Raw genomic sequence first — 72,089 nt, forward strand, 5'->3', positions numbered from 1 at the left:
TTATTAAAAATTCTCCCTAAAGTAGATAAAAAATGAGAATGCAATGATTGATCATATTCATAAAGATGAGAAATGGTTTCATTTTAACCAGAAAATCTGACACAACATTATTTCACAGTAATGTGGCCCAATTACTTTCCTTAGTTGGGGAACTATACAGGCTGGAAGAGTGATAAATGAATGCATTTTTAATGCAAGTTATTCAGAAACTTTAACTTGTACTGCAAAATAATAGCTGAGTAGGATTCAGAGTAATGACTCAGAAGAACATAAAGATAATTTTTATATTTTGTACCAAGTGAAAATATGCTGTTCTTTGCAAGGATCTTTATTGATGTATTATACCTACAATTTGAACACATAATCAAATAAACTACCCCTTACTTATTAAATACAGTATCTTTATTGAATATTTTAATATAAAACTTTCTCACCTGTACATAGAGACCTGTTCAGGACTGGGGAAAAGCTATGTAATGAACTCAATGGTGAGGGATCCCTGTGAATCATTATCTCCTGCAGCTCTTGATGTTTTGGCAATTGAGTAGGGGAAGGCTCCTGGTACTTTTAAGCACCTCTTCTCTACTAATGAAAGAGAATAGAGGTTAGAATATTCTGAGGGAGGGGTGGAGTACTGGCTAGGACTTGAGGTGTAAGAAAGTTCTCTGTCTCCGGAGCATTTCCCTTTAGATATTGACTATTACCCTGGGTAACTGTAGCTCTGCCTGCCTCTCTCTGGGGAAGCAAATCAGTTTTCTTTTGCCTTGAATTCTCTGCAGATTAGGTCCAAAAGGAAAAGAAGGAACATGAGTCATTTCAAGCCTGGCATCAAAGATACTACTTTCCAACACTGAGATATTTCTTCTTATAATAATTTCCATTAAATTCCCCCTCAGAAACACTGGTTTGGAACAAGGTCACTTAATCATTAATGCTCAATGTTGTAGAATAGCTAAAGGTTAAGATGCAATTTTTAAAAAATTATCTTTGATGGATTCAATTGATTAAATTTCCATGAAAGAAACTTGAAAATTGTGATAGCTAGCTTTATACCTTACAGAGGGAAAATCTGCTAAATTTCAATCTAAAATATTATGTACATTACTTGAGGCTTTTGATATCCAGACAAATGATAATGACACTTATGGCAGAGACAACTTTTACAATTATATTCTATTCAAGTCACACTATTATGAAACCAGATCAAAGAGAATTTAATTTCTAACATTCAGTCTATTCTAGTACTATTTTCTTTTAGTCAGTAGACAGCATGTCAAACTAGGAAGCAGTAAAACAATAACCAACAATAATAGGCAACAATAAATAAGACATCTGATATTTTCTGGACTGAGACAGATTATTTCCTAGTATTATAAACATATTGCTGATTCATTGTTGATCTTGGAAGAAAGAAGGCAAACATAAACCAGAGGTCAATTGGAGGGTTAGGAGAGAGACTCACTCAAAGACTCTAAATAGGGAAAATAAATTAAATTTCTGGAATGAAAGGCATGAAAGCCCTAAAAAAATCATTAAAAATATAGAATTTATTCTCAAGTCAAAACCATATTATAAAAAATAATTAATTTTAGGATTTCATAATTTTGCCTCTTCTATTCAATAAAGATTGTAGCTGTATTTCTGCTTTTTGATATTTTAACTATTCAAGAAATTACAGAAAATTATCTTGTAACACTAGAATATGATTCCAAGTAAGCTTAAGAAAGGACAACTGCAAGGAAAAGAAACACAAAATCTAGAAGGTATTTTTTCTCAGGTCATATCTTAATTAAAGTCTGTAAAAGTGAGATAAAAAGCACTAGACACATGTGAATACAACCCAAATGAAGTGACATTAAAGAAGGTGGGAACAAATTTTCTGATTATCTATAGCTCTGTAGCCATCTGAAAAGAAAAATGCAAATCTGACACGGTTTATTCCAGAATCCAAAGACAAGAAAACAATTGTCTATATAAGTTGAGACTTAAACATTAGCAAGTGGTTCCCTGTCAGAAAATGTCTCTGATTACCATCTGCTATGGTGAAATGAGCTTCCTGTCATAGAGTCAGTACTTGGGATTAAAACACTACTTATAAAAGCTTAACTTAAAAACACAAACTTAAAACTTAAAAACACAAAGAAGTATTTAATTGGAGCATGATAGCTCTGACTTGGCATCTCCCAATCTCTGTGTTGCAAGGCATTTATTTGTCATGATCAATTTTTAGTCACAACAGAAGTCTTAAAATTTAAGTGATTTCCAGTTTTTTTAAGGAAGAAATTTCTGCTTTCTACCATGATGGGATGATAGGGACTGGTTATTATTATTAACTTTGCTCTTGTTTCCTTTTATAAAAAATAAGAAAACTGGACAAAATATATGAAACGGTAATTGTAGATATTGGAAAATAGGGATTGCAGGACTGTGATCCCTGAGAGAGAGGGAAAAAAACTAGCTGAACTTTATTACATCCCCTGACTTTATTTCTGGAAGCACACTCTGGAGACTGAGGCAAGGAAAGGGGTCTCAAGCAGAGTAGAATAATCTCACTGAGTCCAGAAGACAGAAATTGGAGTTAGTGACACTGAGATGATTGGAAAGAGGAGGCAGAGTTCCAGATGTGAGGGAGCCCTGCAGCACAAAAGAGTTCCAAAGATCTGCAAGAGTTTCTTTGGAGAGATTTGAGTCTTTGCTAAATACAAAAGTGGGCATATATAGGTTCACACTCAGTGAAGTTGGGTAAAGAGTAAGTCTTGAGTTTTTGCTAAATTCAAAGATGTGCACGCATGGGTTGAAATTCAACAAAATCTGACAAAAGAGCCCCTAGGGAGCTGTGAGTTGAGTGGATTTCAGGGTTGACTTGACTTTGAGTTCTAGCCAGCCAATATGGAGTGTCTCACTGGTCATTCAGTAAATTCAGTGGAGATACCAGAATGACAAGCTGTAATAGTGGAGCTAAATCATCCTTAGAGTATAGTTACCATACACCTACTTCAACAAAGATTATCACAGTCCCTGAAAGAATCAAACTGAACCACAAGCAACTTAACTGACTAACAAAATAAAGTCTACTATTCATTAAAAAAGGAAGCAAGCATCCTTTAAAATTTACTAGACATAAAATGGCAAAGGACAATAGCCCATAATCATGAGAAAAGTCAGCCAAGGCAAAGGGATTACTTTACATAGAAATCAAACTAACAAATCTCAAGAAGGAAAAAACCAGAACCCGTCTTAGATTAACAAATGTTTAGGTCCTGTTTCCCCTTGGAGACACCTGTGTCTCTCTAGATTTGGGACTGGTTGTTCACCCTGCAACTGCAGACTTCTGAAGGGTTCAAGAAAATTTGTTAATTGGCCTTTTATCCAGACGTTTTTGTAAGTGTGAGAGAAATATTCTTTCTATTGCTCCATATCTTTGAGCTACACTGGAAATCCCCTTGTTCTTTTAATCATTAAATTTTATAATATACTTACATATTTTACAATTTTATTCCTTTTATTTAATAAAATTATCTAAGCTTTTCTTGATTTACTGAATAATTTAGGATGAAATGATATCGTTAAAATATCCAGCACATCCATCAATGAGCATGATAACTTTTTAGTTATTCAGGCTTTTATTTTTGCTCTTCAGTAAGGTTTTTTTAGTTCCTCTTTTATGTGACATATATTTCTTGCACATATGCACTTGATACCAAAAAAACATTTTTTGCCATTTCAAATATGAAATTTAATATAATTGCCTTTCCTAATTGGTCATTACTCTGTATAAAAATGTGTTTTATTCTTTTATTCTTCATCTGTAGTTCTGTATCTCTCTATTTTAATAAATCTATTAGTTTGGCAATTGATTCTCTTGAATATTTTATGTAGAAAATCATATCATCCACAAATAGGAATATTGCACCATTTTATTTCCAGTATTAAAATGTACTCTATTTTTCTTGTGTTTTTGCATTGATTTGCATTTCTAATACAATGATGAATGCTTGTATTGGTTTAAGAATAATTGCATTATTTCTACTTTAATGGGAATGTTTCTATTACTTTAACACCAAGTATATTATTTGACATAGGTTACTGATAGCTAACCTTTATTATTTTAAGCAAATTTCCTTGTTTCTAGTTTTAAAAATCATGAATGAATATTAAATTTTACTAATGCTTCCCACCTTTCACTGAGAAAACATAACAATATTCCTCCTTTAGATTAACTTAATAATTTACGTTGAAAAATATTCTAGTGTTGAACAAGTCTTGGAATCTTAGGATAATCTTGGTCATAAGCTTTTAGTTCATTGTGATCTGTGCTATTTCCTGGTCTCTTTGGTACATGAGTAAACAAGTCATATAATTAAGTTGTGTTCTGTACTCCAGAATAGTTTCCTAAGACAGGAGTTTCCTGTACTCTACTCTTTGTAAGAATGCCCCCCCCCACCGCCATCACAGCTAATCAGCTAGAGTAAAGATGGAGATTCTGCAGATTCCTGGCAAGACTCTCCAACCGTCATACTTCCATCACCTCCCACGCCCAACTTAAACAACCTCACTACCACAACCTGCCCCCATGATCATTAGGATTGACACCCACCCATTCTTTTTATTACTGTTTTTGTTGGTAATCAAGAAGTCTTCCAACAAGAATAAGACCTCCAAGCCGTCACCCATACTTCATTCCCAAGTAAGTGTGTACACCCATCACGTGACTCCTCTCATCACCTCTCACCAAACCATGCACTTATCTTCTGAATTTCATAATCAATCAATAACAGAATTCCCTGTGCCCTCACCTTCTTCCCTGGACTTTTTTACACTTCTCACCCTAGATAAAACCTAACCTATTCCCTCTAATAACACAGATTCCCCATAGCTCTCTCAAATAGTGACTGATTTATTTCTTATAAATCAGCCCTGGGCTTAAGTAGAGAATTGTCTCAGCTCTTCATTGTCATTACAAGATCATTCTCTCTAAAAACCCGCTGCTTTGAAGTCCTTTCCCATCATATATACATCAGTGTATACAGACTGGTTTTCATTTGTATTTTAGTCTGTCTACAGAGCTCATCATTAGTCCCCCTCATTTTGTGAAGATTTTAACTTCTCTATCTAACTCTGTCCAGTATTACCTCATCATTCTTGGTGATTTCAATATCCATTTAGATAATACATTCAGTGCCAGAATACCTCTCCATGTCTTGACAATTTCTTCTATAAAAATCTTGTCTTTCATCTCATGTAAACTTTCCACTTTCAACTTCATATTGAAGGCTGTGTTATAACCAAGAATTGTGCTCAATCCATATTCAAAATATTAAGGAGCCTAACTTTTTCTGTTTCAAGTTTGCTTCTTCTAGGATTCTGACACTAAACATTCTTTCATTTGGTTGAGACCTATACGTGATTGATTTTGCCATTTTCTTACTGACCCTCACCCCCTTTAAGTCTTCACTTTCCATCCTCCCCCTGTTTAGAGTCCATAGTCTATAACTGTAATCATTCCTTTGCATATGTTTTTAAATCCTTTGGCCCTGCCTCTCTTAGTTGAACACACATAGCATATTACTATCCGTGGCTGAACGACACCTTGCTCTCTATTGTAGGGAGGAACACAGTTGAAAAATAAAAAGTATGATGATTAGTTACACTTTAAATTTATGATTCTTAACTTCGAGTTCATAAGGCTTTTCAGACACAAATCCCATATTCTCCTCTCCATTCACTCTCCCACTCATCTAGATGACTAATTCACATGCATGTTGAAAAACAACTTCACTGACCTCACCCATTTCACCTCCTTTTTATACTTTTTATGCCCCTTACCCTGCTTTATTTTTTCCCCATAACATTTATCTCCATCTGATGTTCTAGTATTTACATGTTTTTCTTCTTTCTCAATCTGCAAACTAGAAGTTCTTTAGCAGGCAATTTGTCTATTTTATTCACTATTGAATCCTTACTGCTTAAGATAATGCTTGGCATAAAGTATTGGCACTCAACTAGATTTGTTGGATGAATTTAGAGAGTGAATTCTTCCTTCGATGGCTTAAGAAAACATGCCTGTTCATTTATTTAGGACTGATGTCTTTGGGAGGAATGTATCTTTTTATTCCAATGGGTAGGATTTAATAAGATCATGTGTACATGGAAAAAATTTGTTTGACATACCATTCTATATATGTGTAAATTACCATTAATGTTTCTTAATTTTAAACACGTCATCAATGGGCTAATATTGTGTACTCTTTTAGACACTGAAGTATTAATTCCTAGGTTCTGCTTGTCCTTTTAAGGATGCAAAAAACCTAAGTATGTCAAAGATAATAATATGTGTTCACATCTAATCTGTTGTCTCTAAAACTTTTTGAGAAAATAGTTCCCCACCTCCATCACATCATCTTCCCTCATTTCTCTCCAGCATGAACAATACAGGATGCCTACACATTTAATTATGGCCCTAGAGAATGAAAGAATCTTACAGGTAAGTCATATTCTAGAACTTTTGTGCTTTGGAGATTACTGACTCTTTGGTCTTGCCCATGCCTGATAAATTAGATTTATCCAAAACAGTTTAGCCAATGAATGCCTCCTCCAAACCATCTGTGAGATTTAATCATATAATCACTTGGCTCAATTCTGAGTAAATTACCTTATCATCATAATTACTGTGGTTGGATTAACAACCACTTTCTGGGCTGGAGGAAATTCAAGGATAAACGAGGCTGGGATTAATTTCTTTTATGAGCACCCCCCCCCAAAATAGGTCGAGTTTTATTGTACTAGGCATGTCAAGGGGCAAATACAAAACAAACATAATGTTAAGAATTATAGAAACAGTTCTTTTTGGCTAATGATGTTGAGTTTCCTGTTTACAAAACATTTTTTTTTTCTCTGAAGAGTCACCCTCAGTATAGCAATCTTCTGACCTAATTATTTACCAGAGTCTGAGATTTTGATAGGCTTTTAGAACAATTTCTCTCCTTGAAAGCCATTCACTTTCTACTAGAGTTAATGTCTAGCACAATGGATCAAAACATTGTCCAAAATCCAGGAGAAATTAATTTTGTTAAAATTAATTTCAAATAAATATATTAATGAGGGTTGTGATTTTAATTGCTCTGAAAATAGCTGATGTTAATATTGGTCCCACTACTCATGAACTAAGATCTTGGGTAAGCATGTTAATCTCTCCTGCTTCTGTTTCTCTCACATATAAAATGGGCTAATAGAAAGGGTGTTTTCAAGATTAATGTGTTTGCTGTCTTCTCTTTATTAGCTTTTATTTTGTTCTCAACAACATCACCTTATATTTTCTCATCCCCACTCAACCAAAGTGAATCCTAAGAGAATTAATGGGATCTCCTAATTACCAAATCCAAAGATTTTCTCTGTCTTCACTCTCTTGAGATGTCCTTACCACTTGGCATGTTGATTTTCTTTTAATCAAAAAATTATTTTTTCTGGATGCCTTGATAATACCATTTTCTTTTTTTCTGACTCCATGAGGACTCTTTCCCCTCTTGAATTATTCTCGAATTTCTTTGTTTGTCATTTGAAAAATCTCATTTATAGCACACTTGCCTTGAGTGATAACTCCAGATATTATTTATTCAGTGGTGACCTTAAATTTTTACCTCCAGCCTTAATCTTCCCTCTGATTAGTCCAGTTGTCCTACAGATGTTAAGTAATCATATCTCTAAAATTCAAGACTATTTTTGTTTCCTTCCACATCACAAGGTATCCTAAGCTGAAAGCTTTCTAGTTATTTTCTAATCACCATCACCATCATCATATCATCATCATCATCACTGTTGCAAATGTAATATATACCTTTTATTGAGCATTCACTATGATCTAGGAATCATTAGATGCTTTGGAAACATTATCTCATTTAATAATCACAAACAGTCCATTTCTCAAAATTGGTAAAAGATCTCATAGTTGTTAAGTGACAAAGCTGAAATTATAGCCTAGCTTTATGTGACACCTAAGCCTATGATTTTAACTGCCACACTCTACTGTTTCTCTCACTGGACTTCATCATTTCCAAATCCTTCCTGAGGACACCTATTTTATGTCTTAAATGTACCTGAAACAGGTCTCATCCTGTTGTTATTGTTCTACTTCAGAATTTTTATTATTTATTACCACTTCTACACAAGTCAACTTGAAACTCATTTTACTTCAAATCAAATGTAAGTTAAAAATTAAAATTATTTTTATCTTCCTTGCTTTTCAGGAAGGTAATACAGATACATTTTAAATTTCAGTTTTATTTTATGTATGAGATGCCTGTGGCCCATTATGTTAGGAGACATGAGGAGTGATAATACGATTGTCAAAATGGAAAATAGACTTAGTAAGTATTTGCTATTACTATACCATTGTTAAAAATACATCATACACATTTTTTTTAATTTTTATTTATTTATTTATGGCTGTGTTGGGTCTTCGTTTCTGTGCGAGGGCTTTCTCTAGTTGCGGCAAGTGGGGTCCACTCCTCATCGTGGTGCGCGGGCCTCTCACCATTGCGGCCTCTCTTATTGCGGAGCACAGGCTCCAGACGCGCAGGCTCAGTAATCGTGGCTCACGGGGCCAGTTGCTCCGCGGCATGTGGGATCCTCCCAGACCAGGGCTCGAACCCGTGTCCCCTGCATTGGCAAGCAGACTCTCAACCACTGCACCACCAGGGAAGCCCCATCATACACATTTAAAAAAAATAATTTGATCCTGTTAGATTAGTAAATCAGGTAAAAATATTTAAATACAATTGTAAGTCAAACATTTGCATGTAAAGGAAAATTAAAGAGTATAATACAGAATAAATGCTTAACTTTTGTGATATTACAGTTATATTAAAAATGTAAGATGAAAGAATGGTTTATTTTATGATTTATCCTCCAAAAAAATACCATTTTAATGTTTCCTGATTCATGCACTTAGAACATCTTTGTTTTTCAAATATTCTGGGCCTGAAATATATTTTTTTCTATAATTGTTTTTCAATAATAGTTGCTGCCTAAGATGTAAGGTTGAGTGGAAAGATGGATAAACACACTTTTTAGTATATAGCTAACATTTTTATGTTTGGTATACTTTTATTTTTATCTTGAGTGAGTTTTGTTTGCTTTCTTTAAATTGCTTCATATTCCTATTTTTAAATTCAGATTTCCACTTCTGGCCATGATGGAGCTACAGTCACTGAACTTAACCTGCCAGCATAAACAGACAGCTGGAAAACATATATAAAGTAACTGTCAGACAAAGGAAGTACATGACAGCAGTCCTTGAGAGAAGTGAAACAAATGAGGTCTGTCAAATGATTGTCCTAGTTTTGTGCCTGGAAGCATTTTCTGGACAGTGGATACAGAGACATGCAAGCCAGCCAGAACCCAAGACTTCTCGGAGTAGCATGATAATAAGAATATTTTGATTAAGGATGAGAATTTTTTCTCAAAGAGACCACATTCCTTATTCAAAATTTAGAAATACTGTACATATTTCACCAGGCTTGATGATATACAAAACTGTTGGGCTTTTCAATGTCCACATTTTTTACCATAATATTTTTCTTTTTCATTGTAAAGATCCAATGTAAATATTTACATGTTATTAATACATAGCATAGTTTTCCCAAAGTAATGCTTTTTAAAATTATCTTGTAAATAAATAACTAGTATTTGCTGAGGGCTGAATTAGTGTCAAACATTGTTCTAAACGCTTTATATGAATCAAACAATTTAATCCTCACAGAAACCTCAGTTTGTTGATAAGGAAACGAGGCATAGAGAGATTACATGATTTGCTCAGAAAACCAACGTTTAACACTTGAGAATATACTTCCAAAGTCCATATCTTATAATCTAGTCTGTAAACACATTTAAAAATGTATATATATATTTATATATTTTTTGATATATATATATATAAAGAATCAAGGAACATAGAATGTATCCTTAATGTTCCAACATTATTAGTAATGCACTTTTTTAATGCTTATTATTAAAGGAATGAGTGGGTGGTATGCAGTTTGACCAGGACTACAATCATATCATATAATAAACTATCCATGTTAATGACAGAGAACTCTGACCTTAACTTTAATCTGATTGATTCCATAGCAAATGGAGACAGTGTCCAGGGTACAACTGCAGAGCTCTGACCATGGGACACTGGCAGAGAGCCAGTGAACCAAGACAGTGATTAGGCAAAATTGTGCTCAGTGGACAGTTATGAACTTTAAATTAAGTATTTTAATTTTTAAGCAAGATAAGATAGAGATAAATGAATGAAGAAGCCAAAATTAAGTTAGAAAAATTTCAAAAAATTAAATTTATATGAATCAAAGAAAATCAATGGCAACATTTTGGAACATTTATTTCCAGTCTTTAGTCTTCTTCTGCTTATTTAAAAAAATCTTAATCTCAGTAAAATCTACATAGATTATTTATTATGATGATGATAATGATATACTTTGACTTGAGTTGATCTGTAACACTTCTTTCCTGAAATAATGAAATAACAGTGCCATTTTAAGATAAATTCCATCTTTAGTGAGTGACGGGTGAATTGAATTATCTTGCAGTTAGCTTTCTGTTTTCTATATAGTGGAAATGCACATCCATCTCATTCAAAGGCAATATCCTCATTTTCCTCCACAAGTCAATTTTATATAATCTCCCTGGAGATGTTTTTTGCCTACACTGAGCCTTAGTGTCATTGTGATTTTGTGTGTGGTTCAAAATATGTGGAAAGAAACCAATTAGTAGAACTGAATGTAAGGTGAAATCATGTATTCAGGAGCAAGGCAGAAAGTTCAAGAGAGAAATACTGGTAACAAAAGTGCTTTATTGCTAAGCCCAGATCTCTTATATCACCAGAGCTTAAATAAAATTTGAAAAGACCAGAATTGCTCTTCTGTTGTAGAATGAGTCATACAAGGAAGCAAAATGAGAAAATGAGACAAAAGACAACTATTTTCATTAGCTTTCAAAACTTATGATTCTGAAGTCCATATAGAAAGGTATTACAGTCAGTTTTGCCTTAATTCTTGTTTTTAAAACACAAATTTGTTCAAATATGACTGATATATTAGGGAACACTTTACATAAAATGTGAGTTTTATGCTTGCTTATTCATGATTTCATCTTTGAGCAACACTAGGTAAACTAGAAAACTCCCTGGCTGAACCCAACAGCATCAAAACACATAAAAAGCATATGTTCACACCCCTGTAACATCTACTAGCTTCCTTAGTTCATTGTGTGTAGTATGAGACACACCCATCTACATCCAGTGTTAGAAATTTCCATCTTATTTCAGATAACACTCCTACATCACATCACAAAAAATATCACAAGCTGTGACGCTTCTGGTGGACACTTACTGTCTTTTCTCAGGTAAACTGTCATATTTATTATACTGTTTATATACTTTTAAATAATTCTCCATGTAAAACTTTGCTGTTCTTATTAGGAAGTTCAGATGTCTTAATTCCTATTTATTTTGTGTTTTTCCCATTTTTAAAAATATCTTTCTCTACATTTTGCTTAATGTTAAATTGCTTTAAAAATATATCATTGATGATAATAATGTCAGCCTAAAGTGTTAAATTTTGAAAGATGTTATTGTTACCCTCCATGCAAAGCCACCAGGAAAACATCTAGAGTCAAATGAACTAGGATTTATTTGCTCATTTCAATGAGGGAGAAAACATACAGTGGGAAACTGTGGGTGTCTCAGTCTTAAAGGTGAGAGAAGGATCTTGCTATAGGCTTTGAGCTTGTGTTAGGTGATTTGGAGAAGAGTTTGAGGACTGCTCTGGGTTGCGTGATATTAAAAGTGGAGGCAGTTCTATGACTGAATATCTTATTTTTTAACTTTTATTTATTTTATTTTTGTCTGCGTTGGGTCTTCATTGCTGCATGTGGGCTTTCTCTAGTTGCGGCGAGCAGGGGTTACTTTTCGTTGCAGTGTGAGGGCTTCTCATTGCAGTAGCTTTTCGTTGTGGAGTACAGGCTCTAGGCGCGTGGGCTTCAGTAGTTGTGGCAATCGGATTCAGTAGTTGTGGCTCATGGGCTTAGTTGCTCCACAGCATGTGGGATCCTCTTGGACCAGGGCTCAAACCTGTGTCCCCTGCATTGGCAGATGGATTCTTTTTTTTTTTTTTTTTTTTTTTTTGCGGTACGCGGGCCTCTCACGGCTGTGGCCTCTCCCATTGCGGAGCACAGGCTCCGGACGCGCAGGCTCAGTGGCCATGGCTCACAGGCCCAGCCGCTCCGCGGCATGTGGGATCTTCCCGGACCGGGGCACGAACCCACGTCCCCTGCATCGGCAGGTGGACTCCCAATCACTGCACCACCAGGGAAGCCCCAGATGTATTCTTAACCACTGTACCACCAGAGAAGCCCCTCTATGATTGGATATCTTAAATATTTTATGTGGAAGGCAGGAAGGAAGGACTGGAATGAAACACTAATCGATAAAGAAACAACAGACATTCATATTAGCCAGGAGAAGGGCATGTTTGATCAGTTTTGTGTTTGGTGCATTGTTGTTTTGTGCTCAAATATGATTACAAAATGGTTTTGCTTTTGTCTCAGTCCACTGTGATCACAGAGAGATCTTGTGTGGTGTCAATGCTCTGTGCAATTGTTTAACAGAAGAGCACTGTGGTCTGGCTCTTAGTGGCAGTTCCCATGCAATGCTTTCAGGGACTCATTTCTTGCATTCTCAGTATATTAAAACCTCCCACATGTTGTATTGATTATTACTTTACATACTTCATACATAATGTTGTTATTTGCTTGACTATTTTAACATTTTAGTGGATTTCTCCTTTTATTATTACTTACAGTCCATATTGATTTAAATGCATTTTTTTCTAATATAATATCTGATAAGAATATCATATATAGTTTTCTTTGGTTTAGAATTTTCTGCATATAATTATGGATCTGATTCCTTCCTTTATTTTCAACACTTTTGTTTTTTTCAGTGTGTCTAAATCACATTTTCAATGTGATTCTATCTCTCTCTCTTTCTCTATTTATAGGTAGATATATCTTTTAAATTATATATATAATTATATATATTTATACACATATATATTTCTCTCTCTGAATTAGCTTGCTTTAGTAACATATACTGTGATTATTAAGGACATATTTGGATGTTTTTCCACCATCGTATTTGTTTTTTTAATGATCATGCTAGTATTAGTTATCTATTGCCGTGTAACGAATTATCCCAAAATTGAGCAGCTTAAAACAACAAACATTTATTATCTCACGGTCTTTGGGTCCTAAATCCAGACACAGCTTGGCTGAATAAGTCCTCTGCTTCAGTATTCCTCATAAGACATGACTGAATCAGGGTGGTGACTGGAGCCATGGTCTCATCTGAAGAATTGATTGAGGAAGCAGTCACTTCCAAACTCATTCACATAGTTTTTGATAGAGTTACTTTCCCAACTGCTGTTGAACTGGGGGCCTCAGTACCTCACTGGGTATTGGTCAGAGACTCCCCTCCACTCAGTTCCTTACCATGTGGGTCTCTCCATAGGGCAGGTCACAACATGACATCTTGCTTCATTAAAGTTAGTATGATGGAAGATCAAGTGCCAATCTCTTATTACCTAATCTTGAATGTAACACCCCATCATTTTTGCTATTTGAAGCAAACCACTGAAGTGTCAGACAATGGACAAATCAATAGCAAGATCTTTAACTTAGCTAGATCTTTAACTTTAACTAGGATCAAGGAGCTGAAAAGTCACAATACAAAGAACAGCTATGTAAAAGGTGTGAATAACTGAGAACATTTTGTGATAACTCTTCGTTGGTGTTTATTCAGTTTTTAGATATTTCAGGCAATCAATCCATAGGGTAAATCTAGAACATGATAGAGTCAACAAGTAATCACAAACATTTTAAAGAGTTATCCAGTGAGTCCAGTACTTTGCCCTTGAAATTTGCTCCACCATTCTGAGATTTGTTTTTCCCCTATAGATTTTGTACACCATTCTCTAACTTGGGATCTCTGTGTTTTCCTCAGTGTTGTGAAGGATATATTTTTTTAATAAAAAGTGATGTTAGGTTGTTTGCCAAGGAAATAAACTATGTAAACTGATTCTTTAACATAGATGTTTTTCAATGTTTCAGAATAAAATTGACAAAATTGTGTTTGCCTAAAAGTAAAATTATAGTTCACTTATCTAAAACAATTTTCATGAGAAAATTGAATTTCAGCTAATTGCAAATTGGTTCAAAGGAGGAAAAAATATATTCATGAAGTAGACACTGATTGATTGCAATTGAAAACTCTACTTCTAAAATGGATTTAGACACAGATTGATAGTTTCTCAAATTATATATGAGAAGCATTTTGATGCCTAGTTATTTAGGAAGTGTTTCTGAAAAAGAAATTTTTGCTCTCATCAATTATGTTTAAACTTGGAAGATTTAATGCTCTTGGAAAGAGAGAAGAGGGAAGGAAGTAGCAGACAATCAGAATTGAGATTTTCAGAATAATGGGTACGTCTCTAAAGAAAATTGGTTGAAAAAATAAATTTTATGGAGGTTAGGGGTGCGGGATGGTTAAGTTTGTGTCAACTTGACTAGGATATAGCATTCAAATATTTGGTCAAATATCAGTTTAGACATTTCCATAATGTTACTTTTTTAGATGTGGTTAACATTTAAATCAGTAGACTGTGTAAAGCAGGTTGACCTCCATAATGTGGGTAGGTCTCATCCATTAGTTGAAGGCCTTAAGAGAAAATCTGAGGTCCCTTGAGGAAGAAAGAATTCTGCCTCCACACTGCCTTCAGACTCCACTGCCATATCAACTCTTCTCTGGGTCTCATTTAAGATTTGGCAGCCCTCACAATCACGAGTCAATCCTTAAAATAAATTTCTCTCACTATCTATGTACATCCTATTAGTCTCTTCCTCTAGAGAACCTTGGATAATGCATGGAGTTTAGAAAGAATAACATATTTTTCCCATTGACATAATATGTCCAGAATCTAAGGGTCAATATTTCATAGAAGCAATAATGATTTACATAAGGATTTGTTTAGTACATATTGTTTATCATTTAATCTAGCAATCCTGATTTGCATAACTACTTAGTGAATACATGCTACTTTTCATTCAATTTGTAAATTAATTACTATTTATTCTGTCCCTAGAAGAACCACCATGTATGGTTGTACATGTTGTTAGATATACGAGGGTGTCCAGCTAAAAGGACAAATGGGGACCAAAATAAAATCTCTGCTCCACAATGTAAAGTGGGGATTTTGGCAATGGTATGCATCAACCTAAAGAGAACCTTTTTCCAGTTTGTGCGAAGTAGCTTCCATTTGCTAAGCTGTGATGCCATGACATTTTATATACCTAGAGTAAATGCCTTTTCTGAATTTCACAGAAATTCTGTACACACTAGGAACAGTCTTATATCTACTTATTCAGAATTAGATTCCATTTGTTTACATATATTCTATGATGATAATGCTATTTAAAAAATTTTTATTGGAGTATAGTTGCTTTACAATGTTGTGTTAGTTTATGTATACATATATCCCCTCTTTTTTGGATTTCCTTCCTGTTTAGGTCACCACAGAGCATTGGGTAGAGTTCCCTGTGCTATACAGTAGGTTCTCATTAGTTATCTATTTTATACATGGTATCAATTGTGTATATATGTCAATCCCAATGATGATAATGTTATTTTAATGGTTTGGTGCAAAAACAATACATGAGTTTCACACTAGCTAGTCTTGTATTTTGTGTTACCCAAATGAAAAAATATAGACCCAAATAGCAACTTCTCTTTTAGTGAAAATAGTGGTTTGCATACTTGCAAGGAGATATATGGGATATACCCAGGTCTAGATTAAAATCTAATTCTTTTTAAATAAATATTTTTTTAGAATTAATAGAAAGTGATTTGTTTCAATAAAACAAAATATATGCTTATTAAAAGTGAGGTTATTATCTTGCCTCAATTGATTAACATTGATATTTTTAATTCAAAGCTGAAAAAATAAAATTTAAGGTATTATGTTCAAAGCTCTAAATTTTTTAATTTAATGTAAGCAATCCTATTCTTTTAATGGTCTGGCTACATTTTGTGGGTCTTAATTATGTTGGCAAATAAGGTTTAATAACTTGCCAAACAGCAAAGGAAACCATAAACAAGATGAAAAGACAACCCTCAGAATGTGAGAAAATATTTGAAAATGAAGCAACTGACAAAGGATTAATCTCTAAAATTTACCAGCAGCTCATGCAGCTCAATATCAAAAAGCAAACAACCCAATCCAAAATAGGCAGAAGACCTAAATAGACATTTCTCCAAAGAAGATATACAGATTGCCAACAAACACATGAAAGGTTGTTCAACATCACTAATCATTACAGAAATGCAAATCAAAACTACAATGAGGTATCACCTCACACAAGTCAGAATGGCCATCATCAAAAAATCTACAAACAATAAATGCCGGAGAGGGTGAGGAGAAAAGGGAACCCTTTTGCATTGTTGGTGGGAATGTAAATAGATACAGCCACTATGGAGAACTGTATGGAGGTTCCTTAAAAAACTAAAACTAGAACTACCATATGACCCAGCAATCCCACTACTGGGCATACACCCTGAGAAAAACATAATTCAAGAGTCATGTACCACAATGTTCACTGCAGCTCTATTTACAATAGCCAGGACATGGAAGCAACCTAAGTGTCCATCAACAGATGAATGGATAAAGAAGATGTGGCACACATATACAATGGAATATTACTCAGCCATAAAAAGAAACGAAATTGAGTTATTTGTAGTGAGGTGGATGGACCTAGAGTCTGTCATACAGAGTGAAGTAAGTCAGAAAGAGAAAAACAAATACCGTATGCTAACACATATATATGGAATCTAAAAAAAAAAAGGTCTGAAGAACCTAGGGGCAGGACAAGAATAAAGATGCAGATGTAGAGAATGGACTTGAGGACACAGGGAGGGGGAAGGGTAAGCTGGGACGAAGCAAGAGAGTGGCATGGACTTATAAATACTACCAAATGTAAAATAGATAGCTAGTGGGAAGCAGCCGCATAGCATAGGGAGATCAGCTCTGTGCTTCGTGACCACCTAGAGCGGTGGGATAGGGAGGGTGGGAGGGAGATGCAAGAGGGAGGAGATATAGGGATATATGTATATGTATAGCTGATTCACTTTGCTATAAAGCAGAAACTAACACACCATTGTAAAACAATTATCCTCCAATAAAGATGTTAAAAAAATAACTTGCCGAATTATGTCAAGCCAAATGTATGATCAGACATAAACTCATTGTTTACGAGTGATAGGACTTAAATATATAGTACTTAAATGCTTCTTTTACTTATTTTCCTACAGTTTTATAATCGCTACTCTGATACTCATAAGCATACCCAAAACTGAACAGTTATGTATTCTTATCACTTTGCTCATCTTCTTTTATTACTTCTGTTAGAAATGTTAACAGCACTGACCCAGTCACCAACACTTTTCATCCTCTCTACTGTCCAAATCCATTTGTTCATAGTTCCTTTCAATTCTACCTCCTATATGCGTCCTTCATTTTTTTCCAGCTACACAATTCTATTGCCACTTAATTGTCATAAGAACTGTTGGAATACTTTCTGCTGTCTAGCATTAATACAACAATAGTTCAGTGAGCAACAGCCAAACAACAAATGCATGATATGTGAGTGTGTGTGTGTGTGTGTGTGTGTGTGTGTGTGTGCTGTAATATGTTTGTATGAGCACAGGTCAGGGTGTGGAATGATATATGCCAATCTTTTATCATTTGGTAACAGGGGATTGGGAGTGGAAGAAGCAGTAAAATTTTACTTCATAAGTTTTGTGATATTCCACTGTTAAAAGAGAGGAAAAGAATACATGCTTTGAAGATGCCCTATTGACTAGCTTTTCTGTGACACTTTTTTGTTCTGTATCAAAACCACAGTATGGTGCCAATTTCTTAAATATTATCTGTATGGCAAGGTTAGTAGACAGTTGAAAGCCAGGCAAATTCAACTCCCAGTCAAGCTTTATTTCTCTGGGCAAAAACAAATCGTGATGAACTGTGCAGACTGGATTGTAATTTAGAAGAATAAGTGAATAACCCAGGATGATTATGTAAAGATTATGTAAAGATAATTATGTAAAAATCTTTGAATACATATATATGTATCTATTTGTACATATATGTATGTATAGATATATAATATCTGTACACTTCATGTAAATTTGTTTCTTTACCTTTAAAATAAAACAACATCTAAGAATACTTGTCTATACCTCTAATTTTAAAAAATAGTTCATAATTTGATTTCAGTTTCACATAAAAATTTCTAACGGAATGATCATTTTGTAATTATCAAACTATGATATATAATTTGGCACTATTATCATATAGATACTATTAGTGGAAAATTTTTGAGTTGTACATATTGGAGGGAAAGGGGGAATGTGACTTCCTCTAATAATGATGTATTTGGGATATACTTTACATTGAATCTCTTTATGGGGTATACTTTCAGTGTGCTGCTTATGTACATTTAATTTGTTCAGAATAAAATTACATTTCCTAGTCTAACCTAAATTGTTTAAGATAAAGAAATAACACATTTCTTTGGGTGTTTGTGCATGAACACACATATACTTGTGAGTATTGTTAAAAAGAATTGCCCCAATTTCCTGCTTGTATTCTTTTTGTTTTACCTTGCAGAATATTTAGCAATGATTTATCAGTTGCACAGTCTTCATTGAATCTTCTGTGGCCTCAATAACACTTTCCAACTAAGTAGAACACAATTTCCTAAGAAATCAGTTTAAAGAGAGTTATAACAAATCATGAAATTGTTGAGTTTTGCAAACTTAAGAGAAGTCCCCAGTTTATTAGAAAGAAAGAAATCTATATCAATATGAAATGTTTCAGGGTGTCAAGTGTCTTTAATTTCAAACTCCAAAAAATGCTTTTATATTCAGAAGATAATCAGATTTGATGTCTATTATCCAGCTGTGCCAGTGCAAGAGAATTGCTGATGTCTTGAGCACTGACCAAATAGGGCTCAAAATGAGCAGAATAGAATTTTATTGACTCTAGTCAATACATTTATTGACTCTAGTTTTCTGTTTGTGGCTCAAATGTAGCTCTAGAAATAACCACTGAGTCAATTTTGCACAATCTTCTTGCTTTACTGATGGGGAAACTTAGACTCAGCAAGCTTAATTGTCAAAAATTATGATATTAAGTCATGGCATATCACAGAATAGAAGGCAGTTTCCTAGATCTCCAAGTCAGTACTCTCTTCACTTTGCCTTTGTCTTCTGTTTCTCAGTTCTCTTAAGGTGACAGTAAAATTTGAATTTCAGTGTACGAAGGTGAATGGGAAGATGAGGATGCCATGAATGGGAAGAACAGGAACATCCTCTACGTACTGCGCAGCACAAATATAGAGTGGCTGAAGCCCTGTCTTTGGAGACTCTCAAACTGACAGATGCTGTCCTTGGACCTGGGCAAGATATGCCTTTGGTTCCTTCCTCCTGTCAATCTTCAGCAATATAAATTGATGCTAGACATTCAATAGGTGACTGCTTTTCTTTACAAGGAGAGTCAATGAGACCTTCCAACTTCAATTGGTTAGAACATATTCTAAGACATAGGCTGACTGTTGATAAATGTCATGGATTTGCTGAAGAAGTTATCAAATAAATGTTAAATATTTCTTTGCACTTTTCATCTTATAAGCTGGCTATTTTGCAGCTTTTTCCAAAATCAAGAATATGACAAAGATTGCCAGCTGTCTGCCAAAAAAATCATATTCCTCTTTCCACATGGATAGTTATTTCTGGGAAATTGGCTACCTTCCAAGAACTTCATATCCCAACTTCCTCAAGTTCAGTTTGAGTGTGTGGCTTACAGTCAATGAAATGTAAGTAAAATGATGTACATCATTTCCAGGCCTGCTTCATAAGAACTACTGAGATTTTCCTGCTTTTTTCCCCTTCAGGTTGCCTGTCATGGAGGTGTTCTTAGTGCAATCTTTGAACTCTCATGTAGAAGGTCACACAGCCTCACAGTCTAAGTTTTATTGTGTGAGGGAGTGCCCCCCAACCTACCCAACCCTACACCCCACAGATGTGTTTACCAGTCAGTACTATTTATTCCACGATCAGGAAATAAATTTATATTGTGTTTGAACCAATATATGTTATGAGGTTCCTTTGTTACAACAGTTAGGCTACCCGAACAAATGCAAAGTAAAATTCAAAGTAGCTAGAGCTATCCAAATCTTGTTTTTAAGGATAGAATTTAATTATTCTTGTAACATGTATCATTCATAGTTACAAATATATATAGGTATAAGCTAATTACCTTCTTATATCTGTGATCATTTTATAACTTCTTAGAAATGAACATTTATTCTACCCCAACAATTATAAAAATAGAAAATGTAAAAAGCACTGAAGATTTTAATCAATAAAGAAATTAAATGCTCAAAACATGTAATAAATTATGAAAAGTCAAGCTAATAAACCAGTGGACTCATAAGTCTTTTTCTGACTTCTACTAGAGTGTTTAATATGGTGAACTGGGCTTCTTCTGTAATAATAACTATACCTACATTCTTCTCTCAACAATCCTTTGTGCATTGCTCCTAACACAGTAAATATTTGAAAAATCTTGACTGGATGATTCAATGAGCTTAGAAATTAAATAAAAACTAAAACTAAATTTATATAAATTTATTATAGCAATGGATTGGTTTAGTAGAATAATATTTTCTAAGCAAACTTAAGCTATTTCATCACAAAATAAAAATTAAATTTTTGTTAAATAAATAAAGTACTTGCTACAGCAAAAAAAAATGACTTCTAGTTAGTAAACTACACACAAAAAAATTAAATTTTTGTAAGCACAAAATACATTTTTAGGTAAAATATTTTAAATATGGGAATTATTCCCTTTAAAGTCCAATGTAAATTGCACAACTTATTCATTGTTATAAAAATTCGGGCATTCCCTGCAGTCCAGTGGTTAGTACTCTGCATTTCCACTGCAGGGGACACAGGTTGCTCCCTGGTGGGGGAACTAAGATCCTGCATGCCATATGGTGTGGCCAAAAAAATAAAATAAAATTTAAAAATAAATAAAAAATCAGTTGAAATGTTATGTATTTTCTAAGATGAAATGTGGAATGTGTGATCTGGACAGAAATATCTAAACAGAAACAAATTTGTGTAGTTATAATGAGTACACTTTTTCATTTATTGAATTTTTGAATTTCTATTTTCTGCATGTATGTTTAGAATTTATTTTCATGATGAACATGCCAATTATATAGATATGAATGTGAGATACTGAATTATATGTCCCTGTGTAAATAAACAAACAGAAAAATAGTTCAGCTTTAAGTTTGGTTCTCAGTTGTCCATCTACTGATTTATGATCTGTTTTGTGAAGGATAAAATTATGACAAATTTGCAGAAAATCTGGAAAATGTTTGGTTAGGAAAAACCCTAAGTAGTAACTACTTTTTAAAATAAAAACTTACATCATAAGATTCCAGATGCACTAGAGAACTAAATGTAACAATTAAAATCACAAAGCTACTAGAAAAACCATAAGGGTATAATTTTATAATTTTGAGAGGGTAGGTCTTTCAAATCCAGACGTGGGTGTAGGGTGAGCTGAATGAGACTGTGCCTCACTCATCTATTGTGCACAATTAAAGAGGATGCAAAAAACTAGTAATCAAGATAATATTTAAAACATAACATTTAAATGTAAGTAAATAGCTTAAAAATCAAAACAAATACAAAAATTCATGATGAATAAAATATTAAATTTTCACTAAAGACAAGACTGTTATTACTGATTTTTGAATCAAATAATTGCGCTAAAGCCATAAGCCATGAAGAAACAATGAAAATGCTAACATAAAAACTGTTGAATTGAGATAATAAACTATGCATGCCAAAACTTCTGTGAAAATTTTCTAAAGAATAGAGGTTATTGGACATAAATTTACTGTAACACATTTTAGAAATCACCAATTCAATATAAGAAATTGACAAATATGAGTTTCAAGAAAAAATCATGTGTCCAACTAATATATAAAAATGTTTAGCTTCACATGTAATTAAGGAAACCCACATCAGATCAATAAGATAGGGCTTCCCTGGTGGCGCAGTGGTTGAGAGTCCGCCTGCCAATGCAGGGGACCACGGGTTCGTGCTCCGGTCCAGGAAGATCCCACATGCCGTGGAGCGGCTGGGCCTGTGAGCCATGGCCGCTGAGCCTGCGCATCTGGAGCCTGTGCTCCGCAACGGGAGAGGCCACAACAGTGAGAGGCCCACGTACCACAAAAAACAAACAAACAAACAAACAAAAAACAAAAAAACAAAAACAGATCAATAAGATATAACTCATTACACAATAAGCTATCTCTTATAATAAATATTATATAACCGATAAATTTTAGAAAATAAAAATAAATATATATACATTTATATCTTGATATCTTAAAGTATGTACATCACCTACAAATCACGTAAAACTTGAACAAAGGAGGCAAAGAGCATAAATATGAAATTCAAATAGACAAAAAGGAGTAAAAAAAGGTTTAACCTTTCAGAAACCCAAGAATGCAAATTATCACCATGATGAGAAACTAATCTTATAATCTAGATTGAAAAGAACAAGAATAAATGTTGGTCATTGTTGGTAACTTCTGATTTAAAGAAGGTTTGAGATACTTCTTTTCAGTGTGTAGTAATTTTAATTCTGGAACTTTCTCCAAAAAAATAACTGACTAAAAGGCACAATGTAAAAGAAAATTCATTACCGTGTAAACTATACTTGTGAAAATTGTGAAATAACTAAAGTGGCATTAGTCAAATAGAAAAGATAAACCCACATAATTAGACATCATATTATATTGATATGTATTGATTTGGAAAGATGTTTGTAATGTCAGGTTATCTGAAAAATCAAGTCACAAAATAGGGTACACATTGTGATCTAATGTTTATTTAAACATTATGTGAATACATGTGTGTATGCATTTGTTCCTAGAAAATTTCAGGAAAATATTTACCAAAATGTTATTATGATGTTATCATCTCCATGTATTAAAGATGATTTTCACTTTCTTATTTACAACTTTTCATATTGCCTGTAAGATTAGTTTTGTAATTCAACAAAATTAAGTTAATTAAAATATAATATAGGAATACAAAAGGGACACATTAAAATTCCTTTTAAAAGTAAAGCTGTCCATGGAAAGTAATTAATTTTACAAAAGTTTAGTGACACTTTATATGCACTTCATGCAATAACAGCAGAATATCCTTTCAGCTTAAACTGGGATCATTTAGCCTGATTTCATTTTCCTCGTGCATTTCTCTCCTGGAGTGGGAAGTTCTCCAGTACGCTCTTTTTTGATTGGGTGGGCTGAATTTATGATGTAATATATTGTCAGGAAGAAGTAGTATCAATTTATATACTTGGGATAAGTGTAAATATGACACTTAAAAAAACCCATGATAACCTGAACATGTAAGCAACATATCTTAATATCCCAAGTGAATAGGCATACCAGTGAAATCCAGCGTCTAGATATTAAGGCCAAAAAAAGAAGCTCTATTTGCTTTCACGGGGAACATCTAGAAAACTAAGTGTTGCAGGGCTGTGAAAATACAATCAGATGTGCTCCCATAAAGCAGATTTCATAATAGTGCCAAAAAAATGCTTGTTTTGAAGAATAAAGAAATGCTGGCACGTTGGGAAGATAGATCAGCCAACTTGAATTATTATGTTTTCAAATTATTGTTGCTGTTGGCATTATTGTCAGTTTATTGTTGTTATTTTAAATATGTAGTGGATCCACATGATGAAAATTCAAGATTGCAAAGATAAACAACCACCCTCCCACAATGCCCCCAAGGACTCTTTTTCCCTGGCTTAAAGGCCAGAACCCTTACAGAGGTTCATGCTCTGATTGAGAGAGGGGAAGGGGACTCTCTCATAATTTATTGCATAAACTTTATTTGATATTTATATATTTGAGGTTCATAATCTCAGTTGGCACACTTTTATTATTTTCTTAAAATGTGAGGATAGAGAAGATATTTTAAAACTGAATCATTAACTATCATTTCCTAAAACTGACTTAATGGATGAAGACATGGGCTATGTTAAAAAACAAAACAAACAACAAAAAAAAACCAGAGTTTATTATTATTATTACTATTTTCTAAAAAAGAAAACTTTTCACTTAGTGAGTCCTTCTTTGGTGTTAGGTACCCTATCAGGTATTTTACCTTTATTCAATTCTATTCAAGACCTAGCTTTATTATCTTCTCCTTGTAGACAGCAAATTTGAACCAAAAGAGTTATAGAGTTAGTTCTGTGACATCACCAAGTAGCAGTTGCAGAGGAGCCTCTAACAATTCTACTCCCTGATGCCAAATTAACAGTAATCAAGTCCATACTCTTAATTAACTATCTGCTATGGACTGAATTTTTGTGTTCCCCCAAAATTCATATGCTTAAACCTAACTACAAAGAGGAGATGGAACATGTGGGAGGTGATTAAATCCTGAGGGTGGAGCCATCATAAATTAGATCAGTGCCCTTATAAAAGAGTGATCCCCAGACCATTCTACCATCTGAGGTTACAGAGTGCCATATCTATGATCCAGGAAGTGGGGTCCACCAGACACCAAATCTACCCATGTCTTGATTTTGGACTGCCCAGCTTCCAGATCTATGAGAAATAAATTTCTATTGTTCATATTCTACCTGGTTTATGGTAGTTTGCTATAGCAGCCCAAATAAACTAAGACACTATCATTCCAAAAAAATAGACTATGAACAAAAATAATCAAAATTTGAGAATGAAATAGAAATAGCTAAATTCAAGGAAATTTAAATTATTTTTGGATTGTGGTAAGAACAGGTAATATGACATCAAACCTCAATAAATTTTTGAGTGCAGAAGACTGTGTTGTTAACTATCAACACAATGTTAATTTTAATGTGATCATAAAACTTAGTTACCATGTTCATGTAATTGTCCACATAAGCTCTTCTATTATGACATTTCAAACTATGAATTTTCACAGTTATGAACAAAGTTCTCTCCAAGGAGAAAATATCACCTCTGCCTGTCACAGAGGGCCTTATAATTTGTACACTGTCATTTTTTCTCCTGTATCCCACTGCTTCTAATCATACTGTATGTTCATTTTGTCCCTAGTACTGAGATGTTTTATGTATAATATAAGCTCATCATGCTTGATGAGTACAAAAAGTCGTGAGAGAGTTGAAGGTTCTAATAAGATCAGGTGTACAATTAAAATGAAAGAGAAACTCAAAGGAGGGAGAAAAACCACACATATTGACAGTAGTCATAGAAAAAATTATTCTAGAGTAGGAAATATTTTTGGAAAACATAGAATAAATGATGCAACATTACTGAGTGTATGTTTAAAGGATTACCACCAAAGTCAGAAGCCTGTTTACAAAAAGTTAGTTCAGAGGAAGGTCAAGAAGTTAAACAATATGCATGTTGAAAATGCTACTGATGGAAAATTCTACTCAAGAGCATATGTTGTGTATGTCCAGGGTTCGATTCTGCAAATCAAAATGAGTGGCACAGAAACAAGATATTAAATAGTTCTCTGGAACACTTATGCAGTCATCAGGAAAGAGTCTTACCAGTCTCACTAGATCCTGTAGGGCAGAGCACATTGTTTTGTTTTGGAAAAAGTTGAACAGTGCAATATACATCTGTGGGTAGGGGAAGAAGACACATACTTGATTTGAAAGACTTGAAGGACAGATACATTTCTCTTTGGCCTAAAAACAAAATTTGAGCTGTCTTTGGAACTCAAGATTTCTCAAATAGTTAAAGATACAGATCTATCTATTATCTATCTATCTATACAGATCTATCTATTATCTATCTATCTAGATCTATCATCTATCTAAATCTAACTACCTATCTCAAGTATATGTGCATTGCTAAGCATACTTGGTTTTAAAAAATACTTATAATTGGGCCTCCCTGGTGGCGCAGTGGTTGAGAGTCCGCCTGCCGATGCAGGGGATACGGGTTCGTGCCCCGGTCTGGGAGGATCCCATATGCCGCGGAGCGGCTGGGCCCGTGAGCCACGGCCGCTGGGCCTGCGCATCCGGAGCCTGTGCTCCGCAACGGGGGAGGCCACAACAGTGAGAGGCCCGCATACCGAAAAAAAAAAAAATACTTATAATTTATAGATAACATATTTTTCAATTTAAGATAGAAAAAAATCAGACAAGATTTAAGAATACCTCATCTGAATGTAAAGCAAAACAAATACATGGAGTTAAAAGCAATTACAATGTAGTATACAGAGAAAGACAAATAATTTATCTAAAGCAGCACTGTCCAATAGAAACACAATGCCAGCCAAAAATACAAATCATATATGTAGTTCTTCTAATTTTGGTGTTTGTCTGTGTGTTTATAGTTAGTATACAGAAACACAATTGATTTTTGTGTTGATCTTGTGTGTGACCTTGCTGAATTCACTGATTAGTGCTAAGAAGGGTTTTGGGGATTTTTTGGTAGATGGCTTGGGACTTGGGACTGCTTTACATACACAGTCATGTCATTGCAAATAAGGATAGTTTTATGTCTTCCTTTCTGATATTTATGAGTTTTATCGACCCCCCCACCATTTTTTTTTTTTTTTTTGGTGACCTTATTGCATTGGCTAGGACTTCCTTCACAAAGTTGAATTAGACTGATGAGAGTGTACATCTTTGCCTTGTTTCCAATAAGGGGTAAAGCATTGTGATGGAAAAACAGCTATTTTTTGTTGCTACCTAGGCATTTTACAGTATGACAACCTTGCTCACACCCGGATCTGGACATGTAGATAAAGACTGAGCCTAGGATTCCCAACACAAGTTTTTGCTTTGCTTTTCATCAGCACCCTTTAGAATAACCTCTCAGAACTGAGCCATGAAAAGTTATTGACCTCCAGCCCAACCACAGTATAAGTGATAGATGCTGGCTACCTTACCCTCTATCTCCTGTTCACTCGAGTTCACTGCCCTTCCCTCTGGGTGACTGGGCTTCTACCCCTCCTTGCTGGGATCTGTAAGTAATAAATCTTGTGACTCTACTGCCTTTGTATGAGTGTATTGAAACCGCACCTTCAATCAAAACGACTCCAGGATTTTCACTTCCTCAAAGTGAGAGCTCATATGCTGAGGGAGCTACCTCTCTCCACTCCGCCAGTGTGGGTGGCTTGTGCCTCCTCGTGTAGCAGGTCAAAATCTGCATATTCTTAAGTTAATACACCAGCTATGGGCTCCCCAACACAAGCATTTTGGTTTTCAACATTAAGTATAATATGAGATGTAAGTTTTTTGTAGATGCTATTTATTAAGTTAAGGAAACTCCCCTTTATGACTATTTTTTCTGAGAGTTTTTAATCATGTGTGGATGTTGAGTTTTGTTAAGTGCTTTTTCTGCATAAATTGATATGGTTATATGACTTTTCTTTGGTCTACTAATTTGGTGGATCATGGTAAATATGGATAACTGATTGTCAAATATTTAACCAGCCTAGCGTCCTTGGAGTAAACCCAGCCTGGTTATGGTGTGTAATTCTTTTTATATATTGCTGAAATATATTTGTGCCTGATTGGTTAAAGATTTTTGCATTTATAATCGTGATGCTTATCTGAGTCATGCTAATATTTACTACTACATACAAGACTAAAATGAATGTAAAAGTGGAAATGTTTCTCTAGGTGAGAGAGAGGAATTTTGGAATCACAGAGTATGGTCATTTTCAATTTCAGTGAATTTTCTTATTGCTCTTCAAAGTGGTTTTGAATCCTTACATTGAAACCTGTATCAGTTTTCCTGCAGCCTGATCAATATCCTCAAAGTTAGAGATTGTGGCTTATCCCTAATAATGGATGAAATATCATTTTTCTTTTAAATTTGCCCAATTGCTATAAGGTAGTATGTTTGCACATATCACTTGACTAAGTTACCATCTCCTTTGAATTACCTATTTTCATAATTTGTCCATTGGGTTCCTCGTATTTTTTGTGAGGCTTTGACAAACTTATTTATGCTTTCTTCGCATCAGTGTTCTGTTTGTAATGTGTTGCAAGTGTCCTCTGCCAGCTGTGTACTTAACCTAATCAATTCATTATGTCTATTTAAGGACAAATAATGAAGAGCAAAGGTTATTTTGTACTGGGTTTGCAATGGTTTTAGATTTCTTTGTCCAATTATTTTGCTCTGTTGAACTGAAGTTACCCTTACTTGTTCAGAGTAAAGACAAAACAGAAAAAATATTGAATAGAATTTAGCGGGTAACGATGACCATTTCTCCTTTTGTAATTTCTGAAAAGCTATCAGTCCTCCTAACATTTCTTTAAGCATTTCTGATGATGTTCATATAACAAGATAGGTTGCTCAAAGAGAAAGATGAGTGTGGGTTTTTTTTTTATTTATCTGACTTTTGTTCTTGTTCACTGTCCCTTTGTGACAACATCCCACTTTTTTTGTCACTTCACTGCCAGGATTCTGTAGAAAATTCATCCTATAAAATGACACATTAACCTTATAACTACAATCTGTTTGTCCACTCTTGACAGTTCACAAGATATTCTTTTGTTTTCTTTCCATTAGAAAAATATTTAATAGTCAAAACTTCCCTGGAGCTTTACATCTTTTCAACAAATAAAAAAATTACAGAACTGTTATTTCAGTTAATATTTGAAGCTGTAATCTTAAATGTCATGCAGTTAGACTTGTCATAGAAATATATTGGTTCCTCATTTAGTATTATAAAAAAAATTGAGTGCATAATATATATCTCCTTAGCCCCTTTCAAATAGGACTTTAAATAAAAAGCAATACTTAGGAAATAAACTCATCCTAACTAATTACATCAGTAATGACTATTTCCAAATATGGTCACATTCTGAAGTAGTGGCAATTTAAACTTCAACATATGAATTTTGGGGTTCACAATTTAGCTTGTAACAACTTACAATAAAAATTATAGCACTATGGGTTTGGTTTACTTTATTATTCCTGAACTGAAGGACAATGAACTTAAGCTTTACCCTATTCTTCAGATAAAATTTGAATTGTTTACTCTTTTTTCTCTTTGTCTTTCAGTTTGGATAATTTCTATTTATCTTCAAGATCACTGACTCTTCCCTCAGCTCTATCTCAGCTGTTGTTAAGAGTGTTGAAGGAATTATTCACCTCTGATATTTTTTTGTTGTTGTTGTTTTGGGCAGCATTTCCATTTGACTCTTTCTTAAAATTTATGCCTCTCAGCTAAAATTTCCCAGCTGTTGTCCACCTTTTCCATTAGATGGTTATCATATTAATCATAGTTTCTTTAATATCCTTATCTGATCATTCCAACATCTTTTATAAATATATTTCTGTTGGTTGCTTTATTACTTAATATGGGTTTTAGTTTTCTTTTCTCACCCTCTAGCTTTATTGAGATATTATTTACATATAACATATGTAAGTTTAAAGTATACAGTGTGATGATTTGATCCATGTGTTTATTGGGAAATGATTACCACAATAAGGTGGGGTTTTATTTTGTGTTTTGCACTTGTGTGTCTCAATTTTTGACTGAATGTCACTCATATATGTAACAAATACTATTCATGGCTGAAAATGGTCTTGCCTCTTCTATTGTCATGCTAGGAACGTGGGGGGTGAGGTGGAGATTGAATCAATCCAATCAAGATTTGAGTTTGGTTTGAATTTTACTGATGATAGTCTTACCTTCAGTTAATTATAGGTTCACTGCTGGGTTGCTACCTTGTACCTAGAGTGAGCTCTGGGGGTTTCAGAAGGATTTTCTCAATGTTTCAGCTCCTCTCTTCACTATTGATAATCCCTAAATGCCTATATACTTGTGTCTCAGAGAGTATTTCTCCATGGTCTTGCTTCCCCCTGCCCCTTAACTCCATGCTCTTGCTGTAAATCATTGCCTCAGTCTCCCCTAGGCAGGGCCTATGCTTCCTTTCTCAGCATTCCTGCTTTTGTTTCCTGTGGTAGACAAACACTGACGTTTTTCTACACCTGATCTTAGGCAGGATTTTCTTGCCCCTCACTCATCGGTAGGAGACATTTTTTTGGTATTGAGGCAGAATCCAGGGCCTAAGAGTTTTCCCATGCTCCCCTCTCAGTGGTAGAGGGTTTTGCTTTGACTTCACCTGTGTTGACAGGTCTTTGCCTAGAGGCAGATAGATTGTACATCTACTCCTTCTGCAGACTTTGTGGGAACAAGAAGCTGTTGCTTCATCAGAAAGAAGAAAGAAGGATCTAGGGAAGCTAATACAGCTTTGTGTCTCCCCAGATGGTGTCAATCGCCCCCTGCATTCCTAAGCCTATAGGGGACCCCTCCTCACTTTTCTACCATGCCCTCAAACTCTCTCATGGGGCCCCCTGTAAATGCACTTGTGACTGAGTGTCCACTTCCCATGTCTGGGGAGCTCTTTAAAACTGACAAGCTAGCCCACACTTCATCCAAGTATTCAATAAATTGTAGCTAATTTCTTCTTGCCCACTTCTATGGAGGACACCTTTCCCTCACATGCTCTGCCAGTGATGGCTTCTCCTTTCTCTTTGGATGGGATTTTCCTTCCTTGGAATTCAGTTCACCTGCTGCCTTAGTTATCTCAGCATTCTGATGGGCTCAAAAGAGTTGTTTTGTAGGTTGTTTTTTTCTCATTGTTTGAGTAGGTGTGACATTTATACCTTTCCATTTCCTAGGAGTAGGACCTCTATTATTCTTTTAATGACTAGAGTAATGTCCTCATTTTCTGCTTTTATATTGCTTACTTGGGTTTTACTCTATTTACCTGTACCAATCTTGGTAAGTGTTTATCACTTTTATTATTGTCTTCAAAGAAGTCATTTTTGCTTCATTGTTTATCTCTATTTTGGGGTATGTTTTGTATTTCATTGATTTCTGCTATTATCTTCTTAACATAGCCCTTGTATTTGGTTAAATTTGCTATTCTTTCTCTAGGTTTTAGAGTTGAGAAAACTTACTTATTGAAAATTTCTTTTCTTCTCAAATACAGGTATTGAAAGTTAGGAATTTCCCTGTAAGAATGGCTTTAGCTGCATCATATAAACTTTCTTTCCATTATCATTGAGTTTGAAATACTTTCTTGTGGTTTCATCTTTGACTCATAGATTTTACTTAAAGTATGCTTTTATTTCTCAAATTTGGGTATTTTATTTTATATCTTGTTTTAATTGCTTTGTAACAATTCCATTATGATCTGAGAATAAAACATCGTATGACTTCAGTATTTTGATATTTATTAAGTTTTGTCTTACACATCAGCGTATGGCCTAGCTTGGTGAACAATCCATTTGGATTTGAAAAATATGTATTTTTGCATTGGTATACATGGAATTCTGTAAGTGTAGTTTAGGTCAAGTTTGGCGATGGCATTCTCTTCCCTACTTTTTTTGTCTACTTTATTAATTACTGAGGGATAACGGTTAAAAATATCCGTATATATTTGTGCCTTTTTAAACTTCCCCATTAATTCTGTCAGTTTTTGCTTCTACTATGGACATTTAGGAAAATGATTATGAGGAGGAGGATGAAGAAGAATCAGACTGACTTGTTTCAGAGCACATTCCTCAATTTATGGCTATTCCTCTCTAATGTGGCCCCAGGACTATCAGTTCTCTCCCTTTCCACACTGACTCTGCATTCTTTCTTTTTTTTTTTTTTTTTTTTTTGCGGTAAGCGGGCCTCTCACTGTTGTGGCCTCTCCCATTGCGAAGCACAGGCTCCAGACACGCAGGCTCAGCAGCCATGGCTCACGGGCCCAGCTGCTCCGCGGCATGTGGGATCTTCCCGGACCAGGGCACGAACACGTGTCCCTTGCATCGGCAGACGGACTCTCAACCACTGCGCCATCAGGGAAGCCCTGACTCTGCATACTTAACGTGCTTTGTAGTGTACCTTAAATCCATTTGGGAGAACTCAAAAATTTAAAGGAGAACATATATCATAGAAAAGTAAACGATACATTTTTGTAGGTCATGAACTTTAAATAGGGCTTTTCTCAGAATCTAAAGAAAGTACACTTAAGAATATACCCATTTTCTAATGAAGCCCATGTGACCTTTCTTCCATATTGTCTACTACTAAAAAGTTTCAGAAGAGAGTATGAATATCACATGATTCTTGAGATACCTAATTCTGCTCACAGGGACTGATTTTATTTTCATAAATTCTGTCTTTTGTCATATGTATATTTTCCCAGGTCTAAGTCACTCATTATATGGTCTCACTACAGGAAACTTTAAACAAGATGATTGTGGAGGCCTCTGTATTGCTTGTGTATTGTTTATGACTGTGTTTGTACTACAACAGCAGAGTGAAGTAGTTCTGAGACTGAATAACCCACAGAGCCTAAAATATTTACTATTTGGCCCTTTACATGAAATGCTTACTGACCTTCTAGTCTACCACTGTGAAAAGAAAATGAACTGAAACACACAACTTACTAACAGATGATAAAAATGACAAATAACTGGTTACCATAAATTGAAATATGTAAAGCAAATTACAGAATGTAAAAATAAATGCTGGTGTAATTTTGATGAAAACAACCTACTCCTTCTCCTTAGGGCATCTGAGACTGAGGAGGGTAGAGGTGATATCTCAGTGCTGGATCTTATCCTTTTCCTTCAGGTTCTACCACCTTCATCTCTATCTGTAGTGTATTATTTTAAATCTCGTGATGCTTAGCTTCATGTGTGATGTTCATTCACACATGTATTTGTGCTCATATGCTTATGGTAAGGAGTGCTTTATCTGTATTTTCTCAAATTTAAGTCCTTAATTAGAAGGTTTCTGACTTGGAAACATAGCTGTCTCAAATTCTTTTTTGGTCCATTTGCAGCATCTGCTTCTAATTGCTAATGAGCCATTCTGGGACATGGAGGAATGACATTCCCATAGGAGTCATCCCTGAGGGTCTTCCTTGCAAGTGTGAGTGTGTCCTGATATACAGAGAGGGGTTGTCTTAACCTTAAGCAGGGAAAATGTAACATTCTGGATAGAGCATTACCTGAAACATCCTACTATTTTACTTAAATTTTGTTTACCATATAGTTGTTTTCTACCTTTAATGCAAATGCTCCCACTACAAAGGATCAGCCTATAACTGGAATTCAGCTGGCAGAAAGAAGAATTTGCTTTCATTCTTGTCACATTTTCTTTAGAAACACCTCATTTATTTCTTGCCAACAAAGCAAATAGTTCTATAAAATTTTGGAAGCCAAGTTTTCTCAATAAATACACCAAAAACTGGTAATTTAATTTTTAATACCCACCATTCCAATCAAAATTATATCTCAAACACAACTGTTAAAGTATATTGCAATAAAATAGACAACATGAAAGAGCAGATAAGTAATGTAAGGGGAGAGATAAAAATTCTAAGAATCAAAGGAAATGTTAGAAATCAAAAACACAGCAATTGAAATTAAGAATGTCTTCGATGGGCTAATCAGTAAACTCCATATAGAATAAAAATATTCAGTGAGCTCCAAGTTATGTCAATAGAAACTTCTCTAACGGAAATTAAAAGCAAAAATAAAGAAAAAGAACAGATCATCCAAGAACTGAAGGATAATATCAAAATATGTAAAATACATATAATTGGAATACCAGAATGAACAGAAAGATTAGAGCAGAAGAAATATTTGAAGTAATGTTTCCAAAATTAGTGACAGGCATAAGACAACGATCCAAGAAGCTCAAAGAACAACAAAAAAATAAGGTACATTATTAAATAATTAAAACTTTCTCTCTCTCTCTCTCTCACACACACACACACACACACACACATGCCCCTAAGTGTATCATATTCAAACTGCAGAAAACCAAAGACAAAGAGAAAACCCTGAAAGAAACCAGAAGGGGAAAAAAACGTCTTACATGGAGAGGATGGTTAAAAACTGCAGGATATTTCTCATTGGAAATCATGCAAATATAAAGAGATTAGGGTGAAATATTAAAGATGTGGAAAGACAAAAAATCCTACCAACAAAGAATTCTATATCTAATGATACCATTCTTCAAACGTTAAGGAGAAATATTTTCTCAAACAAAAATGAGGGAATTCAGCCCCAGCAGACCTACATAGTAAAAAATGCTAAAAGATATCATTTCATATGTAAAGAAAATTATATAAATCAGAAACTTTTATCTCCATATAAAGGAAGAGCTTTTAGCAATAATTAAAAAATGTTTAACATTAATATTAAATATTTAATAAATAAAATTAATATTTTATTTTTATTCTAAGTGAAAACAATTTGCTTAAAGTAGTAACAGTAAAAATACATTAGGTAATTGGACATATAGATAAGTGAGATAAATGACAGCAATGAGACAAGGGATAAAAGGGAGGGATGAGGAATAACCTGTTATGAGGTGACTGTACTACATGTGAAGCAGTAGAGTGTTATTTGAAGGTTGACTTAGATTAGTTAAAATTTTATTTTCTAAAATCTAGGGCACACAAACATTTCATAAAAGCAGTATAAATAATAGTTTGAGAAAAGAGATGAAATAAAATCATATAAAATGCTCGACTAAAACCATGAAAGGCAGAAAAAGAAGGGGGAATGGAACAAAATACAAACACAATAGAAAAACAGTTTCAGAAAAGATAAATATTAATCCAACGAAATTAATAATCATGTTAAGTGTAAATGATCTAAGGTACCATTTAAAAGTTAGAGATTGCCAGAGTGGACAAAAAATGACTTGATATATGCTGTCTGTAAGAAACCCTCTTTAAATATAAGACTCAGGTAAAAAGTAAAGGGATGGAGAAAGATACATTATGCTAACACTAATTAGGAAAGCTAGAGTAGTTATGTTGATATCAGACAAAGTACACTTCAAAACAAGGAAGATTACCAGGGATACAGGAAGTCATTACAAAAAGATAAAGTTATCAAGTCTCCAAGAAGATATACCAATCCTTAATCTATATGCGTCTCACAAGAGATTGTCAAAATACATGAGACAAAAACTGATGTAACTGAATGGAGGAAGAAAAATCTACTATTGTAGTTGGAGGATTCAAGACCCTCCTGTCAGTAACTGATAGATCAAGGATGCAGAAAATCAGTAATAATATACATGACCTGAATAGCACTATCAATCAAACTGATTTACTTGACATTTAGGAAATATTCCATCCAAAACTGACAGAATACACATTCTTCTCAGCTCACATGGAATATCCAACAAGACATACAATATTCTGATCCATAAACACACCTTAATGCATAAAAATAATAAAAATCATGCCAAGTACTTTTTCAGACCACAATGGAATTAAATTAGAAATCAATTACAGAAAGCTGAAAAATCCCTAAATACACGTCAATTAAGCAACACTGCAAAATGCGGCTGCAGCTAAAGCCATGCTTACAGGGAAATCTATGGCGTAAATTCATATATTAGACAAGGAGAACCTAAGTGAGTTCTGCTGCAAGAAATTTGAGGACAGTCTGCTCCTTTATTTGCAGGACATCAAGAATTCAGGACATTGTGAATTTTCCCTTTAAGTTACTACAGGATGGGCTTCCCTGGTGGCACAGTGGTTAAGAATCCACCTGCCAATGCAGACGACACGGGTATGAGCCCTGGTCTGGGAAGATCCCACATGCCGCGGAGCAACAAAGCCTGTGAGCCACAGTTACTGAGCCTGCGCTCTAGAGCTGCGAGCCACAGCTACTGAGCCCGTGCGCCACAACTACTGAAGCCTGTGCGCCTAGAGCCTGTGCTCCGCAACAAGAGAGACCACCGCAATGAAAAGCCCTCACACCACAACGAAGAATAGACCCCTCTCGCGGCAACTGGAGAAAGACCATGCACAGCAACGAACACCCAATGCAGCCAAAAATAAATAAAATAAACTTATTTAAAAAAAAAGAGTTATTACAAGAGTACAAAACAACATCATTTGGACCCCTCTCTAGGTAGTAGAAAGTCTTGGTAGTATTTATGTTGAGAGGCATGGCTGTGGCCTCTGTTATTACTTCTGTTCATCAATATTCACTTCTCCTCTACTTCTGGAACAGAAGAGGGTTGTATTTATACACCTTTTTAGTGTTAGATGTGACCTGTAATAAAATAATAATAACAGTAAAATTAAAGAGGTTAAAATAAATTAAAAAGAAAAGGAGAAAAATCTAAAAATCAGTAACCTAAGCTTCCACCCAGAGAAACTAAAACATGAAAAGCATATTAAACCTAAAGCAATCAGAAGAAAGTTCAAAAAATTAGACCAATAAAATTGAAGACAGGAAGAGTAGCAGAAATCAATAAAACCAAATGCTAGTTCTTTGAAAAGATCAATAAATGATAAACTTGTAGTCAGTCTAAACAAGAATTAAAGAGAGGAGAGATAAATTACATATGAAAAATGAAAGAGGGATCATCATTACTGATCCTATGCACATTAAAAGAATAATCAGAAACACTATGAACTGCTCACTGACCACACATTTGATGACTTAGGTGATACGGACAAATTCCTAGAAAGAGAAAATCCATGAAATTCACTCAAGGGAAAATAGATACCTGAGTAGTCACATGCTTATTAAAGAAGTTGAATTAATAATGAAAAGCCTTCTAAAACACAAAATGGTACACCCACATTGTTTCAATGGTGAATTCCACTGAAAACTTAAAGAGGAAATAACATCAATTCCCTGAAATCTTTTCCAGAAAACAATGAGGGAATTCATTTTTATAAAACCAGCATTGTCCTAATATAAAAAATATCACAAGATATTACAAGAGAGGAAAACTACACACTAATATCTTTAATCAACAGAGATACAAAATTCCTTAACAAAATATTAGCAATTTGAATCCATCAATAAATATAAAGGATAGTGCATCACCAAGTGCTCCAGGGATGCAAGGCTGGTTCAACACTGATAAATTAATCATTGGACCATCATAACAAATGAATATGAAACAAAATGAATATGAAAAAAAAGCCTATGATCATATCAGAGATGCAGTAAAAGCATTTGAAAAAATTCAATACCCACTCTATAAAAACCAGGAATAGAAGGAAATTTTCTTAACCTAATAAAGGAAATATGTGCAAAAGTTGCAGGGAGCATCATAGAAGATAAATAGGAAGGTGAAGTAGAATACAAATAGTTCTGGTAATATCTTGGAGCATTGGGCACATCCCCACTTTTTAGAAGAGACAATAATACATACTAAAGAATAAAGAACATACTAAAGAAAAAAGGTTTCAATCATCCCAGTGTAATTTTAATAGTGAAAATTTGAAATCACCTATAACAGAGGGCAAAAAGGAAAATTGTACATAATGGTGATCAGATTTAATGTATTATCAACTAACATCTTACTTCATTTTCATGCCACAGTTACAAAGATGTTTAGAGGTGGCATGGAAAGGATATTCAGGAACCAGCACTTCATAGGACAGCTCCCCACTATTCCCTTGGTCCTAAAAGGTGCATTGCATGCAATCAATGTAGCCAAAAGGCTACACTGAATTTGAATATAACCACAGGCTTATATTCAAATTCTTATGTGAAACAAAAATAAATAATTTTCTTGATTAATAATATTAGGTGGCAAAACTGGGACATGAAAGTACTGTCATAGTAGTTTTCCTACAGATACCAAGCCTTACGATGACAGGTATATTTCTGAATTCTGGTTTCTCTTATCTATCATAATATAATTTACATATTCTGATCTGAAAAAGTCACTTAACTTCTTGGAACCTAGCTTTCTTTCTTCTACAAAATAAGAAGTCTATGTCATTTTAGGTTTATTCCAAGTAAGAAATGCTGGTCATGCTGTCATGTTTATTTGTAGGGGTAACTGATGCTAGCTGATAACATAGTAGACCCCAGAATTTCAGTAGCTTAAGGAAATAAACCTTTGTATCTCATTCATATTACAATCCATTTGGTTGTTTAATGACTTCCTCATGGAGTGATTCAGGGGTTGCAGACTTTTCTTCCTGGGACTCCCCGGGGTTCTCCACTGCACTGTGCTCAGTAGACTAGGGAGTAAAGAGAGAGGTCAAGGAAGATTGTTTGGGGTGTGTTAGGGACCATGTGTTAGGGACACATAGCAATTTTTGTTGAGATAATATTTTATTGGCCAAAGTTCTATCATATAGCCCCGCACTAACTACAGGGGAAGACGGGAAAACTAGTCTTCCTTTGTACCTAGGAAGAGAAAATGGGATTAGGAAACTTTTAGCTAGTATCTGCTGAACTGAGTTAAAAAAAATTGTGCGTGGGAGTCAGATGGCCTTTTTCTTGTTGAGCTAATCACATAACCTCTTTAGAACTTACAGGCTTGTTATGAAAATTAAATGAATTAATTTATGTAAAGGACTTTTGAGAAGGCTTTGCACTGGTTAGACCCTGTGTTGGCTGAATTGTGTGCCCCCAAAATTTCATAGGGTAACGTTCTAACCCCAGTACCTCAGAAGGTAACTGTATTTGAAGACACATCTTTAAAGATGTAATTAAAGTAGAATGAGGTCATTAGGGTGGATCCTAATCCAATATGGCTGATGTCTTTATACGAAGAAGTTTGGACACAGACACACAGAGGGAAGACTATGTGAGGATACAGGGAGAAATGGTCATCTACACGTCAAAGAGAGAAGACAGCTTTCTCTTATGGTGCTCAGAAGGAACCAACCCTGTCGATACCTTAATATTGGACTTCTAGCTTCCAGGGATTGAGAAAATAAATTTATGTTGCTTAAGCCACCCAGAATGTGGTACTTGGTTATGACAGCCCTAAAGAACTAATACAGACATTGTTATGTGTGACCTATAGATTTCTCCTGGAAAATAGGTCATTTGATCTCTCTATGTAAATTTAACCTTTATTTACAAGGTAATTGGGAAATACTGATCTTTCCTAGAAAGTGGATCTCTGATGCTTTCATGAAACTAAAGCCTTTCTCTCTTTCAGTAAAATCCCAGATATTGAAAGTATGCAGTACAACGTAATTCATATGGTGGAAGATCGATGATTTCCTTCCTCCTGCTGCTACAGTCATTATGACAGCCAAGTTCTATTCCCATTGCTCCAATCTGAGCTGTGTGCTTTTCCCCGAATCAATCCTTGTGTATTAGAAGCCAGAGAAGACCTTAACCTCCAGTTTAGAAAGCTCAAGTATCTACTTTCAGTTAAGAAATCATTCCTCTTTTCCCTGAATCCTTAAAAGTATCATACATTTTATATCACAGTTTTCTAAGCATGAGGGATTATAGATGATTTCCTTTCTAAAATGTCTGATAGAAGACAGTGCAGGGCTCTTAAATGATAACAATAGCAATGTTAATTATCATAACATCATGGTTCTTTAGAGATTAAAGCAATCTTAGAGATCATCTAGTTCACCCTGCATTTGACTGATAAGGTGAACAAGCCACAAAAATGGTACATAAATTCCTCGCCTTTTTCTCACAGATGAGCAGAGGACTTAGTTCCCGTTCCCTGACTCTAGGCCCTGGCTCTTTGCACTCAGCCACAACATCAATAATAAAAATGAAATGTATTTTCAGATGAGAGTGAGAATTGACTGGCATGAAACTTTGAAACTGTTACGCTTTTTCCCAGTCAAAAGAAATCAGGTTTAGTTTTGCTCTGCCTTGTGTATGACTGAACATAATTATTCCATGACTACAAGTGACCTCTCTCTGAGAAAACAAAACAGCATAGCAGGCAAATGCCGAGGTCTGTGATTTTTTAACTCTCTAATCACTTGCAGTGATGAAACAGCTAGCGGACCCCAACACAGTGACAATGACAGAAAAATAAATATTGTCTTATTACAGACTCGTCCTTAACACTTACTTTGTAAAAATGATTTTAAATGCTCCCACTTGGAGAGTGATGTCAAGTTAAGACTTTGATGGTCTGGACTGAACAGTGAGTTCCCATTTCCTTAAACTATTCAAATCACTTAAGCACATCCGTAGACTAACAAGATGTAAAATAATAGTGCTTGTTCCTTCAGAAAGGAAAGACATTCATGCCCCTGTTAGACGTTCATCAACAGAATCTGTCAAATTTTGTTTCCTCTCCTACAATAAATCAATTGAAACTTCAAGAAAACTATTCAAAATATTATGCTACTTTTAATAAGAAACACATAGGTGTATGAATCACGTATATATGTTGAGTAAAAATGTCCATAGTGCCTTAACCTCTTTCTAGGAAATCATTCAGCTTAACAAAAACCCACGAGGTGAAAGTGTCTCTCAAGAGAAAATGATGTATTCTACCTGAGGATCCTTCTGATCTGGAGAAAGTGTTTCTTACTTCTGGTGTGTCCTCAGCAATAAGAACAGACTTTTCTGGTATCAAAAGAAATATGAAAATTTGAATAAGATAAGTTTTCCATTCTGATAATTCAGGTGTCCTTTATTCTACTGATAATATCCCCATGAATGTGCAATTTCAAAACTATTTAACCTTCCTTTTCTCTCATACAGTGGCAGGCTGTGGAGTCATCATGCTTTAAGGAATAGGAGAACACATTGGCCTTGTCTCATTTCTACAGGTTTACAGTATTTCTGGTGGGAAAGAGGGTAAATTATATTATTCAACCAGGAAGGTTTTATATTTAAAAATGTTTCCTGTGGTTTTAAGCTGAGTGGTCATCAGAGTTTCATTAGAAAAAGCAATATTCCTCTTCTAGACCTTCCTACCCGTTTGAAAGGGTGGTCTAACTAAATCTATGAAATCTTTACTGAAGTTGTAACTTGAAGCTCTGATCCAGTTCTCTCCTTTTCCTGTAGAATGACAGAAATATTTGACAAATGGTGAGAACATGATTATTACCCTTATTTACGTGGAATCCTTTGGCAGCACAAAGCACATCTTTCTTACCCAGTGTGACTTTCAGCAGGCGGGTACTTTGCTTGGCAGGAGGGATAATCACATTGACTGCTCTGAACTACAGGCTTAGAAAAATCGATCTCCAGAAAGAAGCAGCAGCCCCGTTTCAATTCCAACTCACATCTTGGAAGAAATAAAGTGGACCGTTTCTTTAACTGGGTTTTCAGAGTCTGCACAACTGAAGGGACTTCCATTTAATCACGCTTTCTTGTATATGAGTTACTTGTCTATTAATGTCACTGACATTAACCACACAGGAACAAGGGGCAAAACTGCTCTAGAGATACCAATTAGAGCTGGTTAACTCTAAAATTTTATGGAGACTAAATAAAACTGTCCTAAATGAGCCACAACAGGAAAAGCTTGTCTAGTTTTTCTGTTTATTAGCAGAATGACCTTTCTCCTACCCTTATCTTTGAAGAGAGGGAAGCCAAACTGTGAAAACAGCTTTTAATTTATTTATTTATAATCAGAAAAAGATTAAAGGTCCAGAAAGTCTTTCCCTTTGGTAATCACAACACTTATCTTAAAAAAAAAAAAAGCAAATATTTTGCTCATTTCATAGAAGGACAGCATTAACTGCTCCAAGTCTCCTGCTGTCTTGAATTCTCTCCACTGGCATGACCCTGCCCACCCAGCTCTCCTGCGCTACGTAACACCACCACATCTCTGCAGATTCAATTCAAAGTACATTTCCTATATGAAGTGTTTGTTACACACTGCTTCACTCCCCCAGCACCCCACCACCCCCATACCTGGCCATTTCTTCCTGTATACCCTCCTTATACATGGTTCAACCTTATTCCTTAAACTCTCTTCAGAATTCTCCCTCTTTGAGAATGCAAAATACTTAATGGTAAGGAACCTGCCTCACTTCTACTTGATTCTCATTCCCTCTTGCAATGTCTGGCACATTATAGGTGATAAACTCATACATGTTACCTGAATACACAGGTTAATGGACAAAAAAAATACAATTTTCTCCCTATATGTTTATTTTATGTACATGTATGTACACACACACATAACACACATATGCACATATATCCTCTACATTATCATAATCACTTATACATTTATAAAGAGTATTCAGTAAGATTCTAATATTTAAAAAAAAGCCATTTGGTTACATTGTTGCACCTGTTATGACCTGTTCTGGATTTCTCTTCTTGTTTTGTCCAAATTTTTCTAGCCCTATTTGGTGTTTGCTGCAGTGATCTGCCTCTCATCAATTCTTTTTAAATTTTTTTAAAATTTATTTTTGTCTGCGTTGGGTCTTCGCTGTGATGCGCAGGCTTCTCACTGAGGTGGTTTTTCTTGCTTCGGAGCATGGGTTCTAGGAGTGCAGGCTTCAGTAGTTGTGGCATGTGGGCTCAGTAGTTGTGGCTCACGGGCTCTAGAGCGCAGGCTGAGTAGTTGTGGCACATGGGCTTAGTTGCTCTGCAGCATGTGGGATTTTCCTGGACTAGGGCTCAAACCTGTGTCCCCTGCATTGGCAGGAGGATTCTTAACCACTGCACCACCAGGGAAGTCCCACCAATTATATTATTTTCATGAAACAGAGACCTTGTCTTCAGTCGTTTCCAGTAGGCTCACACAAAGTCAATTGATATGCAGCTTGTACCCATTGATCCTGTGCAGTTGTCTGCGTCAGAAATGACTACAAGTTCTGTTTTTCTTTACATGCTATTACTCTGGTAGCATGTAAAGAAAAACAGAACTTGTTTTTACGCTGCTCCTGAAAAGTTTAGGAGAAATGCCTTCAGTTGCTTTAAGCACACAAGTTTTGGTGTGAAGAACACAGTTAAAAATGGTTTGCTTGAATATGTAGGATATGACTTAGGAAAATCCGATGGCCTTTTGCTATCTTTGCCGAAGGCAAATAACTAGGAAAGCAGGGGAAAAAAAATCTATCAGGTTCAAATGAAATCTGTAATTTCATAAGTAAATATCCAGTAGGCACAGTGATGATTGAGTGATTTAATACATAGATAGTATTATTTAAAAAATTTTTTTAAAGATGACTTGGTGTTATTCATCATGATGGCTTATTTATCCATGTACAAGCTTTGAACTTTCTATCTAAATGCACTCACTTGCCCCAGATACCAGATCATTTGTATTAATTTTATTTGTCTAGAGTAACTCTCAACACATTGAGGACAGAGTTTTCCTAAGTCTGCTAACTCAGGAAGAGCATTTTTCTTGGAAATCTTAAATTTCATATTTACATGTGATTTTCTCAAAGTTTCCTCAAATTTAGTTACAATCTACAGTAATTGATTACTGTGGCATATTCCTCTGAAAATGCCATTCATCCAGGAGTGTCTATGTTTTCATCTGGCTTCATCAGTTGGGAGGATGTTTAAAAAAAAAAAAAAGACACAAATTTAAAAAGTAAGTAAACAGGGGCTTCCCTGGTGGCACAGTGGTTGAGAGTCCGCCTGCCGATGCAGGGGATGTTGGTTCGCGTCCCGGTCCGGGAAGATCCCACATGCCGCGGAGCGGCTGGGCCCGTGATCCATGGCCGCTGAGCCTGCGCGTCCGGAGCCTGTGCTCTGCAACGGGAGAGGCCACAACAGTGAGAGGCCCGCGTACCGAAAAAAAAAAAAAAAAAAAAGTAAGTAAACACAAAAATGCCTTCCAGTTATAGTTCCTTTAATCCTCTGCTATCCTGAGTTCAACTGGTCTATGAAAAGTGATGTCATTTGATATTATCGTCTTTGAAGCTCAGAAACCTATGAGAAATTGGATTAGATCAGTGTTTCTGAAATCTTGGATCAGTTGGGTATTTTGAAAGACTTTTTAAATAGGCACTTTCAGGTATACAACAAAATTGAGAGGACGGTACAGAGGTTTTTCATATACCCCATCCTTACACACATGCATAGCCTCCCCCATTATCAACATCACTCACTAGAATGGTGCCTATTTACCAAGGACGAACTAACATTGACACATCACAATCACCCAAAGTCAAGTGTGCATTAGGATTCATTCTCGGTGTTGTATATTCTCTGAGTTTGGACAAATGTATAATGACATGTATCTATCATTCTTATATCATACAGAGCAGTTTCACTGACTCAAAACTCCTCTGTTCTCTGCCTATTCATCTCTTCCCACTCACCCCACCCTAGCAACCACTGTTCTTTTGACTGTTTTCCTAGTTTTGCCTTTTCCAGAATGTCATATAGTTGGAATCATACAGTATGCAGCCTTTTCAGATTGGCTTCTTTCATTTTGTAATATGCATTTAGGGTTCCTCCATGTCTTTTCCTGGCTTGGTAGTTCATTTCTTTTTAGCAGTGAATCATATTCCATTGTTTAGAGGTTCCATAGTTATTTATTCATTCACCTGTTGAAGGACATCTTGGTTACTTCCAAGTTTGGTCAGTTATGAATAAAGCTCACCTGGGTGTTTTGAAAATAGGATAAACAAACTCCAAAACCAGCATTGTTGACCACTGTTTCTCAAACTTTCATGTGCATACAGATTACCTGAGGATCTTTTAAAATGCATGTCTGGGGTAGGATGAGGCTTGAGTTTCGAATGGCTTACAAGCTCTGAAGTGACATCCGCAGTGTGCCCAGGGCCACATCTTGAGTATAAAGACCTTAGGGTCCACTTACAACTTATGAAAAAAAGGTGTCTCATAGTGGGATCATGCACTTGATGTTTTGAATAATCTGGCCTGGTGCAACATATTTACCAGTTAGACAGCTTCCATGGACCAGCATTTGGGGACAAATGGAATATATGATCTTACACTGACTTTGTTTTTTGTGATTGAATTTTCTTTGTTTTTATAGAAGCAGCATTCCAACAGGATGCTTTTAATACAATACTTCAGTTGCTATGATTATTTAATATGCATCAAAATGAAAATGAGAGACTTATAATTGTATCCTAAGGCAACTTACATGTAATACTCATCATTTTTTGAAACTGAAAGTATGAATAGCAGAAATCAATGTATATGCACTAAGAGTGCTAAACTAGGGGCTTCCCTGGTGGCGCAGTGGTTAAGAATCCGTCTGCCAATGCAGGGGACACCGGTTCACAGACCTGGTCTGGGAAGATCTCCCATACCATGGAGCAACTATTGAGCCTGCACTCTAGAGCCCACAAGACACAACTACTGAAGCCCGCATACCTAGAGCCCGTGCTCCGCAACAAGAGAAGCCACCACAATGAGCAGCCTGCGCACTGCAACAAAGAGTAGCCCCCGCTCACCACAACTAGAGAAAGCCCGTGTACAGCAATGAAGACCCAAGGCAGCCAAAAATAAATAAATAAATTAATTAAGAAAAACAAAAACAAAAAGAGAGTGCTAGATTAAAATAATTTTCTTTTTCCATATATAGCTGAAAATTTAAAAAAAATGTAACAAAACATGCTGTCACTAGCATGTGGGATTGTTCCTATAATTTATTTCTGGGATTATTAATCTCACATCTAACAGCTCAACATTCTTCAGTTTTTGTTATCTAATTTCAATTTGAGAAGTTTCCTTTCAACTCAGTATCAGAAATTATTAATGAAAATATTTGAAAGAAAATAAGTTATATAAAGTTCCATAAGACATTGATAAAAAGTTAACTGGGACAGTGATAAAAGTTTGCCAAACTAATGATTACAATTAAATATTGTATGATAAGTATCTAGAAACATGGACTAAAATGTATATCTAATATGTATACTCAGCATATGGCAAGCTTTGAATCATGATTCTTTTTTTTTACTACCTGAAATAGCTTTTTATTCTTCCATGTCTTTTAGTCCTTTTAAAGTAAATCCACAAAATTTTCTGGGCTTTCCCAAAGCTCCATCATCCAGAGTGACCCTGTTACATATTTAAGTTTATAGTTGTTTTCTTTCTTTTTGTTTTTGAAAGAAAATGAACCTTTATTGATCTCTACTGAATGGTAGTTGTTTTATCTACCTTATTCCATCCAATCACATAAACTAGATATTATTCTTGCCCTTTTACCAATGAAGAAACAGAAGTTCAGAGAGGTCGGGTTATTTACACAGCTAATAATTAAAAGAATTAGGATTTGGACCTAGATCTATCTGGCTCCAAAACTCTAATTTTTTCCATGACAACTGCTTCATGCTGATTCTGTAATTTCTTTTTCTTTTTCTTTTATTTATTTATTTATTTTTAAATCATGATATTTTAAGCACTAGGAATTGAACCTCTCTCAGTCTCATAGTGGCTGTTCTTATTAGCATAGTATTTGACAATCATATGATTTAACTTCAGGCTACAAATCTACTTGGGGAGCAGACTATAACCTCACTGTGTACTAATTATGCTATGGACGCATGATTTGTCTTGTTCTTTGGTGGCTGCTGCTCCATTTACTTACATTTTTTAAGGAGGCTGCTATATTCAGTTGTATCTATAAGTTCAATAATCAGTATTTTGCTGTGTACCCAGTAAAAATTAGGGTCCTGCAGGGAACAGAGACAAGAGTCCAGAAGATTCTTTATACTTTTATACCTTTCTTGATGAAAACCTTCAGAATACATTTATGTAAATAAGAAAGGATTTATTCAATTTAATTTGTTGGCATTGATTGATCATATCTGTGAGATGTCTGACAGCTAATGGAATACAGAATTATCTTTCAAGCTCAAATTTTATGGTATAAATTGTAGCAATTAAAGAGCATAAGAAAATTTGATCTCTTGGCTTCAGTTATATAAATAGATATTAAAAATCTTGATTATACCCTTTCTATCTCTCAGTTAAAATGTTAATGATGATTTCTGGGACTTTGTCTATTATGATGGTAATGTTAAATGCTTTCAAACTATATTTAAGGTGTCATACATTTTTAACAATTAACATATTTTTTGATTTTTTTTCTTTTGTATCCTCACTGAATATTAACTCCCATCTCATTTGTGGCCATAAAGACAAAGTAAGCAGAATAACTTAGAATTTAAAATCTTAGCAAGTTTGATCCCTTTCTCCCTATTCTCCCTAAAAGTCTTTCTATTCCCTCAGCCGTGGCTTAAATTAATAATAAATGCTCTGCACTGTGGGCACACCCCTACAAACTGTTATACAGGATACAAGTCTATACAGGATACAAGTTATACAGTATACAAGTTATACAGGATACAAGTCTCTCAATCTTACTCTCCTCCCGACAGCCACTTACTTTCTAGGTTGGCTGGGAGAATCATAGTTTTCACAATGTATAGATAATAATTGGAGAATTTGCAGATAAAAAGAGAGATGTGTGACATTTTAGGAAAATAAAATGAAACACGCATGCACAAGGAATCTTGATCTTCAGAGAAGACCTATGAGATGGAAAACATGCTTAAGTCTAGAATGTGCTAGATAATCAGTAGAAACACTTAAGTATTTAATGCATGATAAACTAAGGAAAGAGAAGTCAACGCTTTTGAGAAATTATTTGCATTGAAACAGGCAACATTTCTTGAAACGTAAAATACCTGCCATGCTATCTCTAAGCTTTAAATTGTTTCTGGGCCTTGCATAATTAGAAATAGCAAACAATTCAAGAGAGAGAGAGCACATGTGTATGTCTCCAGAGCCACCTAGTTCTGGCCCAGTGTGGATCTTTTCCTGGGTTTACATCTAAGTCAGGTATATATGTTTCTAGTTTCTGACCTATATTACTTATTTCTTGTTAGTTTCTGTTTCCCTGCTATTTTGAGTTCTAATTCATTAATGACTACAAATGTTTTGCTTTCCTCAAAAATGCTTTACAAAATTATGGCTATGGAATTCTACTGCACCCAGTCTCTCTAAATTGGATGTTATTGATCTGTAACAATCAACAATTATTCTTCAGACTGGGCTGCTGGTAGGCATGGTGCTTTTAAAACCCCTTTGGTGTGAAGAAAATTTACTGGCTTGGAGTCTAAACTAAAAAATAATCGTTTCTGTGTGCAGTCACTTCACTTGCCAATTCCTCTGTGACACCATTGAACAGCCTTCCATCAACAGTGGGGCAGAATACAACTCTATAATCACTTATGGAAATTTTGTGGGCTTCTGAACTGGTGAGAGATAGAAAATAACTAAAATCACATATACACTTAATATGCACCTAGAAATAATATAAGTGAACAAACTCTTAAAGTGTACTCTATAGAAAATTAGGAGGTTATTTCTGGGCTAGTGAAATATCATTGTCAATAACCATTGGGCAATGTAGAAAGGAACCCCAAACTTCAGACAATAGTTGATATACATTTCAAGAATTTTGGAGATGTTTTAATAAAGAGAATATGAAACAGAAGGAATTGGATGTTATGCCCAATAAAAAAAATTTATAGAGTAACAATGGTGAGACCGTGATTACCATCACCTTGGGGTACAGCAGATGGGATATTTGATGCATGTATCTACTACCCAGATGAGAGACAATAGGAGTCAAACTTTGAAGCACAAGATACAATGTAAAGGGGCTTTGGGGAAAACACTTGTCTGAAGTAACAAACAAACATGGAAAACTAGATTATTCTCCAAAGAATCTTGATGCAAATTTTATTTATTCTTAAGACAATTTGTTTTTTTGTAGGGTGGAGGAGGAAGCAAAGGTGATAGACAGCTCTGCACAGCTAGGCTTGCAATTACTAGATATGACGAAAGGAAAATATGAAAAATGACTAGCATTAGCTCTATCAAGATAATAGGATGATATATAGTGTCTTAAGAAAGAAGTAGTATAGATAACACTGTCTACCATTTATGTGATACTATGTTATTGGATATTAATTATGTGTCTGTCAAGTTACAGGCATAATCTCTGCTTACCTGAAAACTGTCCTGGTAAGTAGACATGCTATCTTCATTTTACAGGTTAGAAAACTAAAGCTTAGATATGATATGTAGACAGTTCTCTATGGCACTACAGCAATTTCTGGATCGGGTTTCTCTGACGCTGAATTTTTGCACTTGCCTGTGCTCTCTCATTAATGAGAAGGCAGTGGTCATGGAGAAGCTACATCTGAAGCGAACGCATTGAATCCAAACAAAAAGTCAATAATATCATGAAATAAAAGAAAAATGACTCATTTCTCTGACCAATATGTTTAAACAGCCCATTTAATAACCATCTTTTAAATACATAATCTTAACATTTTAATAACCCATTTTAAATTAAGAAACATAAGTACATTCCAATGCCTGATGACTACAAAAGAACAAACACAGTTTGACAGAGTACTTACCCCTACCTGGCTTTTATAATCCAATACATTACAAATTTGATTTGGAGGCTCTAAGGAAGAATAGCTCTTGGAATTTCAAAGAAATTCAGAGATTGGAAACAGACGACTTAGGATTCCTTAATGAAAATAATCATGCTAGCTGTGGGCATGCCTTGACTTTTTAAGAATTCCTAGGCGTCTCTTTGGTGTACATCTGAATGTACAATCATCCACATGAACCTCAAACTCAATTCTAGATTGCTCAGGGCTTGATTAATTAGATTATACATTTCCCAATCCCTCTCTGCTCCTAAGAGATCATATATCTTCTAAAGTTCTCAGCTCACGTTGGGTTTATAATTTAAAATAAAGTTGAAAATTGCAATTTACAATTGAGTTGTAAATATTAAGGCATTTTTAATTATTAGATTCTCATAATCAAATCAGAAAAGGCTGATTTCAAAACTTGCCCTGCTACTTATGAATGCATGGCAATTCCGTTATCTGTACTATCAGAATAATAAAAGCCCGTCTGTGGTCCTTGTTAGGAGAAAATGCCATAACTTCTGAAGTGTTTCCCACATTATTAGTTTAATGCTGTTCCACCACCCCCGGCCATGTCTCATGTCTTTTCTTCTCTCTTCTCATAATCTCTTTCCAGATCACATTTTTCCAATTAGAAACTGTACTATAGATGTGTTAAGCAATAGCACATGTTTAAATAACGTGATAAATCAAAATGAAGAACAAATATATGAACATACCTCCTAGACTCTGGAATCTATTTGGTATTATATTGAACACAAAGGCAGATGAACTATGGTGTATGGCTTTTTCATGAACTTCTCAGTCTTGGTATCCCTGGGTGCTTAGCGATTTACTGATTAAATAATATAGGCAAACAGTGAAGCATTTTAGAAATGACTTGTGTTCTCACTTCAACTTAAAAAATGAATGTTATTATCTTGGGTTTTACAATACATAGTTCCTTAATGTATCACTATCTCTACCCATAGCATCTACTTATAATTCACTGAGACTGCATATTTTCTTAAGTAACTCGAGTAAGAATAAATAATTCTTCCACTATTTTCACATATTTAAAATAGATCTAGAAGTATACTGCAAGGACCTCTCCTTTCCCTTCTCCCCAGCTTTCATGAACATTTTCAATGCAGCAAACTTTGTTTTCTGTCTGCATGTGTGTGTATGTATATGTTTAATATGATAGGTAAATACCTATGGGTATTTAGCTTTTTCTCAGCAAGGAGTTAAATCACCCCATCAGTTTGAAAATAGTTTGAGACATCCCCAAGAAGATCTGATTGGTGATGAGGAACAAATGTATAAAAATGGCATTAGGAGTAAAGCGTCTGACAGCTCAGTCAGGCTGTCTACTTCTTAGACTGCTTGGAACCATATTTTAGGGCATTAGTAAATATTATTTTTTTGAACTAGAAATACCAAAGTGCCAATAATTTGAAAGGGATTGAAGACACAAAGAAGCTGTGAACTGTCAAGAGCAACTGGTCAATGAAAGGACTTCAGAAAGCAATTTAAAAAAGGATTTTATATTTTGGACTCCCTTTGTGTATCATTAAACTGTGATAATGCTCCAATAACTGATTACATTTTTAGTTGGGATTTAAGCCTGATGAGAACCTACTTATAAACAAAATATGTTCTCTGGTTCTTTAATACAGTAGCTTGTATATCTCATATATAGAAAATCAACTTTGCAAATAGTTACTTGACAATGGCTAGAAATCCACTGGATTTGGCATGTTAAAATTATTCTGTGAAGCATACAATGTTTAGTAAAAATATGAATAATTTACAAGTAATACAAATATATAAATGAATTAAATCATGAAACTATAATAATAATGAAGAAAGGGCAGATTACAAATATGTTTTAATGAGAGGAAATGTATGTTCTCTAAGATGTAAGAATATGAGATATATTAAATTTATAGGAATTGGATGTATATAGAAATAACTCAGTTACTGTAAGATTTACATAAGAAAATTCCACTTATAAAATATATGGTATCAACTGGAGGCATTTGACAAATTATAGTATCATTACTAATAATAATATCTGGTAAGGTATACAGCAATACCAGACTCTCTGGAATCATATGTGTATATAACACAGGTTCAGTATTGTAGATTAAAGCATAATTTGCATACTCAATGTTATCCAACAACTCCAGTAGCTTATATTTGAAGATAGAAGAAGAATGATGAAGTCATTTTAGTCCACCACCTTACCAGATCTAGAAGTCATTTACCTACTGTTCATAAATACACAGTTCATCATTCAAGTTAGCTCAATAAAATCAACTAGACAAATAGAAAACTATGATTACTTTAGTGACCATAAAATTAAAGAGTGTTGGGTTTGGAAGAAATTTAGGGAAAGACATTTAGTCTAACTCCCTTCCAAATGCAAAGGTCCCTTCTATAAACTTTTGGGCAAATAGATTTCTAGGCTTTACTTATACACAAAAGAAAAAAAATGTTCTTTGCATTGATGGGTAATCTAGAAAGAGAGTAGACTCTTTCATTTGCTGCCATTTTCTCATTTTCAAAAAAACCATTTTTGTATATATTTTCCCATCAGCATTTAAACGTGGTCCCAAATCTCTTATCTATAAGAAAACTACCCTCCTCAAATTACTACCACCTCACAGAACAAATAATCTTTATATACACTCACTTTTTAATAATCATTATATGTATTCTTCCTCTCTCTTACTACCTAAGGCTTTTGAAAGTATAAATATTCCTTCTTAAAAGCATTCTTTTCTATTATATTTTGAGATCACATTTCCCTGGTTTTTATCCTATTTCTTTATCCTCAAGCTCCTTAGGTTCTTCTACTCTGGCCCTCAGCTTAAATGATGCAATTAGTTGGCCCTCTCCTTTCCTTACTTTACATACTCCCTCTTGCTGATTCTATCCAAACATACGGCTTCCATTCCCACAGTTAAGCCGGAGATGTTGCTAGATCTAGATGTAGTCGTTAACCTACTACGAGTTATGATCTTTGAAAATCTTCACCTACATTCATAGGCAAATTATGTCCATGTAACTTTTACTTGTATTCAATTAGACACTAGCAGGGAATATCCCTAGAGCCAAATCTCATTATATACCTAGGTAATAGCAATCTATTTTTATATAAAGCTTTTAAGACGCTCAAATGGGATGTTAACTCTGCTGTTATGCCCTGGTGGAGATGGAGAATCTTACAATGGGATATCCAATGAAGAGATTTCATCACAAGCTGGTCATGACCAATTCACCAGGTCATGAGGTTGAGCAGGTCCAGAATCGGTCAGTCATAAGACGAGGTCTGTCCAGAATAACATAATCTGGGTGATCTGAGGAAGTAGAATTTCATGTCATTGACCTTGGCTTAGTCTCTCCCTAACACCCATCATGGAAGTTTTGGTTCTCTGTGTGTGTCTGGGGAGGAGTAGAGGGGCTTCTAACAACCTGAACAACCTGCAGGAGTTGGAAATAAGCCAAGCTTGGTTCACAGAAGGGTCAGCTATCTTAGTACGTGGGCCTGAGCCAAAAATGGACCACGCTGCATTACAGCCTCACTCAGGGATGCCTTGAGAGAGAGTGGTGTGTGAAATCCTCCCACAGGTCATTGCTGTAGACAAGTGGTCCATGTTAAGAATACTATAGACTTAGAAGTGGAAACTACATCTTGACTAAAATCAGCAGATGTTCCGGGTTTTTATTTGTTTTTCCTGCCTTCAGTGACTGAACAAGCATCATTACTCAAGGGCTTATTTAGTGTTTGCCCTAGCAACACAAGGGCAGGCATAATATTTGATCAGACCAAGCAACTCCCACTTTCTAGCAAAGGACATGCCAGGACACACACAAGACCATGGGATCCACTGGCCACTTCACCTATTGCAACCCCCTATTGTGACAGAGCAATGGAACAGCCTTTTGGAGGTGCAGCTGAGGTGCTGGGCTTAGGGATGACACCTTGAAAGGATGGGGCATCATCCTTTAGAATGGAAAATATACCTTAAATCAATAATGACTGGATCTTGCTATGTCTCCTATATGGCCCGGGAATGAAAGGATGGCAGTAGGAAAGCCTCTGTTTATCATCACTCCCCGTGACCCCCTTGGAGAATTTGTGCTTCCTCTCTCATCTCTCAGTTCTGCATGTCTAGTCATTCTAGTTTCCAGAAAGGTACTGTTTCCACCAGAAAACACAGCAAGAGACCCATTATATTTTAAGTCATGGCTGTTGTTGGGTCCTTTTAGCAGCTTTCCCAAGAGACAAGCTGCCAAGTAAAACAAGTCACCATGCTGGTGGGGGTAATTCACTCTGATTATCAGAAGGAGGTTTTATTCCTGCTTATTGCACAAGGGGACTGGGAATAATGCATTTCACACACAAGTGATCCACTGGTGAGGCCCTGTTCCTCCCTTGCCATATTTTGAAGGTTAAAAAGACAAGTACAGCAGCCATAGCCTGTCTCAGCCTTCACAGAGATGGTGCTAGGGCCACCCTACCAGGTAAGTTGTTGAGACTCAAAAGAGGGACTAGCGGGCTTCCCTGGTGGCGCAATGGTTGAGAGTCCGCCTGCTGATGTGGGGGACGTGGGTTCATGCCCCGGTCCAGGAAGATCCCACATGCTGTGGAGCATCTGGGCCCATGAGCCATGGCCGTTGAGCCTGTGTGTCCAGAGCCTGTGCTCCACAGCGGGAGAGGCCACAACAGTGAGAGGCCCGCGTACCCCCCCCCAAAAAAAGAGGGACTAACTAGAGTGAGCAATAGAGGAGAAAAGTAATGAGCACCCATATGCAATCTGGATGTGCTGCTGTGGTGGGCCTGGAGTTTGTCACACTAGCCTTTCTCTTGCACATTTATCCATGAAAAGGGAACAATCAGAATCCTGTAGAAGCTGTGCAGATTTATTATATGAAGCAATTTGATCCAGGCAGTGCAAGAGATGAAGTGCAGTATATGCTGTGGAGTGCTGCCAAGAGCCCCCTTGCAGGGCTGACACTTTCTCCCAACTACTGGCAGGGTTGTGCTGACATCTCTCAGTCCTGTCCTTCTCATGGGGCATTCAGCTGAATAGATCCAAGGCCATGTCCCCTCCCTTGGGTGCATGCACCTACGATGATGGATCCATACGGGGTCATAAGGCCAGGCCTCATTCAGCTCAGCTTTGCGGGGCCATCCCAACTCCGGGGCCTCTGAGGCAACCACACCATAGTTCAACTTCCATCTTTACCCAGTCCTCAGTTACTCATCTCTCACAGTTTTTTTTGGGGGGGTTGTGTTCTTTTGTTTTTTTCCCTGAAAACATGCTCCAATAAATCCTCCCTGCTTGCACATTTCAGAGCCTCGGTGTTTTATCAGGGAATCCAGGCCATGACAACTGCAATGGGGTTGCAATGGTTGTGGTTCTCGCTCACTTAACTCTTCTAACTCTTGGTACCAACACTAAGGAATGTAAAATTCCCTTCCATTCCAACACTTTCCCCTTCTCCAGCAGGGATTAGGGAGGAGTATATCCACAGGTATCCGTACTTGATTAGCAAGCTCTGTTAAGAACATAAAATATTCTGAAAATGGCTGTGTAATTTCCTATTTGTTTCAAAGTGTAATTGGCTTGCAGTTGAAGAAATGACGATGGTTATATCAAACAACAAAGAAAGTAGTCAGCAGTAGTAATAATCTGTGCACGTGCTACATACATATGGATAAGAATAAAAATGAAATATAATTTAGACATCATTAATCCAATAAAAAGTCACTTTCTAATTTTTTTTGCTATTTACTATTAAATCTGTTTGATTTGAGAGAAAGAATATAATTTTTAAATTTTCATTTTCAAATAATTTTGGATTTCAACAGAATTACAAAAGTAGTACAGAGTATACTCATATACCCTTCCACCAAAATGATCAAAACCAGGGCAATGAAATTGTTACAATAATGGAAAGTGTATTCTTTTTAATTTTTGGCTAGAGGTAATCTTACTCGTAACCTATCTACTGCAAGCTTGTAAAAAGCAAATAAAATAGTTGTTTTATCCTGCTTCACACTAAGCAAATAGGTCATTACATGGGTAATTAAAGCTGAAATCTCAGAATCTCAGAAGCTATTTTAAAGAGTATCTAGTCTAACCTCCTCCTTATGTAATAACTGTAAAAGTATTTACATATTAGTAAAGTTAGTAAAGATTAGCATTTTGTGACTTAAAAAGGTTTAATTTTCAAGGAAGTTCTACTTTTGAGAAGTTACTCAATATTGGTCAAACATTTAAATTTCCCTTATCCTGACTTATTATACTCAGAACTTGGTCTATTCCTCTTTGTTTAATCATTATGTATATGGTATGATTTGAAGATCATTTACCACCTATTTATTCTCCTTGGTCTAGAGAACAGTTTATTAATATCATTTTTTTATTAATATCATTTTTAAAGTGTGGTACCCAGAACTTAAAACCCTGTCCTTTCTCCAATTGCTGACTGAACAACACAATGTAAAGAAGAGGCACCACATGTTTTATGTTGAATACTGTCCTTGCGTTGATACAGTCAATGGTTGCTTTGGCATTTTGGTCACTCTCATCACACTGTTGACTGATATTTCACTTGATGGCACACAAAACTACTAAGTCCTTATTAAACATAGTGCTGTTAAGCTAGCTGCACATAGCCATGCAAATATTGAAAATCCTGGAAATCTGTTTATGTCAGTAAATTATAAACATTTTCATCTGAGCCTTTGTTTTGGTAATGTAATTAGATATGCAAAACCTCTTTTGTTATGTTATCTAGATATATAGAATCATGTGACACAGAAAACATTTGGTTAAATAATATGTATCCCCTTTCTATTAGGAATGGTTCAAAATTATAGATGTTTGTTTTTTTTTTTTTGTTTTTTTTTTTGCGGTACGCGGGCCTCTCACTGTTGTGGCCTCTCCCGTTGCGAAGCACAGGCTCCGGACGCGCAGGCTCAGCGGCCATGGCTCACGGGCCCAGCCGCTCCGCGGCATGTGGGATCTTCCCGGACCGGGGCACGAACCCGTGTCCCCTGCATCGGCAGGTGGTCTCTCAACCACTGCGCCACCAGGGAAGCCCAGATATGTTGTTTTTTAATTTTCATTACAAAAATTCTAGCAATAGATGATTTTTCACTCAGATCCAAAATCCATGTCATCTGATCATTCAATTTTTCCAAAATGAGTATCCAAATGGATTTTTACTTTCTAAAGTCATATTCTGCATTGAGAAATTCCCGTAATTTGGGATTTACATCCTGATGAGACTGAATTGTTTGTTTCAAAAAATGTACTCATTTAGAAGCCATGGCAACATACTTATTATTTGAGATCCTGCTGAGAAATATCATCTGGAAACTTATCATCAAATCTTAGCAAAGTATAGTTGCAATAACAATAATAATTATAATAAAAAATATTGAAGATTCCCATTTGCATGGAATCATATACAGTAGCTAACTGCCACCTTTTATAATGAGTTCATGTCAGTCTAAGAAAAAAATCGTATTTTTGTAGGAAAATTTGCCCACAATTTTGTCAGTACATATATGCTATCACACTAGTGATAATGTATAATTAATAATGCTACAGTGTGGGGAAGTCCCTGGCAAGCCAGTTGTTAGGACTCCACGCTTTCACTGCCAAGGGCCCAGGTTCGATCCCTGGTCAGAGAACTAAGATCCCGCAAGCCACACAGCACAGCCAAAAAGAAAAACAAACAAACAAACAAAAAACAGTTTGTACAACAAACACTGGCAATCATTTGTTTAAAAGTTATTAGAGGGACTTCCCTGGCAGTTCAGTGGTTAAGACTTGGCTCTTCCACTGCAGGGGGCACGGGTTCGATCCCTGGTTGGGGAACTAAGATCCCGCATGCTGCACAGCCAAAATAAATAAATAATAGTTATTAGAATTATTTATTCTGATGGTACAGTTAGAATGTAAACAAAAAATTCTACCAAATTAAAAATGCTTTTTTTCTTAATCAAACTTAAATGTTTCATTATCCTTCTGAATGCTTTTATGTGTACATTATTAATACATGGATTTAAGTTTCAATGTGGCATATGTGGTAGGTTGGCTCATTATACATGTATTCGAACATCCTTTTGGAATGTTCCTGTGTGTCAGAGGCTGTGAAACTAAAAATTACATTTCCCTTTCAGAGTCAGTTGAACAGAGCCTGTAGCAACCGGATTCTTTAAAATGCTTTAGCAAATGTCAGTCAGTCTTCCGTCGCTGTGAGTTGAAAGCAAAAGTTTGAAAGTCATAAGATCAAACTGTTTTGTGTTGAAGGGCATAACCTGTGTCTATCATGTAGGTCTTATCTCCCAAGTGATACCAAAATATATCTAAATATTATGTTATTTTAGAGCAATGATCACTTTATGTCAACGCTATGGCATAATCAAAACAACATAACTTCTTTATCTCTGGAGAATATTTCAAGGAAAACCCAATATAAATAATTTGACCAAACTTACTTTGACCTACTTAGTGACTGAGATTTAATACGTAATTATGTTAAGTCCATTTGTGTAATTTTACAGTTGGAGGGGAATGAAAGGCCTCACCATGCAGTTTTCATCCCTCAACGTCTTCTGTAATAAATGTTTGCTGAGCACCATCTACTGTGCTAGGTATGGACCCCAAGGTTAAGGAGCTCCCTAGAACCAGCAGTGAGAGGAGCTCCCCTAACCCAACTCCCAGCCCAGAGTCCCCTCCACTATTCTGTACACAAGCACATGTTCAATAAAATCCTATATTCTCTTCATTTACAAAACAGATTCAAAAGAACCTTTCCTCACAGTAAAAGAGAAAACAAAACATAATAAAAACTGTAAATGTATGCCCAGAAAACTTGCTCAAGGATATGTAATATATCCTAGCTATTTCTGCCAAATCATCAGACCAAATGGGGCTCATTTCCAACCTTGCTTCAATATTAATCCAGTGGGATTCTATATAGCAAGAGAGAGCTTAAACCAGAAGATCATTATCTGATACTACCATTTAAAAGTAGAAGAACTTATTATAGTTCATATTTGAAAAATGAGGAAGAGCGTTTATTTTAACATAATTCATTTTTTTATCTAGTTCACTTAGAGGATAATTTAATTGGAAAAGATCAAATGCACTGTTGAAAATATAAGTTTCCTAACGCTCAACAGGAGGATATTGGTAATGAAGAGAAACTTGGCTTTCATCTTTATAACGTGGCATGCTTTAACATTTTGATGAATAGAGTGACTTACATGGAGTCAAAGACACGGCATTTGATGTTAAGGTCATGTTTTCTCCAACTATACTAAACTTTAAGTATCTTTTTGTGCTTATTTTATTTATAATTTACTATCAGTTATATATTACTATAATTGATAGTAGGCAAGAAGCCAAAAAAATCAGGCTTCCTCTAGTTTATTTTTTTAATAAATAGTAGCATCTCTTCACAGGTACTGAAAATAGAGGACCCCTTAAACAAGATCACAGATAATCTTTCCTTTGCATTCTTTAATACATTCTTTTAATCCAGGAAACTGGATTTTTCAGAGATTTGATTTCAAAATGGTTTGCTGAGAAGCTGAGAGGACTTAGCTTAGTCTGAGGGCAATTTCCTGAAAAGGTTATAATAAAGGGATCCACCAGATCCCATACATTTTCTTGGTTGACAGTATCTGTAGGAAGACATGGCCCCCCTCCCTGCACACTAAACACATATACCAAGAGCATCATATAACAAGTTGTATTACTGACTCTACTTCAATATAATGGAGGGAAAACAGAGCTACCAATCTGAATACATGAAGTCCAGTCTAAGATCTGCTATTTATTTTGCCAATTAGTACCAGAGAAATAAGTATGGTCTTCTCTTACTGGAAAATGTACAATGGTTAGTAAGAGAAACAAACCAGAAAATGAGCCTGGTATTTGCAATTATGTATGTTTTAAATATGAAAAACATTGATATTAAAAGCATGACCAAAAGAATATTATGGCTCTGGTTTTACCAATCAAGAAGAGAATGTTTCATTTGTGTATTAACAACTCAGTGACTCACATCCAATCTAGTTGCCCTCTCTCAGGCTAGGAAAATTCTAATTCTGTGACTTGCTGAGCACAAAATGAAATTACATTTTTTGCTTGCTTACTGGAAGTCCTTCTTTGTCATTCCGTATTCCATGCCCCAGTGATCCTCAATGACAGACACATGTTAGAATTTACTGAGGATCTTTAAAAAATGATGTTACTAAGGTTCTGCTTCTAAGGGTTCTGATTTAATTGGTTTTGGGGTAGCTTCAGTAGAAATTTCAGTTATACAAAAGAAAATTTTATCTCTATTTTAGAGTTGGAGTGAACTTGTCTCACATTAAGGGTATCAGGCACCATGCAAACTGTTTAAAGTCAAAAAAGTGAGTTTATCTTGGAATATAAGTCCTCTGAAACTGTGATTAGTATTTTTCCTTCCATCCATCACATTCTCCCTCTAAAAACAAGTATGCATATTCAACCGCTATCCGTAGGTTGACAGAGCACATACTACTAACTAAATTTTAATAATGGTGATGGAATGACATTAATGCCACCCAAATATCTTTCATAACCCATCTTGTTAACATTAACATATGTCTGGAATATGGGTTTCCAAGTCTAGGGTACAAGTTATACATATGGTTTCAGCATATTACTCCCTAGCCCTCTGAGAAAATCAAATTCAAGACCTCAACTTTCTTAACAAAAGGCTATAAATAATTCAGAACCTTGAACACGATAGATATGAACTCATGTAAAGTAACATTTCATGGGGACCTATTTTGCATAAAAAATTTTTCCAGATGATGAAAGAGTGTAATGAACAAAACAAGAGTGTTTGGTGTCTAGAAGGAGGAGATAGATCTGTGTTATAATGAAGGGTGCTATGGTGACCACAAAATAATGTGCTAGCAGAATGTGGTAGTCTGCCGCCACCATCTCAAATATCCGTGTCCCCTGGTGTCCATGCCCTGTATGCATCACACTAAACTTGGTCTGTGTCACCAATAGCACGGAGGAAAAAGTAATGGTATGCCACTTCTGAATCAGGTGATAAAAAGGCTATGCTTTCCATCTTGAGTGTTTCTATCCTTCCCTTGGATCACTCTCTCTTGGATCCCTTGCTCTGGGGAAATCCATGTCCCTCAGGAAGGATCCATGTAAGGTGGCATGAAAACCTCATGCCAACAGCCACGTGAGTGAAATTGGAAGCAGTCTGTTCAGCCCCAGTTAAGTCTTGAGATGACAACAGCCCTGGTCGACCAGTTGACTGTAACTTCAGGAGACACCCTGAACTATAAGTAGCCACCTAAGTTGCTCCTTGATTCCTGACCCTCAGAAACTGTGGGAGCTAGTAATAAATGTTAGCTATTTTAAGCTGGTAATTCTTGGAGTTATGTTTGACACACCAATAGATAATGAATACAGAGAATATTCAGAAGAAAGAGGAAGGGAGAGACCTGTTACAACTAGAGAGCTAGCAGAAAGTTTGAAGAAGGGATATGAAATAGGGCTTAAGAGATGAAGGGCATTCATATGTAAGTGGTGGAGGGACACAGGCATCCCAAGGTGTCTGGATAGTTTGCGTTAATGCAGAAATTTTGACTGTGATGGGTATGATGTATGGAAGATGCGGGCATTGGTTACTGGAACTTCCCATAAACACATATAGGATAGGAATGGATGAAAATGATAAAACTCTGTTGGGCTTTTTTTTTTTTTTTTTTTTTTTTTTTTTTTTTTGTGGTACGCGGTTCTCTCACTGCTGTGGCCTCTCCCGTTGCGGAGCACAGGCTCCGGACACGCAGGCTCAGCAGCCACGGCTCACGGGCCCAGCCGCTCCGCGGCATGTGGGATCTTCCCAGACCGGGGCACAAACCCACGTCCCCTGCATCGGCAAGTGGACTCTCAACCACTGCGCCACCAGGGAAGCCCCTCTGTTGGGCTTTGAATGCCTACCTGAGGAGTTTGTGTGTTACCTGATAGAAATCTGTATTTGTAGAAAAGAATTTCAGCCACTTTTGACAATGAATTGGAAGAAAAGAAAAAAGATCAGCCAATAGCCTTTCAGGAAAATGATGAAGCCTGCAAAAGCTTTGGCTTGGGACTAGAAAGAAGCAAGAGAGGAACAGCTAGATAGACAGGGTTTAGGCCTAATCAAAGGGAGTGATGGCTGAATTGATGCAGGGGACACATAACAATGGCTCATGTTTTCAGCCTGCAGGTGGTGAATGGAGAGTGATGTCCTTAACAGAGGCAAAAAGGAGGAGGGAAAGGTTGGGGGAAGATGATGAGAGCTAACCAGGCACGTAAATAATAAGTCCTGACATTGGTGTAGCACTCTGGCATTTACAAAGTAACCTGGGGCCATTATAGTATTTGTTCTGTAGAACAGATTCTGTAGAGAAAGGGCAAATCTCATCTTCATTCGAGGGAGAAAGAAAACCAAGAAGATTAAGAATAATTCACCTGGTCAAGGTCACAGAACTGGTAAATAGTAGATATGGGACTAGAATTCGTGTGCCCTAATTAATAGTTCTGTGTTTTTTCCACTATATTCAGCTAGTAATACAATTAGTAATATACTTTTTTATTTTTATTTATTTATTTATTTCTGGCCACACCACGTGGCATGTGAATCTTCCCCGACCAGGGATGGAACCCATGTCCCCTGCAGTGGAAGCATGGAGTCTTAACCACTGGACCACCAGGGAAGTCCAGTAATATAATTGTTAATAAAAAAGCTCTAGAAATGCACAGCTGTGTGCCTTTGTGTCAGGGAAAGCAGAGAGTGAAGGGAAGACACAAAGCTGTTTCATACATTCCTTCACTATTATCAAGTTAGAAAATCAGTGACACATCTCAAGTTTAACCTTTTCAGGAACGTACCATCAGACTAAGTGTAAGAGAGTTCATTCTCCCTTGACCTTTCTCAGTTTCTCATTGACAACTTTTATAACCTTCTCTTGGAAAATCATCTTTCCTTTACGTCTGTTGAAAGACTTCCAGGTTTTTGAAACTATCTACAAGCTAACAATCATGCATTTGAATTATATGTATAAATGGTTTATTCATAGTGTACACTATGTTTCTTGTGTAAGAACAGTCATCGGAGGAATGTAGATGATGTTACTGATGAAAATACCAGTAGCACACTGGAAATCCAATCCAGCTCCTAGATTTATTTTAAACCAAATGTAAATATCACAACTAGATTGAAAATGTTTAAAATGATGACAACACAAACTTGTTCAATTTTGTCCATATTTTTAGGCAGGTACAGTCTGGGAGATTAATCAGATAATTGGATGATTATAAGAAAATAGGATTCCAAATCTTAAGGTCCTTCAGGATTGTCATAAGTGTGTATTTATCCACAGGAAATTCTTTTTTTTTTTTTTTTTCTAGTAGGTCTGTGTCTTTATTCCTGTCTTACCCCTATGTTCTTCATGACATTTTTTTTTCTTAAATTCCATATATATGTGTTAGCATACAGTATTTGTCTTTCTCTTTCTGACTTACTTCACTCTGTATGACAGACTCTAGGTCTATCCACCTCATTACAAATAGCTCAATTTCATTTCTTTTTATGGCTGAGTAATATTCCATTGTATATATGTGCCACATCTTCTTTACCCATTCATCTGATGATGGACACTTAGGTTGTTTCCATCTCCGGGCTATTGTAAATAGGGCTGCTATGAATATTTTGGTACATGTCTCTTTTTGAATTATGGTTTTCTCAGGGTATATGCCCAGTAGTGGGATTGCTGGGTCATATGGTAGTTCTATTTGTAGTTTTTTAAGGAACCTCCATACCGTTCTCCATAGCGGCTGTACCAATTCACATTCCCACCAGCAGTGCAAGAGTGTTCCCTTTTTTCCACACCCTCTCCAGCATTTATTGTTTCTAGATTTTTTGATGATGGCCATTCTGACTGGTGTGAGATGATATCTCATTGTAGTTTTGATTTGCATTTCTCTAATGAGTAAAGATGTTGAGCATCCTTTCATGTGTTTGTTGGCAGTCTGTATATCTTCTGTGGAGAAATGTCTATTTAGGTCTTCTGCCCATTTTTGGATTGGGTTGTTTGTTTTTTTGTTATTGAGCTGCATGAGCTGCTTATAAATTTTGGAGATTAATCCTTTGTCAGTTGCTTCATTTGCAAATATTTTCTCCCATTCTGAGGGTTGTCTTTTGGTCTTGTTTATGGTTTCCTTTGCTGTGCAAAAGCTTTTAAGTTTCATTAGGTCCCATGTGTTTATTTTTGTCTTTATTTCCATTTCTCTAGGAGGTGGGTCAAAAAGGATCTTGCTGTGATTTATGTCATAGAGTGTTCTGCCTATGTGTTCCTCTAAGAGTTTGATAGTGTCTGGCCTTACATTTAGGTCTTTAATCCATTTTGAGCTTATTTTTGTGTATGGTGTTAGGGAGTGATCTAATCTCATACTTTTACATGTCCCTATCCAGTTTTCCCAGCACCACTTATTGAAGAGACTGTCCTTTCTCCACTGTACATTCCTGCCTCCTTTATCAAAGATAAGGTGACCATATGTCCGTGGGTTTAACTCTGGGCTTTCTATCCTGTTCCATTGATCTATCTTTCTGTTTTTGTGCCAGTACCATACTGTCTTGATTACTGTAGCTTTGTAGTATAGTCTGAAGTCAGGGAGCCTGATTCCTCCAGCTCCGTTTTTCGTTCTCAAGATTGCTTTGGCTATTCGGGGTCTTTTGTGTTTCCATACAAATTGTGAAATTTTTTGTTCTAGTTCTGTGAAAAATGCCAGTGGTAGTTTGATAGGGATTGCATTGAATCTGTAGATTGCTTTGGGTAGTAGAGTCATTTTCACAATGTTGATTCTTCCAATCCAAGAACATGGTACATCTCTCCATCTATTTGTATCATCTTTAATTTCTTTCATCAGTGTCTTATAATTTTCTGCATACAGGTCTTTTGTCTCCTTAGGTAGGTTTATTCCTAGATATTTTATTCTTTTTGTTGCAATGGTAAATGGGAGTGTTTCCTTGATTTCACTTTCAGATTTTTCATCATTAGTATATAGGAATGCCAGAGATTTCTGTGCATTAATTTTGTATCCTGCAACTTGACCAAATTCATTGATTAACTCTAGTAGTTTTCTGGTAGCATCTTTAGGATTCTCTATGTATAGTATCATGTCATCTGCAAACAGTGACAGCTTTACTTCTTCTTTTCCAATTTGGATTCCTTTTATTTCCTTTTCTTCTCTGATTGCTGTGGCTAAAACTTCCAAAACTAGGTTGAATAAGAGTGGTGAGAGTGGGCAGCCTTGTCTTGTTCCTGATCTTAGTGGAAATGGTTTCAGTTTTTCACCATTGAGGACGATGCTGGCTGTGGGTTTGTCATATATGGCCTTTATTATGTTGAGGAAAGTTCCCTCTATGCCTACTTTCTGCAGGGTTTTTATCATAAATGGGTGTTGAATTTTGTCAAAAGCTTTCTCTGCATCTATTGAGATGATCATATGGTTTTTCTCCTTCAATTTGTTAATATGGTGTATCACGTTGATTGATTTGCGTATATTGAAGAATCCTTGCATTCCTGGAATAAACCCCACTTGATCATGGTGTATGATCCTTTTAATGTGCTGTTGGATTCTGTTTGCTAGTATTTTGTTGAGGATTTTTGCATCTATGTTCATCAGTGATATTGGCCGGTAGTTTTCTTTCTTTGTGACATCCTTGTCTGGTTTTGGTATCAAGCTGATGGTGGCCTCGTAGAATGAGTTTGGGAGTGTTCCTCCCTCTGCTATATTTTGGAAGAGTTTCAGAAGGATAGGTGTTAGCTCTTCTCTAAATGCTTGATAGAATTCGCCTGTGAAGCCATCTGGTCCTGGGCTTTTGTTTGTTGGAAGATTTTTTATCACAGTTTCAATTTCAGTGCTTGTGATTGGTCTGTTCATATTTTCTATTTCTTCCTGATTCAGTCTTGGCAGGTTGTGCATTTCTAAGAATTTGTCCATTTCTTCCAGGTTGTCCATTTTATTGGCATAGAGTTGCTTATAGTAATCTCTCATGATCTTTTGTATTTCTGCAGTGTCAGTTGTTACTTCTCCTTTTTCATTTCTAATCCTATTGATTTGAGTCCTCTCCCTTTTTTTCTTGATGAGTCTGGCTAATGGTTTATCAATTTTGTTTATCTTCTCAAAGAACCAGCTTTTAGTTTTATTGATCTTTGCTATCGTTTCCTTCATTTCTTTTTCATTTATTTCTGATCTGATTTTTATGATTTCTTTCCTTCTGCTAACTTTGGGATGTTTTTGTTCTTCTTTCTCTAATTGCTTTAGGTGCAAGGTTAGGTTGTTTATTCGAGATGTTTCCTGTTTCTTAAGGTGGGATTGTATTGCTATAAACTTCCCTCTTAGAACTGCTTTTGCTGCATCCCATAGGTTCTGGGTCGTCGTGTCTCCATTGTCATTTGTTTCTAGGTATTTTTTAATTTCCTCTTTGATTTCTTCAGTGATCACTTCGTTATTAAGTAGTGTATTGTTTAGCCTCCATGTGTTTGTATTTTTTACAGATCTTTTCCTGTAATTGATATCTAGTCTCATAGCATTGTGGTCGGAAAAGATACTTGATACAATTTCAATTTTCTTAAATTTACCAAGGCTTGATTTGTGACCCAAGATATGATCTATCCTGGAGAATGTTCCATGAGCACTTGAGAAAAATGTGTATTCTGTTGTTTTTGGATGGAATGTCCTATATATATCAATTAAGTCCATCTTGTTTAATGTATCATTTAAGGCTTGTGTTTCCTTATTTATTTTCATTTTGGATGATCTGTCCATTGGTGAAAGTGGGGTGTTAAAGTCCCCTACTATGAGTGTGTTACTGTCGATTTCTCCTTTTATGGCTGTTAGTATTTGCCTTATGTACTGAGGTGCTCCTATGTTTGGTGCATAAATATTTACAATTGTTATATCTTCTTCTTGGATCGATCCCTTAATCATTATGTAGTGTCCTTCTTTGTCTCTTCTAGTAGTCTTTACTTTAAAGTCTATTTTGTCTGATATGAGAATTGCTACTCCAGCTTTCTTTTGGTTTCCATTTGCATGGAATATCTTTTTCCATCCCCTTACTTTCAGTCTGTATGTGTCTCTAGGTCTGAAGTGGGTCTCTTGTAGACAGCATATATATGGGTCTTGTTTTTGTATCCATTCAGCCAATCTGTGTCTTTTGGTGGGAGCATTTAGTCCATTTACATTTAAGGTAATTATTGATATGGATGTTCCTGTTCCCATTTTCTTAATTGTTTTGGGTTCGTTATTGTAGGTCTTTTACTTCTGTTGTGTTTCTTGCCTAGAGAAGTTCCTTTAGCATTTGTTGTAAAGCTGGTTTGGTGGTGCTGAACTCTCTCAGCTTTTGCTTGTCTGTAAACGTTTTAATTTCTCCATCAAATCTGAATGAGATCCTTGCTGGGTAGAGTAATCTTGGTTGCAGGTTTTTCTCCTTCATCACTTTAATTATGTCCTGCCACTCCCTTCTGGCTTGTAGAGTTTCTGCTGAGAGATCAGCTGTTATCCTGATGGGGATTCCCTTGTGTGTTATTTGTTGTTTTTGCCTTGCTGCTTTTAATATGATTTCTTTGTGTTTAATTTTTGACAGTTTGATTAATATGTGTCTTGGCGTATTTCTCCTTGGATTTATTCTGTATGGGACTCTCTGTGCCTCCTGGACTTGATTAACTATTTCCTTTCCCATATTAGGGAAGTTTTCAACTATAATCTCTTCAAATATTTTCTCAGTCCCTTTCTTTTTCTCTTCTTCTTCTGGAACCCCTATAATTCGAATGTTGGTGCGTTTAATGTTGTCCCAGAGGTCTCTGAGACTGTCCTCAATTCTTTTCATTCTTTTTTCTTTATTTTTCTCTGCATCAGTTATTTCCACTATTTTATCTTCCACCTCACTTATCCGTTCTTCTGCCTCAGTTATTCTGCTATTGATCCCATCTAGAGTATTTTTTATTTCATGTATTGTGTTTTTAATCGATGCTTGATTCATCTTTAGTTCTTCTAGGTCCTTGTTAACTGTTTCTTGCATTTTGTCTATTCTATTTCCAAGATTTTGGATCTGGGAAATAGAATCTTGGATCATCTTTACCATCATTATTCTGAATTCTTTTTCAGGTAGACTGCCTATTACCTCTTCATTTGTTAGATCTGGTGGGTTTTTATCTTGCTCCTTCTCGTGCTGTGTGTTTTTCTGTCTTCTCATTTTGCTTATGTTACTGTGTTTGGGGTCTCCTTTTTGCAGGCTGCAGGTTCGTAGTTCCCGTTGTTTTTGGTGTCTGTCCCCAGTGGCTAAGGTTGGTTTAGTGGGTTGTGTAGGCTTCCTGGTGGAGGGGACTAGTGCCTGTGTTCTGGTGGATGAGGCTGGATCTTGTCTTTCTGGTGGGCAGGTCCACGTCTGGTGGTGTGTTTTGGGGTGTCTGCAGACTTTTTATGAGTTTAGGCCACCTCTCTGCTAATGGGTGGCGTTGTGTTCCTGTCTTGCTAGTTGTTTGGCTTAGAGTGTCCAGCACTGTAGCCTGCTGGTCGTTGAGTGAAGCTGGGTGCTGGTGTTGAGATGGAGATCTCTGGAAGATTTTTGCCGTTTGATATTATGTGGAGCTGGGAGGTCTCTTGTGGACCAGTGTCCTGAAGTTGGCTCTCCCACCTCAGAGGCACAGCACTGACTCCGGGCTCCTCAATTTGGGATGATGTGTTGTCTATTCATGTATTCCACAGATGCAGGGTACATCAAGTTGATTGTGGAGCTTTAATCCGCTGCTTCTGAGGCTGCTGGGAGAGGTTTCCCTTTCTCTTCTTTGTTCTCACAGCTCCTGGGTCTCAGCTTTGGATTTGGCCCCGCCTCTGCGTGTAGGTCGCCGGAGGGCGTCTGTTCTTTGCTCAGGCAGGACAGGGTTAAAGGAGCAGCCTCTTCGGGGACTCTGGCTCACTCAGGCCGGGCGGGAGGGACGGGCACGGAGTGCGGGGCGAGCCTGCAGCGGCAAAGGTCGGCGTGACGTTGCACCAGCCCGAGGCGCGCCGTGCGTTCTCCCAGGGAAGCCGCCCCTGGATCCCGGGACCCCGGCAGTGGCGGGCTGCACAGGCTCCCGGAAGGGCGGTGTGGGCAGTGACCTGCGCTCGCACACAGGCTTCTTGGCGGCGGCAGCAGCAGCCCCAGCGTCCCACGCCCGTCTCTGGGCTCCGCGCTTTCAGTCGCGACTCGCGCCCGTCTGTGGAGCCCCTTTAAGCAGCGCTCTTAATCCCCTCTCCTCGCGCACCAGGAAACCAAGAGGGAAGAAAAAGTCTCTTGCCTCTTCGGCAGCTCCAGAGTTTTCCCGGACTCCCTCCCGGCTAGCTGTGGCACATTAGCCCCCTTCAGGCTGAGTTCTCGTCGCCAGCCCCAGTCCTCTCCCTGCGCTCTGACCGAAGCCCGAGCCTCAGCTTCCAGCGCTGCGCGCCCCAGCGGGCGAGCAGACAAGCCTCTCGGGCTGGTGAGTGCCGCTCGGCACTGATCCTCTGTGTGGGGATCTCTCTGCTTTGCCCTACCCAGGTATGTGGGGGGTTTCTTGCCTTTTGGGAGGTCTGGGGTCTTCTGCCAGCGTTCAGTAGGTGTTCTGTAGGAGTTGTTCCACGTGTAGCTGTATTTCTGGTGTATCCGTGGGGAGGAAGGTGATCTCCGCGTCTTACTCTTCCGCCATCTTACCCGGAAGTCCCCCACAGGAAATTCTTAATGAGAAATTGTTGTTTTTAGAACAGAATGTCCTGCAATATTTTTAAAAGATAAGATTTAATCAACTTTAAGTTGTGCTTGATAATGACTCTGCATGTATGTACAGCATGAGAAAGTGGGTAAATCTTCCTGGGGCTTAAAGAAAGACTTCACATAGTAGGTGTTATGTAAGATAGGATTTAAAGGATGAGTAGAAGTGAGGAGAGGAAAGAGTCAAGGGCAGATCACTCCAGGCAGAAAGAAGAGGACAGGTAAAAAGACACTGGAGAACTAACATAGTTCCTGATATTGAAAGAGTTTATTGTTGGAAAATAAATGTAAGGAGTTAAAGCAAGCCTTGGGTAGGTTTCCAATCAAAGTCGCTTGGATATGGTGCAGAGGTTTAAAGATTTATTCTGGATATAAATATTCACTTAACATGTTTGTATAATGAAATAAGACTGGGATATTACATCACCCTGAGGTCAGTTTGAAAGATTAGAAAGAGATGAATATAGAGGAAGAGAAATGTAATGTCCAAGTGAGAGAAGATGAGGGATTGAAATAAAGCTATGAAAGAAGAAGAGAGAAGCATGTGAATTATTTGGCAGGAAGGAGTGTGTCTGGTGGAGGCAAATGGATGGGTAATGGTGCCAGTCCTGAAGGTGAGGGAGCAGGGGCCTCGTAATTATTTTCCAACAAAATCTATGAATACGGGTGTATAAACCTCTGAAGACCAGGTTTCTGAAGTCCTCAGATGCAAATGAGACGTAGCCTGGAGTATCTTGCATTGTGGCTTGAGAAAAAGGAAAGACATTAGTCCCCAGTAGGGTTCTTTTATTATACTGGAGTTGGAAAGATACAGAACACAGTCAAATTGAATTGGTGAATTCAGAGAAGTAGGAGCAATTAGGAAAATTGGATGGAAATTAGCTATAAACATTCTGATGTAAAGGAGAGCTATGAGAAGTCAGAAGGCTATTTTCTGATGAGTAAAAATACATGCAAAAGGAGTGAAAGCAAAAACAAGAAGGAAACACTAAGAAGGAGGTAAAAGGAAAGAAAAGATGTAGAATCCAGCAACAAATGAACTACATATTAAATGAAGCAAGATGAATTTCAAAACTCAGAGTTGTTTTGACTAATACAAGATGTCTGTTCACATTATATAGGAAACTCGTCAGAGATTGAGGAAAATGTGGTTTCTTTTCTCTGGAAGAAACATATTGTAATTCCCACACGGGATTCATATTATTCTCCTAGGCAATCACCTTCTGTACAAGAACATCTCCTCACAGAGTCCACAGAACATCTGATGTTCCACACAGAACATCTTCTTTCAGGCCTCACGGAAAAATCAGTTCTTCACATCTTTCATTGTAAATGGGGCCTCTGCTGGTCTTGTGAGGACTGCTGGATAGCCAATTCCAATTCCCCTTAAAAATCTTCCTTCCTGGGGGTTTAGGAAGAATTGATTCTAGGGAGACGTTTGACTCTTCCTTATCAGTTGCAATTTAAGAGTTTCCTTTCTTAGCGTTAAAGTCACATTTTGAAAAGACTATAGAAATACCTCCTCTTTGTCTTTAATTATAAGGGGTCTAATATCTATAGTGTATTCATTTTCCCCAAGACATTTGATCGATCTCTGGGCACACCAGGTACCTACAGCATGAAAAAGACTAATGAATCCTTTCACAAAAAAGCATTTAACCCATATAAGCATTATCTTTTTATTTCATTACAAGAAATACAAGTTACCTTATATTGTTACTTCAGACTGTGTACATCAAAAGTCAATTCTTGCTAAGACACAGCAAACTGAAAAATAGTTTTATTTTGATTTAATTAATTAATGCCAGGTCATAACTTCTGTTGGCAATCCATTTATTTCCTGAGTAATTTGAAACTAACAGCTCATTCCAATGCTTTGGGCAGTGATCCTCTCTGCATGAGAACCTCAGTTTAGGGGTAGATATTTTTGCAGGGCTTGTAATATTTCAGGAATAAGCAAAGTCATAATGGATTCGAGTAGGTGATTGGTAAAGTCAGTTCTGCTAAGAGATTCAACAATTCTGTGTTTGCAAAACTGTGTTTTAATGGGTGTCATAACTACACCCTCTGGTTAGGAAAGGAATTTTGAAGGAAAGTGCTTATTTTTTTGGCTGTCTTGCCTCTTGAGTTCCTGGAAATGAAAGTCACAAATCTGTCCTCAAACTTCACCAACAGGTCTTTTCTATTTCTATTCCATCAGAGTGGAATCTCTTTCTGTTTCATCTTGAAAATCTGAGAGAAAGAGGAATATAGAAGATTAAGTTGATAAAGTGAAGTAGAGTCAGTCAAAAAATAACATTCACAGAAGTTCTAATATCAACTACCTTGTTACCATTTCTTAATGCTAACTTTGAATTGTGAAATTGGCTTTAGAGTACATGGATTCCACAAAAAAGACGCCATTTTTGAGATGTGACTAGATAACCCCATTGGTGTTTAAGCAAGGAAAGGAACTGACAGAATAGTTCAGTTTAATTAAATGTTCTTTTAGTTTTAAATGCAAAATTTTGTGTGTGATATATTTTATAATCATGGGTATTTGCACAGATATTTTTGTTATTCTAAAATATCTGCTCAGCTACCTTCCTCTTAGAAAATAACATTAAAGGAGGAGAAATAAAATTTACATTAAACAAATACTTATTCTAAAAATATTTAGAAATGTTGGGCTATTCTCAATGATGGAATTCAATCAAAAATCCCTGACTTTTAGGTGCTTATATTATAATGGTGGAGACATAATAAGTAAATAAGTAAAAATTACATGTCAGATCAGAGCTATTGTAAAAATAAGGCAGTTTACAGAATATAGGGAGTTATAGGCAGTGAATGGGAGGCATATTGCTATTTATTACATTCTTTTTATTGAGATATAAATTACATAATAATGGGCACTGTTTTAAGGGAACA

This window comes from Mesoplodon mirus, assembly GCF_964341445.2.
Source record: "Mesoplodon mirus genome assembly, chromosome: 10".
Lineage (NCBI taxonomy): Eukaryota > Metazoa > Chordata > Mammalia > Artiodactyla > Ziphiidae > Mesoplodon > Mesoplodon mirus.